At 45.2% G+C, this 60,195-nt stretch overlaps 2 protein-coding genes and 2 long non-coding RNA genes across 6 annotated transcripts; 2 read left to right on the top strand and 2 right to left on the bottom strand.

Annotated features, from left to right (window-relative positions):
* The first annotated feature begins 4,164 nt into the window (after positions 1-4,164).
* On the top strand, positions 4,165-10,104 carry LOC140588332 (uncharacterized). Its single transcript, XR_011989697.1, has 2 exons — positions 4,165-8,399; positions 8,677-10,104. It is a non-coding gene; the product is annotated as an uncharacterized lncRNA (long non-coding RNA).
* Positions 10,105-22,101: 11,997 nt separating this feature from the next.
* LOC140588328 (uncharacterized) lies at positions 22,102-26,506 on the bottom strand. The gene is made up of 3 exons (XM_072710343.1): positions 25,964-26,506; positions 24,569-25,366; positions 22,102-22,924 (listed from the first exon to the last, which is right to left on the bottom strand). Exons 1-2 carry the CDS (start codon positions 26,049-26,051, stop codon positions 24,591-24,593), a joined length of 864 nt encoding a protein of 287 aa, XP_072566444.1. The 5' UTR covers positions 26,052-26,506; the 3' UTR covers positions 22,102-22,924; positions 24,569-24,590.
* Positions 26,507-53,210: 26,704 nt separating this feature from the next.
* On the bottom strand, positions 53,211-56,014 carry LOC140588327 (uncharacterized). 2 transcript variants are annotated; one of them, XR_011989694.1, is made up of 6 exons: positions 54,705-56,014; positions 54,534-54,596; positions 54,224-54,402; positions 53,925-54,029; positions 53,783-53,848; positions 53,211-53,677 (listed from the first exon to the last, which is right to left on the bottom strand). It is a non-coding gene; the product is annotated as an uncharacterized lncRNA (long non-coding RNA). The 2 variants fall into 2 exon arrangements; XR_011989693.1 differs by lacking the exon at positions 53,211-53,677 and having other exon boundaries at positions 54,224-54,388.
* LOC140588326 (uncharacterized) lies at positions 55,213-59,167 on the top strand. 2 transcript variants are annotated; one of them, XR_011989692.1, is made up of 3 exons: positions 55,213-55,432; positions 55,849-55,980; positions 57,680-59,167. XR_011989692.1 is itself a non-coding variant. In XM_072710342.1 (3 exons), exons 1-3 carry the CDS (start codon positions 55,304-55,306, stop codon positions 58,660-58,662), a joined length of 1,248 nt encoding a protein of 415 aa, XP_072566443.1. In that variant the 5' UTR covers positions 55,219-55,303; the 3' UTR covers positions 58,663-59,167. The 2 variants fall into 2 exon arrangements, 1 of the variants encoding a protein (XP_072566443.1); XM_072710342.1 differs by having other exon boundaries at positions 55,219-55,432; positions 55,845-55,980.
* The last annotated feature ends 1,028 nt before the right edge of the window (positions 59,168-60,195 follow it).

Genomic DNA, 60,195 nt, shown 5'->3' with positions numbered 1-60,195 from the left:
AAGGTTGAGGGGGAGGTGCCAGACAAAGCGCGACTCAAGAAAGACCTCAACAGCGGAGCAGGCGGAGGATTGTGTCCAGGCATGCAGGTGGATCACAACAACGGCTGTGAAGGTGGAAGAAGGCTGCAGCAGAGATGGACCTTCAGCTGTCTTGGAGTCCATGCCGTTGATAATAGGTTTGTCTCTGTCAAGGACCGTGTGGTGGCTGTTTATGCCCCAGTCTCCCCACATTATAAGAAGCCACGCACAGGCATCCACCTGTTGGGATAAGGTTTGTGGTTCGAGAATTGGCCTCTTCAGCCATCTGAAGATCCACAATAAGGACCCCCCAGGTGGACCATCATACTCGATTGCGAGTGATCGCCGATGATGCCTGTGTGTCTCTGTGTGCATGCATGCCTGTATGCCTGCGTACGTGCGTGCCTGTGTGCATGAGTGCCTGCCTGTGTACGTGCGTACCTGTGTGCACCATTCACACCTATGGTCAACTTGGTAACTCCAATTAACCTCAGTATGTTCCCAGAGGCGGGTAGCACGGTGCTGCAGTGCTTAGCACTGTCGTCTCACATCTCTGGGACCTGGGTTTGAGTTTCTGGCAGGGTTCCATGTGTGCAGTTTGCATATTCTCCCCGTGTCATCATGGGGTTTCCCCCCACAGTCCCAAAACATGCTGAGGCTATCTCAAGTTACCAAATTGCCTGTAGGTGTGAGTGAATGGTGAATGTGCTCTGTGATGGGTTGGCGCCCCATCCAGGGTTGTTTCCTGCTTTGTGTCCTGCTTCGGAGCCCCTGCAGCCCTGAACAGGAGAAGCGGTTTCAGAAAATGGATGTATGGATGGATGGATGGTCCCAGAAGCTAACCACTGCACCACTGTGCCATCCCCATGTATGGGATTTGTAGAAGAAAACTGTAACAAGTTATCCAGTGTGTGACAGATGTCAAATCACATGACCCAGTCTGTTCCCAAAGGTGAATCGAGAGATTCTGAGCTTAAGAGCCAGTAAGGCACAGTTTAAGTCTCCGTAGTGTTGTTAAGGAGAAGCAACTCTGAGTATTAATGTATAATTGTTGTCAAATATATGGCCATCAAGGGGTGGAAATGAGCCAGTTTGAAGGCACAGAGAAGTGGATCATCACCAAGTGCTGCAGCTCACATTTTTGCTCCTTTTACAACCAGGGTTATGAATCCCTGCACTAGAACTACTATCCTGCGCAAATTTGCATAAATCCCCTAGAACTCCCTACAGCTCCTCCTAAGTCTGCGCAGACCTTCAGCCCCATTGTCCTCCTGCTTTTGTTGTGCAAACATGCCAATTACCTGTGAACCCTGGCACATTTGCATTTGTGTACTCAGACTGCTAGATGAAATTCAAGGCAGCCTGAACCTGTGTGTGTGACATGGGAACCTTCACTGAAGCTTGTCATATCTATTGTTGGGTGCGTGTGTGTGGGCCTGTGTGTGTGCGCTTGCCTGTGTTCCTGTGCATGCCTATGTACATGTGTGTGTCTGTACCTGTCTGTGTGCCTGCGTGTGTGCGTGCCTGCCTGCGTGCAATTGTGCGTGCCTGTGTGTGTCTGCGCGCGTGCCTGTGTGTGTCTGTGTGCGTGCCTGTGTGTGTCTGCGTGTGTGCCTGTGTGGCGTGCCTGTATGTATGCGTGCCTGTGGGCGTGCGTGCCTGTGGGCGTGCGTGCCTGTGCGTGTGTGTGGGCCTGTGTGTGTACGCGTGCTTGTGTTCTGTGCATGCCTGTGTACATGCGTGTGTCCGTACCTGTGTGTGTCTGCGTGTGTGCCTGTGTGTTCTCCGTGCCTTCGTGCGTGTGTGTGTGTGCCTGTATGTATGCCTGTGTGTGTGTGTGTGTGGTTGCAACTGTAACTGTGCATGTCTGTGTGCTTGCGTGCGTGCATCCCTGTCTGCGTGCGTGCCTGCCTGTATGCGTACCTGTGGGCATGCGTGCCTGTGCTTGTGTGTGCAAGTGTAACTGTGCATGCCTGTGTGCTTGCGTGCGTGCCTGCCTGTCTGCGTACCTGTGAGCGTGCGTGGGCCTGTGTGTGTGTGCGTGCCTGCCTGCGTGCAATTGTGCGTGCGTGCCTGTATGTGTCTGCATGCGTGCAAGTATGTGTCTGCATGCGTGCCTGTGTGTGTCTGCATGCGTGCCTGTGTGTGTCTGTGTGTGTCCCTGACTGTGTATGTGCCTGTATGCATGCCTGTGTGCGTGCATGCGTGCCTGTCGGTGTACCTGTCTGTGTGTCTGTGTGTGTCTTCTCCGGAGAGTCGCCACTGAGGGAATAATTAATAAAATAAAGGGAATGATTCTATAAGGCTGTAACTAGTCAAAACAAGAACTGACTGGCGCGCCGGCAAGCCAAGGCTACCTAATCGGAACAGATAGGGGGGGCGACAGAGAACATCAGCGGCCCCTACTTATCTTTTAGCCTTCCAGAAGGCCAAGAACAGTACGAGCCGGCTGGAACCACGCATGTGGTTGTCACGTACACAGAAGGTACCGAGAAAGGGGGGGGAGATGCCCAAAGGGCTTTAAAAGGGATACAACTGATACATATGGCAGAGCCTCCTCCTGTACATGCTGAATGTATGTCAGACGGCCGCTCCCGGATTGCAATCTGTCAGACAATAAACCGGTGATTTGCAACTTCTCCCCGTGTCAGCTGTGAATCTCTTCTCATCCACGGACCCGGTGGAGACGCCGTGCTCCAACAATTTGGGGGCTCGTCCGGGATCCCCAGGAGATTCGCAGGATTCGGCTAAGTGGTGACGCGGCCTACTTGGACACAGAGAACTGCAGGGCCCAACCAGAAGAGGTAAGCAGAGCCTGTTATATCAAAATCTGCACATTGGATATGCCAAATTGAGCAGTTTGAAGTGTCCAGGGGCCCGTTGGTAAATTAAGACGGAGGAGAGGTTGCACGCACTGTGTTTATACAGTATATTGTGTTGTCTATGTGTTGTGTATGCATTGTGTCTAGGTATCGTGCGCAGAGAGATAGAACCTTAAGGAGCAGAGGGTACGGGACCCCGCAGGGAAATATAATTTTAAGGAGCAGAGGGTACGGGACCCCGCAGGGAAATAGAATTTTAAGGAGCAGAGGGTACGGGACCCCGCAGGGAAATAGAATTTTAAGGAGCAGAGGGTACGGGACCCCGCAGGGAAATAGAATTTCAGGGAGCAGAGGGTACGGGACCCCGCAGGGAAATAGAATTTTAAGGAGCAGAGGGTACGGGACCCCGCAGGGAAATAGAATTTTAAGGAGCAGAGGGTACGGGACCCCGCAGGGAAATAGAATTTCAGGGAGCAGAGGGTACGGGACCCCGCAGGGAAATAGAATTTTAGGGAGCAGAGGGTACGGGACCCACGCAGGGAAATAGAATTTTACGAGCGGTAGAAAAGCTGGGTGGGAGACCCGGGGAATTCAGGACCCCCGAACTCTAGATTGGGAGGAGGGAATAAGGTCCCCCTCTCTAACTAAGGAAAAAAAAAAAAAAAAAAGAGAGAGAGGGTGAATCAAAGCACCAGCTTGGGTGCAGTTGTACTGGTTTGTGTGTGAGCAGCGTTGTGGGTTCTTCCTGTTCAGGGTGCTCGCCACTCGCTCTCTGTTGGTTGAACTTGCCCGTGGCTCTGCTGTCACTGCTTGCGGTCTTACAGTTTGTCAGAACCGAAGGGGAGTTCTCACAGAACACCCCCTTCCAAGTTGACATTGCTGGAGATCGGGGGGGTTTCGGCTGGGAGCGGGCCTGTTTGACTGGGAGTGAGCTTAGACGTGCCCTGTTCAGGGGGGACACAACAGTAAGCTGCTTTGAATATAGTCTTATTATTTTAGAAGTTGTTGATTTATGTATTGGTGGTGTTTGTTAGTAGGACATTCGACTAGGATAAGGAGGTAGCTGATGCCGGGGAGCATATGTGTGGGGCGGTTCGGAGCGCCGGATGTCGAGTAGAGGATAAACGCTCACTGGGAGAATTACTGTGGAAAACGGAGAGAGAGCATGCTAGGCAGAGGGATGAAGCAGCACGCCAGAGAGCGAGCGCTAATTTGATGCAGAAGTGGGGAAAGTAATTACGTCCGCAGTTTTGGGTCCTTGTTCAACAGATAAGTTGCAAGTAAAGATGTATAAAGCAGAAATAAGTACAAAGTAGAAGTTAGCAGGGGTCGGGATAGAGCATTTGTGCATTTCCATAAAACGTCATTGACAGTAATGGAAGTGCGGGTTGGTAAATTTAGAACTTAAAATCTTAATAATAAATCTTAAAATAATAATTAAATAATAATTAAATCTTAAAATAATGTATTTGAATAAAATATTGTGATTAATAGATTTTATGGATTATAGAGACTAAGTTTAGAGATAAAGGGTATTAAAGCACATCTTTGTGAGAAAAATAACAGTTTATAGACCAGAGGTTTTAGTATATGTGTGCCCGTAGATAATTGGGTGCAGTGTTAGGGATTTTAGTTAGGAGAGGAAATAAGTAGAAAATAAATAATAATAATAATAATAAAAAATAATAATAAATAATTTAGAGCCACACATCAAGGTGAAGTAACTACTGTCAGGGAGAGAATTAAAAAAAAAAAAAAAAAAAAAAAAAAGAATAGAGCATGGGTTGACTGTGAGGAACTCTGTTCATTTTTAGACAGGAAAACAGTTCAAGTGACAGTAGAGTGCAGAAAAGCATTAAAATGCAGGCCCCGGTAAAGGCAGCAGAAACACCAGTACAGCAGTTGGGGAGAGAGCACCCCCTGCTTAAAGCGAGGATAGAAAAGATGTCTAAAAAGTGGCGGAATAGAACAAAGGCCCTGGTAACTAAGTGGCCTAAAGGGGGCACATGGGATGTGGCAGTGTGTGAGGAGATGGAGACTCTGATAAAGTATCATAAGACTAATAAGAACACAGAAAGGCGTAAAAAGAAAAGGAGTGAGGAGCTGGAGGTACTGAGGTTATTTAAAGCAAAGGGAGAGGCCTGGAGTAGGGAGCAGAAAGGAACGGCAAGTTGTTTAGATGGATACAGGGAAGTGAGTGCATTGCTGCGGCAGGCAGTGCAGGAAGGACTGCGAGGGAGTGAGAGAAGAACAGAAGGCCAGGCATGTGGGCCTGAGAAACAAGGGAGTGAGATAAAGGTGGGGTACGGAGCAAGTGGTAGTAATGCAGAAGGGCTGGTGCATCTGCTGGACACCCCTAACCCTCCATCTAAAGGATGGAGTCAGTTTCAGGAGAAGGAGACAGAAACAGAGAGTGAGGAAGGAGTAGAGGAGGATAATGCAGATCATAGAATAGTGAGAAGCAGGAGGGCTGTGAAGCCCCCACCAGGTACACTCCGATGCTTCCGCTGAGGGTGAATGGAGCACAGACACAGTATGTGCCGTGGGCAGGACAGGATCTGGAGGGCCTGATTCTCAGACTCCCAGTTCTGGCAGAAGGGGCCGGAAAATGGATAAAAGCATTTGAGGAGGAAACTATGGGTCTGCTCCTGGCGATAGGGGACATAAAGGCGGTTCTGGCTTGCGTTTTGGGGGTAGACGGAATGGAGAGACTGCTGCGAAGCAGTGGCCTGGCAGCGGCGACAGGGACTCCTGTGAATGATGCATGTCACTCTGACGGTTACCGTGCTAACTGCTGGCATCAGCTGCGACTAATGTTTCCTCCACGGCTGAGTGTGGTTGAAATGAAGGTGGAGCCCATCAAGGAGGGGGAGAGCCCAGCTGCCTATCTGCAAGCTCAAGAAAAGCGGTGGCGCACTGAGAAGGAGCAGGACCTGCAGAATCCGGCATTCAGAGAGAGGAGAAGGACTTTGCTAAAGAGTGTGAGAGGGAACTGACAAAGAAATGGAATCAGATGCAGCTGGAGGAGCTGACCGCTAAAAAGAATTAAGTCCAGGCACCAGTGGTCTCTCCAGACCCAAGCCCCGGGGGCAGCCTGTGGACAACCGACAGTCTCCTGTCGCTGGGGCCCCCCATGATACTAATTGGCCTCAGGTCCCTAATTGGAACAGAGTGAGTAGATACAATGGATGGGGGTTTCCTCAAAGGGCACCCATTTACCCACAAATTTGATGATCCCAGACTCTGGAGAGAATGGGGAACAGGCTGGTTCAGCTGGTGTGCTGGAGCTGTGATCAGCCAGGACACACCTGTATGTTCCAAAATCTTGTTAGGTTACAAACATGTAAATATGCCCATACTAATATTAGAGCATATCCCAGTGAATTTGTCAGGCAGAGATGCTTTGTGTCAGCTGCAGATAGACATAAAATGTACAGAGGGGGGCGTAGAGGTGCTCAGTGGACAGTACAGCCTTCTGCGACAAAATTTGTTGTTCAATAGGGGACAGCATAGTTCATACGGGATTGAAGATGTTACTGATAAAGTTGGGGAAATTCTAGAACAGTGGGGCCCATTTATACAGGAACAATATAGCAATAGGCTGAATTGGACATAGAACAAACATACTTGTTTGTTGCGATGGAGAGATTTCAGTGTGAGGGAATGCAGGCTGCTACTGAAGGTGAGTTGGTGAGAGTCAGTGGAGTGAGCAGAGTATGTAGGAGACTTAAGAGGTTTGTGGCTGTGGAGCATGATAGGAGTGCAGTGTGAAGGGAAATAAAGTGTAGAGGAATGTTGGCAGGAGACAAAATGTGGAGGTTAGTTTATGATTTGTGTGCAGCGAAATAGTTAGTGGAGGATCAATCAGTGGGAGATCCCAGTCCTCACACCCTGCTAACAGATGTGCCACCCAGTGCAGAGTGGCTCACAGTTGTGGATTTGTAGATGGAATTTTTCAGTGTGTCCCTAACACAACAGTCACAGTTTTTGTTTGCGATCACCTATAGGGGTCAGCAGTTCATCCACGTGAGGATACTGCAAGGATGTGAACATATGCTTAGGGCAGATTTAGATGGATTGAATTTAAGAAGCACAGTGCTACAGTATGTGGGTGATCTGCTCTGTGTTATATACACAGGCACTGAAGCCGGCGTTGCTGAAGGTCTTAGCGAAAGGGGGGCTTGAGGTGCACAAAGCTAAGCTGCAATACTGATAAGAACAGGCTGCATGCTTGGGGGGTGAGTTCAGCCACAGGAGGGGCCCTTATGAGGCCTCTGTGTGGAAACAAAGGGGATGCTAAGGACTCTGAGGGTCTGTTTCACAACCGTGAGGGATTTTTGGTTGTGCCTTTGTCGTGTGGTTGACACCTTAATAATGCATGCGCATGGTCTTGACCATTGCGCAAGGGGGGAGTGTGCGCTATGTTTGGGGAAGAATGCTGTACTTACATTCCTAATAACACAGCACCAGACGGCTCAGTGACCAGGGCACTCGAGGGTCTCTGGACCCTCTCCAAAATGATGCATGCACACTCTGGGATCAATAATATCTGGGATGCTTGGCTGACCTCGGCGTTCGGACAGTGGAAAGGCTTAATGAGCTCGCTTTTATTATCCTTTGCTACTTTTGCTGCGATTTTAGTTACTTGCGGGTGTTGTTGTATTCCCTGCCTGCGCGCACTGTCAGTTCGTCTCATCACTACCGTGATAGAGAAGCGGGATGGCACCTATGCGCGGATGATGCCTCTCCTGCCTGTCGGGCCGGAGAGGGGCAAAGGTCATTTGGACAGCTTTGAACTACACCTCCCCCGCCAATAGGGTGATCTCCTTGCGGAGATCAAAAGGGGGAATTGAGGGAATAATTAATAAAATAAAGGGAATGATTCTATAAGGCTGTAACTAGTCAAAACAAGAACTGACTGGCGCGCCGGCAAGCCAAGGCTACCTAATCGGAACAGATAGGGGGGGCGACAGAGAACATCAGCGGCCCCTACTTATCTTTTAGCTTTCCAGAAGGCCAAGAACAGTACGAGCCGGCTGGAACCACACATGTGGTTGTCACGTACACGGAAGGTACCGAGAAAGGGGGGGGAGATGCCCAAAGGGCTTTAAAAGGGATACAACTGATACATATGGCAGAGCCTCCTCCTGTACATGCTGAATGTATGTCAGACGGCCGCTCCCGGATTGCAATCTGTCAGACAATAAACCGGTGATTTGCAACTTCTCCCCGTGTCAGCTGTGAATCTCTTCTCATCCACGGGCCCGGTGGAGACGCCGTGCTCCAACACCACCTTGTCGTGGTGGGGAGGCTTGCGTGTGCCAAAGATCCCGAGAGCGATACCGTCTGGAGCCACGCTCCTGGTAGGGTCACCCTTGGCGGTAAGGTTGAGGGGGAGGTGCCAGACAAAGCGCGACCCAAGAAAGACCTCAACAGCGGAGCAGGCGGAGGATTGTGTCCAGGCATGCAGGTGGATCACAACAACGGCTGTGAAGGTGGAAGAAGGCTGCAGCAGAGATGGACCTTCAACTGTCTTGGAGTCCATGCCGTTGATAATAGGTTTGTCTCTGTCAAGGACCGTGTGGTGGCTGTTTATGCCCCAGTCTCCCCGTGTCATCATGGGGTTTCCCCCCACAGTCCCAAAACATGCTGTGGCGAACTCAGGTTAGAGGGATGGTGGAGAGGGCAAATCAAACGCTGAAACGGAAATTGGCCAAAATTTCAGAGACGACAGGCCTGCCCTGGGTCGATGCAGGAAGGCCGATGCGTGTTTTGTCTCCCTCACGATATGTTACACTGGAGACCGTGGATGGGGATTTTCTGACTTATCTCACAGGTCTGCGGTGAGCGATAGGTGCAGCCTGGGACCAGGTTCGTGCCAATTGGAGGAATGCAGACGGTAACCCATTACAAGCTGTGACACCGCTCGAACCAGGGAACTGGGTGTTAGTTCGTGACTTGAGAGGGAAGAGATGGACCACGCCGAGATGGAGGGGACCACACCAGGTCCTGATGGTGACCCCTCACGCAGTGAAAGTGGAGGGAATCGACGCCTGGGTCCATCGGGTCCACTGCAGACGCGTGTCCGACCCTGGTGGTTCCTTCAAGACTGGCCCCCGAGAGGGTCACAATTGTGTGGAATCTACGGGATTCCGTACACCAATCATGATATGGCAGTCCTAAATCAAACATGCTCCGGCTCTTTGTCCGTCATGGCTGCTCTGCTGACTGCGTGCCTATTCACGGAGCAGACGGTCTCTTAGTCGAACTGAGCAATGGTTTGGGGTTTATTCCATCCCTTGGTGTAGCAGACCTTCAGACAGAGGTGGCTGCCCTGCAGACTGCAGTTGAAAAAGTGACCAGTCAGACACTTGACACTGTGAAGGCCATTAAAGGTGAATTATCCACAGCGAAGCAGGTAGCTCTGCAAAACCGTGAGGCATTGGATCTCCTATTAGCTGAGAAAGGTGGTGTTTGTGCTATAGTGGGGAAAGAATGTTGCACGTACATCCCTGATTCCTCTCAGGCTGTGCAGGATCTAGAGGACGCAGTGCACAAACAGCTGTCTGAGATACATGAAGAGCATGGCCTGTTTGAGTACAGCTGGGACAATTGGTTCTCACTGGTTTATCCGGGGTGATTAAACCATTAGTTTTTAGTATATTGCTTTTGCTTGTAGTGTTGCTACTAATCATATTGCTAGTTCTGTCTTCCCAGGCAAAATCTCTTATGTTCCTGCGGGCTCCCTCTTTTCCATACGTGGATGATCCTCCCATTCCTGCCTGGCTCTATGGACCTCAGCCCCCGGTCGTCATCAATGTCACCAGCAACACCAACACCGCTGGTGACTCGTGTTCCATCCAACCGCCACCGGCCCACTTCTGCCCGTTGCGCTTTCGTCCAGAGGACTACTACACCGTGGACTCTGATTATTTGTGAACAGCGCGGATCTCGCGTGTTCAAAAGGGGGGAGTGTAGAAGAAAAATTGGACATTGGTAGGCCCGGGAGGGGAGGCATATTGGGTCTGTTATGTCTTAGGCTTTAGGCAAGAAGAGATTGTTTTGAACACTGCTCTACGTTTGAGCTCCATTTGTTGGTGTTTTGTGACCAATCAGGACTTAGAAGTCCTTATAGGGAATTGGGAGTTATGCTTTATCAACTGGTGGCTCTGTGTGCTCGGGGTACTTGGTACCGAGCGCCAGAGTGTGACGGGAGCGTTTGTTGGAATTGCTGGAATAAAAGAGATTTTCTTTACTCACCAAACTGAGAGGTCCAGACTTTTATTCTAGGTAACTCTCTGTGTTATCACACTGTAAAAAACATCTGTAAAATAAGTCAAAAGTCTGCCAGACAAAACCTGTTAACGGTGAAAAATATTTTCAGATAAGATGGTTAAAATCTGCTAAAATACAGTAACTTTAACTGATAGGAATACAAATTTATGCCATACTTCAACAGGTTTTGTAAGTTTTCTATCACATTAAGTAAGTTTAATAACATTTTTCAAGGTTGAATGATTATCTGTAAAAATAAGTTGTTAAATCACTAAATATTTTTGTGAAAAAAAATGGAAAACTGTCAATTTTAAATATCCTGTAAAACATTTAATTTAACCTGTAATTTGAAGGTTTTTAAGCTATAACTAAACAAGCCTTGTCTGGTTTTGGAAGGACCAGTTATCTATATGTACCACATAAAAAGACAAAAAGATCAGGTGGCAAGATAGTTTATTTTGCTTTTTCATTATTTCAGCACATTACCTATTGAAATGGAAAAAATACAGTAAGCAAATTAGTCTCCAACTTGGGACAAATAACCTTAATAACCTTAGGTAACAACTGCACAGCTTCCAAAAAATGTACAGAATTCAACTGGACCTTTTGGAACAAAGACTTAACTAGCCCTAACCCACACGAACACGGGGAGAGCATGCAAGATCCACAAAGAAAGCCTCAACGGGCATTCAACCCGGGGATCAAACCCAGGACCTTCTCACTGTGAGGCGGCAGCAGAAACCGCTGTGCCACCACACTGCCCACATATGAACATAAGAACATAAGAAATTTACAAACGAGAGGAGGCCATTCGGCCCATCAAGCTCGTTTGGGGAGAACAACTAATAGCTCAGAGTTGTTAAAATCTTATCTAGCTCTGATTTAAAGGAACCCATGGTTTTAGCTTCCACTACACTAGCAGGAAGACTATTCCATACTCTAACTACACGCTGTGTAAAGAAGTGCTTCCTCAAATTTGTTTTAAAATGTTCTCCCGCTAATTTCCACTTATGGCCACGAGTTCTGGTATTTAGACTAATATTGAAATAGTAGTTTGGCTGAACAGCATCCAGACCCGTTAGAATCTTATAGACCTGAATCATATCCCCCCTTAGTCTCCTTTGCTCAAGGCTAAACAGATTCAGTTCCGCTAACCTCTCCTCATAAGACATTCCTCTAAGACCAGGAATCATTCTCGTAGCTCTTCGTTGCACCTTTTCTAAAGCAGCAATGTCCTTCTTGAGGTATGGTGACCAAACCTGCACACAGTATTCTAGGTGGGGTCTTACCAAGGAATTATATAAGTGTAACATCACCTCCCTTGACTTAAACTCCACACACCTAGAGATATAACCCAACATTCTATTGGCCTTTTTTATTGCTTCCCCACACTGGCGAGAGTGGGACATGGAAGCATCAACATACATACCTAGATCTTTCTCGTAATCAGCTACCTTTATTTCAGTGGAACCCATAAAATATCTGTACTTTATATTTCTGCTCCCCGCATGGATTACCTTACATTTATCTGTGTTAAATTTCATCTGCCAAGTATCAGCCCATTCGCTAATTAAATCCAGATCCCTTTGAAGCCTCTCTGCTGCTAGATCAGTATCTGCTACACCGCCCACCTTGGTGTCGTCTGCAAATTTAACCAATTTACTGTATGTATTTGTGTCAATATCATTAATGTAAATTAGGAACAATAGTGGTCCTAAAATTGAACACTGCGGTACCCCACTATGAACGGAGGCCCACTGTGACATTGTGCCTCTAATAACTACTCGCTGCTTCCTGTCAGTTAGCCAGTTTTTGATCCAAACTGCCACAGTTCCTAAAATCCCTGCAGCTTTAAGCTTTAACAAGAGCCGTTTGTGGGGGACAACATCAAAGGCCTTCTGGAAATCTAAGTAAATCACATCATAGGCCTTTTTGTGATCAATTTCACTTGTAGCTTCCTCAAAGAACTCAAGTAGATTCGTTAAGCAGGATCTACCTCTCCTAAATCCATGTTGGCTATCCTTTATAATGTTATTTGCATCTAGGTAATCTACCATTTTCACTTGAATTATAGCTTCCATTATTTTTCCAGTAATGCTAGTTAAACTGATTGGCCTATAGTTTGCTGGATTACTTCTATCCCCTTTTTTGAATATGGGCGTTATGTTGGCATGCTTCCAATCAGAAGGTACCACACCCGCAGATAACGATTTCTGGAATATTAAAGTTAAAGGTCGGCAAATAATATCCCTCATCTCTTTTAAAACTATAGGTAAGATGCCATCAGGGCCCTGTGATTTATTTATTTTGAGCTTAGCTAGGCTTTGCAAAGCACTGACGTGGAGAATTCCTCCCGCTGTGCAGTGTCCTTTGCAAGTGGAGGAAGTTCATGCCGAACTTTATTCACCGTGCCCAGTAGCGTTGTTTTGCGCTGAAGCAGTCTGTGTGACAGTGCCAGTGAGGTGAAGAAATTGTCCGTTGTGACATTTCTCTCATCATCCAAAAATGGCTCCATCAGATTCATGACCACGTTCTCTGCCAGCCTCTCCCACTTCTGACGACTGGGGTCCTTTCCGAAGTAAGGGGATGCATTGCAGACATATTCGGTCTCCAAATCTGCGGCCATCCAGAACTTGATCCCAAATTTGTCCGGCTTGGATACGATATACTGCTTGAATGGACAAGGAACCTTGGTAGGGAACAGCCGTTCATCTATGGTCATGTGTTCTCCTGGAGTGAAACTCTCAGCACAGTTCTTAGTGAAGCATGTCCAAATGTCAGAGATCGCAGCAAATTTGTCTTTATTAGTCCCACAAGTGGAAAATTGCATCGTCACGGCAGAAAAGTGGACAGTGCAAGACAAGAGTAGCAAAATTAAAAATAATAGAATAAAAACTGTACCAACAGTACAGTATAAAAAGTGCACTATACAAACAATCTGGAAACATAAATTTGGATGAGCATATTGAAAAATATTTATATATATATGTGTGTGTATATGTAAACAGATAAATATATGTATGTATAAATAGAGTGTATGTATATTATGTACAGAGTGGATATATAAATATATGTACAACACTGGATATATCTATATGGACAGGCACGCAATGGAGTGACAGGGATTGACAAGAACTAATATTGCACATAGAAACTACCATGGTGTATTGGATGTGTGTGTTTGTTAGTCTATGTGTGTGGGGTCAGCTGCAAGGACTTTGTTGCAGAGTCTGACAGCGAACAGCATTTGAGCATAAGTATCTGAGTGAAGGTATTTGTTAACCTGGAGAGGCGCTTCTATGGGGTCACCTGTCTGTGTGGGACCATGTTGTTCATACTGCAGACAGTGAGTACATTACGCCTGCCTGTCCATGTTACATCATTGTAGCAGGATTGACCTGATCAAACTTAGGCATCTTGAGTGTGAACTGGATCATTAGCACCTAATAGCTGTGCTTTTATTATAGGTGCTCCACATTTTATTTACATTTTAAAAATATTTCTCCTCTTTCCATATTTAGCTGTGAGGTCTTCGGCAATGCCACCCGTTTTGTGTCACACTGTTGGGTGTCAGCAGGAGCCAGCTGACTTTCTATTTACTTGTCTCACCTCGTCTCAGTGACCTCCCATCATCAGCAAGGAACGGGAGAGATATATGTTGTCAGCTGAGCTCTAGTCTCCTTCTTATGTTCCCCTTCTGTTCAGGTAATGACCAGCTCCTTTTTTGAAGCTTACTCCAGCCTGAGATTTGGTTAGTCTGTTGTTTGACTAAAGTGTTTTTAACTTCCACAGAACTCTGGGGGCTGGCCGGGGATGGTCAACTTCCTGTGCAGGGTCACAGGGGGTCTGGAGACTATCCTGAAAGCTATGGGCACAAAGCAGGGAATAACCCAGGACGTGGTGCCAACTAGGGCTGCACGATTTGGGGAAAATATCGAATCGCCATTTTTCTGACAGAAATTGCGATTACGATTTGATTTGCGATTTAATTTTTTTACTGTATGTCAAGCTTCAGTTCAATATTCAGTGTGTAGTCATTTTAAAACATATGACACAGGATGAGATACCATCAGTATTAACTGGTCTATATTCTAATGCAAGGATGAGAATTTAAAGATGTGATGTGTCAAGTTAAACAAAGTAATAATGAAAACAATTGCAGCATAAAGAAAAATAGCGATCTTGCAGGTAACGCCTCAGTGGATCTGTTTGGGCGGTAGGCGAACTGTAATGGGTCTATGGAATTTGGGATGGATGAACAGATTAAGTTCTTTACCAGCCTTTCAAACACCTTCATGGCCAGAGATGTTAGGGCTACCGGGCGGTAGTCATTCAGGCTGGAGGGCTTGTTGTGCTTCGGAACGGGAACTGTGGTGGACCGTTTAAAACACGTTGGCACAATAGACAGAGCTAGGGACTCATTGAAGATCTTAGTGAAAACACCAGTCAGCTGATCAGCGCAGCATCGCAGGACTGAAATCCCGTCTGGTCCCGCTGCTTTTCTGATGCTCACCTGCTTCAGAGCCCGGCGCACATCGCGCTCTGCCAGGCTAACCAGAGCCGCGCTGCTGTCCTCGCTCACCGAGATCAGACTGTTGTTGTCTCCGTGGTGAGAGCTGTTTATCTCAAACCGTGCGAAGAACGCGTTCAGCTCGTCGGCGAACACAGCGTCAGTGCTCAACGCAACGGCGTGTTTATTCTTATAGTCCGTGATTGTATATATTCCTTGCCACAGTCGGCGGGAGTCATGAAGGTGAAAATATGACTCCACCCGTTTCCGGTTTTAACAGCAGGCGCTGTTAGAACTACTTAAGACTTCCGAGTTGGCGTGTAATCAGCGTGGACGCTGGTAGCTATGACCATGCTGGGACTGATGTATCTCCAAGCTTAACTTCTGGCGTATCCTGCTAATACTGGGACAGGTATGTGTTGTTAATCCTGTACATGTCTTTGTCATGTCAGGATATTATGATTGGCCAGTTTGCATTTTTACCGTGTCCATGTTGTATTGTTTGTTTCAGAACATTACACTGCAGTCTGGGGTAACTTGTTGCATGTATTGTTTGCCCAGGCTGTTTTAAACTGTTTTGTATACTACCCAATTGGGAGTTAAGTGTTGCTTTATTCAGTGTGTGTCAGGGTCAGCCCCTGCTGTGGTCCTACCGAGTCCTGAACTGCAAGACTTTCAATGGTCACTTAAGGTACCTGAGTACTGTGAGGGTTGCAGGGTATTGGATTGAAGTGTATATTAGGATAAGTGGGTTTGCACAGTCACGTGTGGTATAGAAACCCTAGCTTCCCACCAGTGTGTCTACCCGCCCTTGGTTCAATAGGCCTCTGTCCCAATGTCTTGGTGATTTGTTTTCTTTTTTCATCTTCCCCTTTTTGTCTGTTTACTGTCCCTTCCCCAACATCAAGGTAGTGACCTATTTAATTGGTGACCAATCAAGAATATTTGTTGTTAAAGGTTGTACTTTTATATTTCTGTAAAACCTGCATCTGTACTTCTTATTAGAGCATTGTTCCCTTGCTCTGGCACACTCAGTAGGTAGTGAATCGCAAGGGGTGGCGTAGTCAGTGTACAGTAAGGGGCGCCACAACTAATAACACTCAAAATACCGTAATGTTCATCATAACAGAGTGGCTGTTCTGTCCTGAAACCGTAAAGCTGGAATTTTTTTAAACATAATATGCATTTTATAAAAAGAAGTTCTCAGATGACACCGCCATTAAGACTCAAAAAATTGGCCAAAAATGATGTAGAGAAGTGCAAACGTGATGAAAGTCGTACCCCTCGTTGCACAACCTCATAAAGGTTTTGTTTTTTTTAAATGATCATTCTGGTTTTTTTTTTTTGCAACCAATTTTTTATTGGGTTTTACTACAATGCACAAAAAAGTGACACATCAAAAACTGTTCAACATACAAAACAAAAAAAACACCAGAACCAAGAGCAAGACATTAAAGGAAACAAAAGAATATACATCTATATACATATACAGTAATATACATACAGCAATAATAAATAAAACACATACACCTATAAATGCAAATGCATGCACACCCCCAGACATCCACATAGATACACAACACACACACCAAATATATTGCCATATAGCATATCTACATAACCGTACCAGAACATAAGAAATTAACCAGACACAATAAGTGATGTGCTCTCCTCAATGTACTGTAGTACAAGTGAAGCATTATGCTCCCAATTTTTGATAGTAACGTCTGAGGCACCATTTATTCAAGCAGCAGACAGCTCCAACATGATCAGATTGTAAAGGGAAGCCCTCCAGACTATGAAAGTGCAACGACTCGGGTCTTTCCACCTTGAGACCAACAGAAGCTTTGCAGCGACAGAGGATCAAGAAATCGTCTGTTGCTGAGAAGGGGAAAAAGAAAGGAGAGAGAAATCTAAGAGTAACAGAGATTGAGGAGAACAAGGGACAGTCACATCCAGCAGATCAGAAAGAAAGGAGGAGACCGCATACCAAAGAGCGGCCACAGGTGGACATTCCCAGAACATACCAAGGGCTCTAAGTGGGCACAATTTACAAAGGGTATCAGGATCGAGAGCCATAGCGAAGCGCAATCGTGGAGTACAGTACATCCTGTGCACAAAACTAAACTGAACGTGCTGGTGATTGGGATTTCTAGAAGCCCGCTTAATATTTTTAAAAATGGTGCGCCAGCACAATGGAGAAGGAGAAGAGATATCACCCCATTTACGGGCAACAGGTGGAATAACCTGACCAGCATTACGCAAAAACATGTCCAGCGTGGAGACTGGTCTATTAGATTTGGACAGGGAAGCCACAAATTTGCAAAAGGGGTGAATAGGCAAAGGAGCAGAGAAGGAAATCCCACATGTTCTGAAGACAGATCGCAGTTGTAGAAAGAAAAAGAAGGAAGAAGGAGGGATAGGAAATTTAGAGCTGAGAGCCTGGAACGTGAGGAGGCCAGAGTCATCAAATAGATCACCCAAAACACGGATTCCGGACGAGATCCACCGGGAGTTTGTGATGGGCTGACCACCAATGTTAAGCGCTCTATTAAGAAATACTGGTGTATTTGAGTGCCAGACAGGGACAGAGCCAGTGCGCTTCTCGACCCGATGGAAAATCTGCACAGCATAAGACACAATTGAGCCTAGCACAGGTTTAGCTGCCTTAGCTTTCAGGGAGAGAAAAGGGAGATGTTGCAGCTGATGCGGACGCGCCAGATTCTCCTCTATTGGAAACCAGGAAGGCGGTGATGGGGGAGGCTGAAGCCAGTGCCAGACCGAACGGAGAACAAAGGACCAGTGGTACCATTCATATTCCGGTAGAGCGAGACCCCCATCATCTCTAGAAAGAGTAAGAAAGGAGTACCTTATGCGAGGCTTGAGGGCATTCCAGAGAAAGGACGTTACTGTCGACCGGACATCTTTCAAAAAGTGGGAAGGGGGCGGCAAAGGAAGCATAGCACTTAAGAAATTTAAGCGGGGCAAAAAAAAAAATTCCCAGAGGAAACTCCAATTAAGCCTGTCAAAGGCCTTCTCGGCATCCAATGAGAAAAGAGCAGTGGGAGGAGAGGAAGAATAATCATTTTTAACAATATGCAGAAGACGACGCATATTGTCGGTTGCGTAGCGAGCTGAAATAAAACCAGTCTGATCGGGATGTACAATCTTAGCTATCATTAACTGAAGGTGGCGAGCCAACACCTTAGCCAATAGCTTAACATCAGAGTTCATTAAAGATAGGGGACGGTAGCTGGAACAATCAGCAGAGTCTTTGCCCTGTTTTAAAAGCAAAGAGATTATCACAGAATTTAAAGCGGGGTGGAGCTGAGAGGAGCGTATGGTGGAGGACAGCATACGAAACAGAGGGGAGGCTAACTGTACCCAGAAGGTGAGCAGCACCTCAGCTTGAATACCATCCATCCCAGGAGCTTTATTCTTAGAAAATGACTTAAGGGCCTCAGTGAGCTCACAAAATGCAATGGGGGCTTCCAGTAGTAAGGCATTCTGCTGAGCAAGTATAGGGAGAGAAGCCAGGGAAAAAGGCGAGTCCAGGGCTGTCTGAGATGGAGGGCTGTCGGATAAGTAGAGATCCTTATAGAAATCAAGAAAACGGTCATTAATTTCAGAAGGGTTGGTGGTTACAGCTCCATCCTTGAATTTTACACTTGAAAAGTGTCACACTGGCGGAGCCTAAGCGCCAACAACTTACCAGGCCACTAGCGTAATACCGTGTCCTAGTGCGATGTACAAGAAATTCAGCTTTACGCAAAAGTAAACCATTGCGTTCGGCCCGCACCCTGGCGATACGAGCCTCATGCGCTTGGTCCAAATGCACCAATGCACTCCAAATGTGTCTCCTGCAAAAAAGCAATGTCCATGTCCTATTTCTAAACAAAATGTCTGACACTAGAGCGCTTCTGAGGGGTCGAAAGCGTCCTCACGTTCCAGGTAGCCATAACTAAGTTAGCCATCAGCAGCTATAAAAGACATAGATCCACAGCACAATACTGGAGAGAGAGAGACAAAGAGGGAGACGTCAATAGAGTAGCACATCGTTAGAGAAGGAATTAGTGAAAACAGACAACCCATAAACAAATAAGCTCCAGTAATACAAACCCCTAACACCCCATAAGACAGAACACCATCATCCAATGAGCCGAAGGGCGCGAACCCCAAGGCAAAACAACCACAAAACACCCCCCTCCCCCCCATCCCCCCAGAACAGCGCGGGGCCAAAAGCCAGCGCGTGACACGCAGGGGATAAGGCATGCGTGAATACTCAAGCCTGCCGGCCACCCCCGGCGTAAACTACAAAGCAAAATCAACTATAGAACAGACACAAAATCGTTAACAGAAAAGCACCCGATTTATATACTCCACACGCACAGTGTGACCGCAATATAATAACAGGCAAACAACAAAGCAGACTGAATAAGCATATTAAATTGGCCAGGACCCGGTGGAGGTGAAAGCGCCGATTGCCTGAAGAGCTTCTTCTGGGTCGGTAAAAAACCACTGGTTACCCGCAAAAGAAAGGCGAACTTTAGTCGGGTACAACAGAAAAGCAGGAACACCAGCTTCCCGAGCCTTCTTCAGAACGGGGGACATAGCCTTGCGAGCTCGAGCCGTCTGGGCGCTGTAATCGGCGAAAAAAAGGATTTTTCGTCCCTCGAAACGAACCCAGTGAACCCAGAACATGCTGAGCCCTCCAGCTCCACCTTCTGGATCCCTGTGGGCCCTAACAGCACGTGGCAGCAGCTTGAGATCGAAGGCCGCAATTACCTGCGGAAGCTGGATGAGCTCAGCATCCCCGAGGGACTCTGGAGCATTACGGACTATGGCGATGACCACACCGTGGTCATGTCCGTGCATGTCCCCGTGCATGTGAGCAGTTCTCTGCGAACATGGGGCATGAGGCAGGAGGAGAGGCCTCCTCAGAAGCCCGCTGGCACCAGTCAGAGGAAGCGCAAGGCCGAGCCCGACGACACCAGCGGCTCAAGTTCTCCTCCACCGCACAAGAGGCCCATGCGCTTCTGACTGGATTCCATGTTTTTACGCTGTAAGTTACATTTTTATTTCAACATAATTAGAAGATCCCGCAGGAAAATATTAGTCAGTTACTTAATAAATGACCAAAAAGTAGTTGAATAGGACAGCTGGCCAACGTATCTGTGTGCTTCCACTGACTGGCACCCTGACATATATAGTGATGGATTCGAAATCTCATCGAGTAACAGTCCTTTATCTCAACTATCTGCACCATTTTGCCAAGAGCGAGAGTTTGCGCATCCAGAAAGTTTAACCGTTTTTGTTTTATTTCAAACTGCCTTCATTGACCGGAAACCGTAAATATTTTAAACTCTGCGCTAAGACACATTCGCATGGCGTTAGTTTTACCGATTCTGACGGGATAAGAAACGTGCGCAATTTCTCAAAATTACCACACAGTGGAGAATTAATGCCGGCAGGATCTTACTGTCTACAAAGCAAGTTCAATGCAAGTATAACCTTCACAAGTAAGACGAAGCATGGCGGCGGAAAAGAACAACATTTTTATTTTACAATTACTTAAAAATTAGGAACAAAAATATGACCAAAAATTCTTTAGTTTGACATGTGATCAAAATACAGAGTAAACTAATACATGATAGCATGCATGCAAAAGATCAACGGCAGAACAGGGACTTTTAACGTTGTCTGCATTAAAAAGGAATTAACCATCCCTCTCAATATAAAATTGGGATAATTTATTTCTCTTCAGAGGCCTCCATAGAATAGTGCATCCATCCCCTCACTCATGTGTATAGAGACGTATCCTAAGGCTCTGTCAGCAACATTCAGATCAACAACAGCATCAACAATTTCACAGCCAGTTTTAAAACTTGCTTAAACGCACAGTGATTGCAGAAAATAATAAACAAATTAGGTAATATTAATTAAATTATTAAATTGTGCAGATTAATAGTGAGAAAAGGTTATTGAATTTTACATTAAGATAAATGAGAACTATACGTGATTACTAATTATTGTTAACTAATTTACTGTATGAATTTCTCCCCCTTGTTGTTAAAAATCATTATATGTCAGGGTGCCAGTCAGTGGAAGCACACAGACACGTTGGCCAGCTGTCCTATTCAACTACTTTTTGGTCATTTATTAAGTAACTGACTTAGGACTGGACGATATGGCAAAAAATTATATCACGATATATTTCTTAATTAGTACCCCCCGATCAAGACCCCCCCAAATAGACAAAAATAATTCGAACCATGATCTCACGAGTCGTTATGATTTTGACGAGAGAGATTGCTGCTTCCCCTCCCGCAATCGCGCAGCTCATTTCGCTCTGCCCTGCCTACTGAGAAACGGACTCATTTGCATACTAACAGTGATTGGATGTTTAGCTGGGGGGAGGGTGAGTGGGGGATCTCTGCCGAGTGCAGTGTGAGCCCGCGCACAAACAGAAAGAGCGAACAAGAAGTGAAACTTATCATCTCGTTTGTGCCTTTTTCAGTGGATTTTTCAGCTACTGTAGTAAATCTTGTCCATATTCAGTTTGTGGGTAATTATTATTTTCTTCCTCAACTTCTAAAAGTTTGATTTAAGGGGGCAGGACGTTTGCTTAAGGGGGCGTTGCCCCAGCGTAGAGCCGGCCCCGACATACATATTGGCTAACAAAAGGCATCTGCACCAACTAACAGCAGAAATTTACTAGTATACAATAAAAACCACCGTCGTTTCTCGATACAAACCTTTAATTATATTCTCCAAAATTGAAAACACAAAGATCGCTCACAAAAAACCTGCGGGGTGTACTGTAGTTCGTTTTTACAAAAAGCTAACCAGTGTCAAAATTAAATTCACGAGTCATTTCGCTCTGACACAGCTCTGATAAGTATCATACATGCGGTTACTATGGTTTCTAAAATGCTTTGTTGCTTTTGCCTTTAACAGTCTGCTTGAAAACAAATGCTTCAATATTATTTATGCTGTCTAAAAAAGTTTTACCTGGATCGCGTTTCACAGCTGCGTTGTTTAGCAAATTACCCTGCGAATGCGATTTGAATACGCGCTGTTTAGCACTTGTGATACATTTTTAAAAGCCGGCGAATCGTCACGGGGATCGAGATAACCAATGTTAAGTGCCGAATTTGGCGGTTCCACTTCAAAAACGTCAACTTAATAGGGTTGGCGAGTTAACCGAGGACGAGATAAGTGGGTTCGACTGTGTGTGTGTGTATATATATATATATATATACGAATATATATGAATATATATATACACGAATATATATGAATATATATATACACGAATATATATGAATATATATATATTCAAATGTATATCGAAATATAGGAAATGTGTTTAAAAATCGTATCACCGTTATTGAAAAAAATTCTATGGCGATATATATTGATATCGAATTATTGTCCAGCCCTAAACTGACTAATATTTTCCTGCGGGATCTTCTAATTATGTTGAAATAAAAATGTAACTTACAGCGTAAAAACATGGAATCCAGTCAGAAGCGCATGGCCCTCTTGTGCGGTGGAGAACTTGAGCCGCTGGTGTCGTCGGGCTCGGCCTTGCGCTTCCTCTGACTGGTGCCAGCGGGCCTCTGAGGAGGCCTCTCCTCCTGCCTCATGCCCCATGTTCGCAGAGAACTGATCACATGCACGGAGACATGCACGGACATGACCACGGTGTGGTCATCACCATAGTCCGTAATGCCCCAGAGTCCCTCGGGGATGCTGAGCTCATCCAGCTTCCATAGGTAGTTGCGGCCTTCGATCTCAAGCTGCTGCCACGTGCTGTTAGGGCCCACAGGGATCCAGAAGGTGGAGCTGGAGGGCTCAGCATTTTCTGGCTCAATCTGACTTCCAGGTTGAGTGTCAGAAGCCACAGATAAGGATGGAGATGAGGGCTCATCTTCACCCCAGGCCAAGGGGAGAGCCTCAGGAAGCCCATTAGCATCCTCAGTCGTGGATGCTGGAGCTGCAGGGGAAGCCTCCCTTCTAGAGCTGGGTGATGGCAGCTCCTGTCCGTAATGGTCATCCTCCTCAGCTGGTGATTCTCCATCCCCATGCTGGACACCAGTCTCTGTACCATGATGTACCACTTGCAGCCGTGCAGTTGCTACGTGCAATAGGCTGGGATCCAACTCCTCCCCAGTGAGCCGCCAATAAAATGAAGGGACACTGAGGGCCAGAGACTGCAAGTTCTCCATGGTCAGTGGGCTCCTCTCGAAGTTCACGACCAGAATGGAGATGAACTTGTCCTCCACAAACTCATGAACTGGGACAAAATGGAACACAGAGAGATATATAAGAACATGACAATAACTGGATAAATACTCTACTACAAAATCAGTTTAAAATGAGTCCATGGGCTTCAGATTGTCAGATAAATGAAATAATGTGAATTACCGATAAAGCTAAGAAAGCTAAACCAGAAGACAACATCCATGCATACGCTTACTCTCACACATATCCAAATGAATAAATATTAAATGAAACACATTTAGTCCTGCACTTTTGTCACTAACAGTGATCTTGCTTTTCATTTTCTTATTATTTAAACAAGATGAGCAAGAATGGGAGACAGAAGGGGAGTATAACGAACGGCATTTCCTATCACATCGTCACATTTTCTCATTTTAAAACTCTGCTTCCAATGTATCCGTTTGCAGTTCAAAATACATTTGTTTCTGTAGATTAAAGTTGAATTATTCAACAGGTCGGTTATTTTACCTCGAAAACCAAAGGTGTTACTTATCAGCTTTACCTCAAGACTAACAAGCATTAGGCCAATGCAGACTTGGCCGTTCATTTCGTCTGTCACATACCGGGAGCTACAACTTTATTATCATTTAATCACTATAATCATTAATACCTTCTGGATCCATGTTCTCCACGTTTAAGGAGTGATGGATTCGAAATCTCATCGAGTAACAGTCCTTTATCTCAACTATCTGCACCATTTTGCCAAGAGCGAGAGTTTGCGCATCCAGAAAGTTTAACCGTTTTTGTTTTATTTCAAACTGCCTTCATTGACCGGAAACCATAAATATTTTAAACTCTGCGCTAAGACACATTCGCATGGCGTTAGTTTTAACGATTCTGACGGGATAAGAAACGTGCGCAATTTCTCAAAATTACCACACAGTGGAGAATTAATGCCGGCAGGATCTTACTGTCTACAAAGCAAGTTCAATGCAAGCATAACCTTCACAAGTAAGACGAAGCATGGCGGCGGAAAAGAACAACATTTTTATTTTACAATTACTTCAAAATTAGGAACAAAAATACGACCAAAAATTCTTTAGTTTGACATGTGATCAAAATACAGAGTAAACTAATACATGATAGCATGCATGCAAAAGATCAACGGCAGAACAGGGACTTTTAACGTTGTCTGCATTAAAAAGGAATTAACCATCCCTCTCAATATAAAATTGGGATAATTTTTTTCTCTTCAGAGGCCTCCATAGAATAGTGCATCCATCCCCTCACTCATGTGTATAGAGACGTATCCTAAGGCTCTGTCAGCAACATTCAGATCAACAACAGCATCAACAATTTCACAGCTAGTTTTAAAACTTGCTTAAACGCACAGTGATTGCAGAAAATGATAAACAAATTAGGTAATATTAATTAAATTATTAAATTGTGCAGATTAATAGTCAGAAAAGGTTTTTCAATTTTACATTATGATAAATGAGAACTATAGGTGATTACTAATTATTGTTAACTAATTTACTGTATGAATTTTTCCCCCTCGTTGTTAAAAATCATTATATGTCAGGGTGCCAGTCAGTGGAAGCACACAGACACGTTGGCCAGCTGTCCTATTCAACTACTTTTTGGTCATTTATTAAGTAACTGACTAATATTTTCCTGCGGGATCTTCTAATTATGTTGAAATAAAAATGTAACTTACAGCGTAAAAACATGGAATCCAGTCAGAAGCGCATGGGCCTCTTGTGCGGTGGAGGAGAACTTGAGCCGCTGGTGTCGTCGGGCTCGGCCTTGCGCTTCCTCTGACTGGTGCCAGCGGGCCTCTGAGGAGGCCTCTCCTCCTGCCTCACGTCCCATGTTCGCAGAGAACTGCTCACATGTACGGAGACATGCACGGACATGACCACGGTGTGATCATCACCGTAGTCCGTAATGCTCCAGAGTCCATCGGAGATGCTGAGCTCATCCAGCTTCCGCAGGTAGTTGCGGCCTTCGATCTCAAGCTGCTGCCACGTGCTGTTAGGGCCCACAGGGATCCAGAAGGTGGAGCTGGAGGGCTCAGCATGTTCTGGCTCAATCTGACTTCCAGGTTGAGTGTCAGAAGGCACAGATAAGGATGGAGATGAGGGCTCATCTTCACCCCAGGCCAAGGGGAGAGCCTCAGGAAGCCCATTAGCATCCTCAGTCGTGGATGCTGGAGCTGCAGGGGAAGCCTCCCTTATAGAGCTGGATGATGGCAGCTCCTGTCCGTAATGGTCATCCTCCTCAGCTGGTGATTCTCCATCCCCATGCTGGACACCAGTCTCTGTACCATGATGTACCACTTGCAGCCGTGCAGTTGCTACGTGCAATAGGCTGGGATCCAGCTCCTCCCCAGTGAGCCGCCAATAAAATGAAGGGACACTGAGGGCCAGAGACTGCAAGTTCTCCATGGTCAGTGGGCTCCTCTCGAAGTTCACGACCAGAATGGAGATGAACTTGTCCTCCAAAAACTCATGAACTGGGACAAAATGGAACACAGAGAGATATATAAGAACATGACAATAACTGGATAAATACTCTACTACAAAATCAGTTTAAAATGAGTCCATGGGCTTCAGATTGTCAGATAAATTAAATAATGTGAATTACCGATAAAGCTAAGAAAGCTAAACCAGAAAACAACATCCATGCATACGCTTACTCTCACACATATCCAAATGAATAAATATTAAATGAAACACATTTAGTCCTGCACTTTTGTCACTAACAGTGATCTTGCTTTTCATTTTCTTATTATTTAAACAAGATGAGCAAGAATGGGAGACAGAAGGGGAGTATAACGAACGGCATTTCCTATCACATCGTTACATTTTCTCATTTTAAAACTCCGCTTCCAATGTATCCGTTTGCAGCTCTAAATACATTCATTTCTGTAGATAAAAGTTGAATTATTCAACCGGTCGGTTATTTTACCTCGAAAACCAAAGGTGTTACTTATCAGCTTTACCTCAAAACTAACAAGCATTAGGCCAATGCAGACTTGGCCGTTCATTTCGTTTGTCACATACCAGGAGCTACAACTTTATTATCATTTAATCATTATAATCATTAATACCTTCTGGATCTATGTTCTCCATGTTTAAGGAGTGATGGATTCGAATTCTCATCGAATAACAGTCCTTTATCTCGACTATCTGCACCATCTTGCCAAGAGCGAGAGTTTGCGCATCCAGAAAGTTTAACCGTTTTTGTTTTATTTCAAACTGCCTTCATTGACCGGAAACCGTAAATATTTTAAACTCTGCGCTAAGACACATTCGCATGGCGTTAGTTTTACCGATTCTGACGGGATAAGAAACGTGCGCAATTTCTCAAAATTACCACACAGTGGAGAATTAATGCCGGCAGGATCTTACTGTCTACAAAGCAAGTTCAATGCAAGTATAACCTTCAGAAGTAAGACGAAGCATGGCGGCGGAAAAGAACAACATTTTTATTTTACAATTACTTCAAAATTAGGAACAAAAATACGACCAAAAATTCTTTAGTTTGACATGTGATCAAAATACAGAGTAAACTAATACATGATAGCATGCATGCAAAAGATCAACGGCAGAACAGGGACTTTTAACGTTGTCTGCATTAAAAAGGAATTAACCATCCCTCTCAATATAAAATTGGGATAATTTTTTCTCTTCAGAGGCCTCCATAGAATAGTGCATCCATCCCCTCACTCATCTGTATGAAGACGTATCCTAAGGCTCCGTCAGCAACATTCAGATCAACAACAGCATCAACAATTTCACAGCTAGTTTTAAAACTTGCTTTAACGCACAGTGATTGCAGAAAATGATAAACAATTTAGGTAATATTAATTAAATTATTAAAATGTGCAGATTAATAGTCAGAAATGGTTTTTGAATTTTACATCATGATAAATGAGAACTATAGGTGATTACTAATTATTGTTAACTAATTTACTGTATGAATTTTTCCCCCTCGTTGTCAGGGTGCCAGTCAGTGGAAGAACACAGACACGTTGGCCAGCTGTCCTATTCATTCAGCACCAGCCCATCTAGTAGAGAATTCAGCACCACGGATAGTGACCTGTGTTACTATGACATCAGGTTCCTTCATTGGCTCTATATGTTTTTCTAGAAATAACTAAATGGCTCTGTTGCAGAAATTTCCAGCCATAGACTTGGTTCCTGTATGAAGAGGATATTTTATTTTTACTCAGACCTACAGAAAACCAGCTCTGCACGCGATCTCCCCTTTACTGCTGGAGCAGGGCACACGCAGATCAACAAGTGACAATGCAGCAAATACAGATGAACAATTTCTCACAGCTTCAGAAGGAGTCAGATTACTTTGTAATTCAGAGTTTGTCTAAGACTTCTGCTAGAACATTTTGTGCACTTGAGCCTACTTTCAAAATGTATGGCACCTGGGTCTACTAAAACAAGGTGATGCTGCCTGAACCACCAACCAAGGCTGGGGAGGAAAGGGAGGAATACTAGCCAAAGCAAGGAAGAAAAGCAGCCCACCCTATCTCATGGTCATGAATACAAGAGTTAGGGAGTGTTATGAAGAAGACACCACACTTAAGACCACACAGTGAATTACACCAGAGAGAGTTATTGCATTCTAGCTGTGTTACGTAACATTCCTCAGCCTTCGGTTTTTTCCACACTATGAAGGACATAATTCAGGGTGACAAACAAAACAGCGGAACTGTAGGGCAGCCATTTATTTGTTTCAGTAGTTTTAAGAAAACTTGAACATAAAATGTTTGTTTTGCTTAGATATAAGTCCAGTTGTAGCAGATTTATATTGGCTTTAAGTGATGGATGTTGCTTGTGTTAATACTGCTTTGTCTTTGAGGATGAAGTCTGAAGTGTAGGTGACATAGAAGCATGTAGTTTGATGTTTGGAGGTTGTAGTTTTTCATGGGACAATTTGAATATGGAGTACTGGTGTTGTACTTTTTAAGAGGACAGCTCACGAAAACTAATACAGAGTATTATAAGTACCTCTCTTTAAAGGAACTGAGCTCTCTTAGTGTATTTTACATCACATACACTCTTGGTTCGCTGGGCGGTCCATCCCACTGTAGTTGGAGAAAGCTGCCATCAGTCGTTCAGTGTAGCACTCGCAGGATTTACTAGGCTCCTGCTTAAACTGATGCATCATCATCCAGTCCATGTGCGGGGCGACCTGTATCAGAAGGGCTGCCACATAGCGAGGTCTGTTCTGCCTGGGATCCAGCAGGTCACTGACAATGTCCTTCAACTCCTTCATCTACAGTGTCAGATGACCAAAGTTATCTCCCTCTTGAGGATTTGTAAATAACAACATAGGGGCAAGAATTTTGGATGGAGGATGAGAAGTTTTTGACCGCGGCACGTCGTCACTGATAAGGAGGTGGAGTCGGGCGCTGAATGGTTATGATCCTCATCTGCAGGGGGGAGAGGGGAAGGGGCAGGGGAACCAGTTGCTACTCCTCCCTCGGCGGCATAAGGAGGAGACTGCTGTTTGGGCAGCAATGCTTGGGCAGGGGCCACACAGTTTATTCCTTGGTATCTAATTAGCAGACACCTTTTGGTTCCTTCAGGGGCTCCACAGACAAACTCATTGACAAAATAGAGTCGTCACAGACAAATGCTTTGTCACATGCTCAGCCGACATGGACTGTGTGCTGTTTACATATTTTTGGCAGAAACGGAAAGCTCATATGCATATCAGCATATTTTTGGCACAAGTGGAACTCCATCATTTTAAAGAGGGTAAACTCTTCAGGAAATTTACAATGTCAGAATAAACTGATTTTTTAACAGGAGTAACTAATGTGCCCTAATAAGGAAATACATACAATCAGAATAAAATACCTGTGGTTTTTAACAGTGGTAACAATCTGATACGGAAAGGTATCAGATCAACATATCTATAGCATGTAACGGAGCTTGCTCCCCTCCAGAACTCATTGTTCCAGTAGTTATCTGAAATTGTCGTTATTTGGAATATTAAAGACTATGAACAAAAATGGACAATGCAAGAAAATAAAACAATGAGTATGACAGAAAACTAGAGTATTGTTGCAACGGTTGGTACTAGCTGGGTTATGTACTAGCTCACATTAGAGAAACATCATAAATGCTACTAATACACAACTGGGGGGGGGGGGGGGTGTGGCTCAGTACATGGGCTAAGTCCTTGTGCCTGTAATCAGAAGGTCACCGGTCCAAACCCAACCTCAGCACGTCCTTTAGCAAGGCCCTTAACACCCAGCTTCCTGGGGGCCCACACAGGTGACTGTCTTTCACATAGAGCTTGATTTATAAAGAGCAAATTGAGGGAGGTGTAAAGAAGACAATTTCCCCACAGGGATCAATAAAAGTATCAATTATTATTATAACTGTAACTACACGTAATAACCGGAAAGCATAATTGCTTACTTTCTGTCGAAAATTCTTGCAGCAATATGCTACATTTATGAGCTAGCGGACATGTAATTCTGTTCTACGCATGCGCTTTAACTGAGAGTGTGCTATTCTGATAGGTATGCTATAATGTCAAAACACCTGTACTAATGAAATGTAATACACAACAGCTTTCAAAAATGCGGTAGCATGGTACCTTTTCAATGGCGGTATAACATGCAGCTAGTCTGCAAAAACTCTTTGGTAAATGTCAATAAATAAAAATCGCTGCATTGCATAGTCAATTAATCTATGTGTGACATCGTGCTCAAAACGACTCCAGATAAGCCGTAAAATAAAGGCATTAATCATGAATTTCAGTCAGTTATGCCACAGCACTTCCCTTCGCTCGTTTTCTTCAACACAAAAAATCGCTCAGGCCAGGATCATTAAGTGCAATGTGGAGAGTGCAGACCAGCCGGGGATAATCGTGCTCGGTTACAGTATAAGGCACACGGGTAAATTGTGAATACGGCCTTAATCTAGCTACAGCTTCTTGAATTGTTGGGCGGTGTGTGTAACATAACGTTTTGACATACCGATATCACTTTAAATTTCACGTGTATTTATCACTTCATTTCACGTGTCTCTTTAAGTCATTGTTTGATATTATCCAGAGCTGATCGTGTGATTAATCAAACTTTCAGTGTCATCATTTTTATGCTGTTGTATACTAATCTTTAAAATTCATCTTATAGAATTCTGTTCTTATTATTACATAACAACGCGAATTATTGGTATGTTATTATTTAATAACATTATGGCCGCTTTGCTTGGTTACGTATTAGGCATCATATGGCATGTGGGACGTACGCTGCCAGTTTGAAACACGCAGCCTCACTTCCATTTCTGGACCAAGATGGCGAGGTACGTTAAGTTTCTGCTCCCATATTATCGTATAAATGATCTTATTATTTAGTATCTGTCAAACTTGCATGTATATTAAAATATGTTTACTGTTTCGGGCTACTGCGTTAATTCTATCAAAATTTTATGTGCAAGTTAGCTATAGTTTCGTATTGATATTTAAGTTTTCTGCATGTGCTTTCCTGCGCTTTCATGTTACATTCAGATGCGGATGGTTCCGGTGTTCTGTCGAGTTGAGCTACAGTACTTTGTCGAGTTAGGCTACCTTAACCTCCTGAGACCCTACGTCCTCATATAAGGACATCATTTTTGTTTAAAACTATTAATTGTTCAAAAAAATGTTTGGTTTTTATGATTATGAGGTCCTACTAATCCTAAATGGCTAAAGGAAATAACACATGCACACCAAACAAAAGCCCGAGAGTCAGGAGGATAGTGCTAATAGATAGCCCTAACGCTAGCCCCAAAAAAACCCCTAAAATCCTTACCCTAACCCCTAAAACAGGGGTGACCAATCTTATCCGCAAAGGGCCGGTGTGTATGCAGGTTTTTGGGATAACCTGTAGGTCAGCTGTTCAAACCCAGGTGTGAGGACTCTTCAGCCAATCAGTCCTGACCTGTATTCCATGTGTCAGGAGTGACTGACAGCTCCATTGCATTACCTGTATGTTGTTTTTCCTCATTCAGAATCAGACGAATGGCGAAAGCTGTCAGCTGGAGTGATGACCAGTACTGGGCAACATGGGACAAGTGGGGAGAGGTGATTGACCGGGGAGATGAGGAAGAGCTGTGCTCCCCAGCAGAATCACCCTCTGACCAGGCTGACAGTTTGAACGTGTGACACAACCGAAAGGCAATTGCCAAGGCAGTTAGCTGGACGGATGATGTGTATTGGGCAGCCTGGGACAAATGGGATGAAATCATCTGCTGGGGTGAAGCAAAAGAGTGCTCCCCAGCAACTCCACCCACCAACCAGCCTGGGGAGGATAAGGGGTTAGACGTGCATGGGTTAGAGGTCTTTGTGTTAAATGAAAGGACAGTCTCCATAAAGCCTGCAGACGACCACCAAGACAGGCTGAAAATAGAAGCCGTATTGGTCGACCTCTGCCAGTTTGAGCTTGATGATGTAAATCAAAGTAATGGTAAATTTGAAATTGTAGGAATAGAAATTGGAGAAGTCAAATTGGAGGAGACTGCAGAGAGGGGTTTTAATTCAGTATTTGAATTGGAAATGATGGATTTGGAGATAGAAGTTGTAGACAGTGAATTCCAGCTGAATGCTGTTAATTGGGACATTGCTGAAACTAAAGTGGACAAATTATTAGTGGAACACCTCAACATAAATGATCTCGAAGCAGGCAGTGTGAAGGTGTCCACATCAAATGGCAATGTGGTGAAGGTGCCCCTGCAGACAACGCATGGGAAACAGAAGAAAGGCAAAAAATGGCAAAATTAGACCCCACGAGAGCCGATTGCTGAAGCTGAACATCCTTCTCAGCCTCTTATTTGAATTTGTCAAATTGTTTTAAATCATTGTGGGATTAGCCCCATTGTACCCTTCACATACATACTTACAACATCTCTAAAACACTTTAAATTGTAAACATGTTTCTTCCCTACATCCATTTATGTCTTTCCTATTAGCAATGTAAGGGGAATCTTATTAATGCTAATAATAATGAATAATAATAATAATAATAATGTAACTCTGTTTTGCTTATGTTTGGAAGTCCTGGGTTAAGGACACCTAGCTTAGAACCAGAGTTTTTGTAGAGTTTTTGTGTGCGTGCGTGCCTGTGTGTGTGTGTGTGTGCCTCAGTGCGTGCATGCGTTCATGCCTGTGTGTGTGCCTGTGTGAGTGCCTGTGGCCGTACCTGCATGCCTGCCTGTGTGCGTACATACCTGGCTGTCTGCGTGTGTGCCTGCGTTCGCGCCTGTGTCGCTTGTGTGCCTGCCTGTGTGCCTGCATGCCTGCTTGCGTGTGTACGTGCCTGAGTGCATGTGTACGTTCGTGCCCGTGTGTGTGCCTGCATGCGTTCTTGTGTGCATTCATACCCGTGTGTGCCTGTAAATGCCTGTGTGCTTGCCTGTCTGCTTGAAGCATGTCTGTGTGCATGCATGCATGCCTTTGTGCTTGGGTATCGCTGTGCGCACATGTGTGCATGCCTGCCTGTGTGCGTGCCTGTGTGCCTGTGTGTAAGCGCCTTTCTGTGTGCATGCATGCCTGTGTGAATGCCTTTGTGCTTGAGTGCATTCGTGCCTGTGTGTGTGTGGCTCTGTGGGCGTGCGTGCCTGTGCACATGCTATTGTACGTGCCTGTGTGCTTGCCTTCATGCGTGAGTGCGTGTCTGTGCATGCGTGCCTGTGTGCATACCTGCCTGTGAGCTTGCGTGCCTGTGGCGTGCTTGCATGCGTGCGTACCTGTGTGCATGCCTGCCTGCCAGCATGTGTGCATGCGTGTATGCCTGTGTAAGTGCCTACCTGTGTGCGTGCGTGCCTGTGTGTCTGCGTGCCTTTGTGCTTGAGTGCCTTTGTGCCTGTGTATGAGCCTGCGTGCGTGCCTGTGTGTTTACATGCATGTGTCCCTATGTGCATGCCTGTGAGCCTGCGTGCATGCCTGTGTATGTGCCAATGTGCGTGCGTGCCTGTGTGCATTCCTGCCTGTGAGCTTGTGTGCATGCATGCATGCCTGTGTACGTGCATGCATGCCTGCATGTGTGTGTGCGTGACTGCCTGCATGCGTGCCTGTGTGTTCGTGCCTACGTGCAAGCGTGTGTGCCTTTGTGCATGTGTGCCTTTGTTCGTGCTTGCCTGTGTGCCTGCCTTCGTGCTTGTGTGTGTGCGTGTCTCTGTGCCTATGTGCTTGCATGCGTGTGCGCGTGCCTGTGTGTGCGCGTGTCTGTGTGCTTGCATGCCTATGTGCATAACTGCCTGTGTGTGCGCGTTTGTGGTTTCACGTGTATGTGTGGGCGTCCCTGTATGTGTGCGTGCTTGTGTGCATTCGTGTCTGTGCGTGCCTGTGTGAATTCATGCCAGTGTGCATGCCTGCATGCGTGTGTGCCTTTGTGCTTGAGTGCTTTCGTGCCTGTGTATGTGCCTTCACGTGTGCGTGCCTGTGTGTGTGTGACTGCCTGCGTGCCTGCCTGCCTGTGTGCTTATGTGTGTGCGTGTCTCTGTGCCTGTGTGCTGGCATGCGTACCTGTGTGCTTGCGTACCTGTGTGCTTGCGTGCATGTGTGCGGGAGTGCCTGTGTGCGTGCGTGCATACCTGTGTGCTTGCGTGGCTACGTGCGTGGCGCGTGCTTGCCTGTGTGCGTGCCTGAGTACGTGTGTGCGTTCGTGTCTGCTTATCTGCACGTGTGCGTGCACGTGTGCTTGCGTGCATGTGTGTGTGCCTCCGTGCTTCCATGCCTGTGTGCATGCATGCCAGTGTGCGTGCATGCGTCCCTGTGTGCTTGCTTGCCTGTGTCCGTCCATGTCTGTGTGCATTAATGTGTGCGTGCATGCGTTTCTGCCTGCCTGCACGCATTCATGCCTGTGTACGTGTTTGCATGTGTCTGTGCCTTTGTCTCAGCGTACCTGCCTGTGTGTGTGCCTGCCTATGTTCGTGCGTGCCTGTGTGCATGTCTGCGTGCGTTCGTGCCTTTGTCTCTGCATACCTGCCTGTGTGTGTGCCTGCCTGTGTGCTTGCCTGTGTTCGCACGTGCCTGTGTGTGTGCCTGTCTGTTTGCCTGCCTGCCTGCCTTTGTGCACCATTCACACCTATGGTCAACTTGGTAATTCCAGTTAACCTCAGTTTGTTCCCAGGGGTGGGTGGCACGGTGATGGTGGTTGGCACTGTCACCTCACACCTCTGGGATCTGGGTTTGAGTTTCTGCCAGGGTTCCATGTGTGCAGTTTGCATGTTCTCGCCGTGTCATCGTGGGGTTTCTCCCCCTAGTCCAAAAACATGCTGAGGCTATCTCAAGTTACCAAATTGCCTGTAGGTGTGAGTGAATGGTGAGTGTGCTCTGTGATGGGTTGGCGCCCCATCCAGGGTTGTTTCCTGCTTTGTGTCCTGCTCCGGAGCCCCTGCAGCCCTAAACAGGAGAAGCGGTTTCAGAAAATGGATGTATGGATGGATGGATGGTCCCAGAGGCTAACCACTGCACCACTGTGCCATCCCCATGTATGGGATATGTAGAAGAAAACTGTAACAGGTTATCCAGTGTGTGACAGATGTCAAATCACATGACCCAGTCTGTTCCCAAAGGTGAATCGAGAGATTCTGAGCTTAAGAGCCAGTAAGGCACAGTTTAATTCTCTATAGTGTTGTAAAGTATTAATGTATAATTCTTGTCAAATATATGGCCATCAAGGGGTGGAAATGAGCCAGTTTGAAGGCACAGAGAAGTGGATCATCACCATTAGAAGGGAAGTGCTGCAGCTCACATTTTTGCTCCTTTTACAACCGGGGTTATGAATCCCTGCACTAGAACTACTATCCTGCGCAAATTTGCATAAATCCCCTAGAACTCCCTACAGCTCCTCCTAAGTCTGCGCAGACCTTCAGCCCCATTCTCCTCCTCCTTTTGTTGTGCAAACATGCCAATTACCTGTGAACCCTGGCACATTTGCATTTGTGTACTCAGACTGCTAGATGAAATTCAAGGCAGCCTGAACCTGTGTGTGTGACATGGGAACCTTCACTGAAGCTTGTCATATCTATTGTTGGGTGAGTGTGTGTGGGCCTGTGTGTGTGCGCTTGCCTGTGTTCTTGTGCATGCCTATGTACATGCGTGTGTCTGTACCTGTCTGTGTGCCAGTGTGTGTGCGTGCCTGCCTGCGTGCAATTGTGCGTGCGTGCGTGCCTGTGTGTGTCTGCGCGCGTGCCTGTGTGTGTCTGCGTGCGTGCCTGTGTGTGTGTGTGCCTGTATGTATGCGTACCTATGGGCGTGCGTGCCAGTGCGTGTGTGTGGGCCTCTGTGTGTGCGCATGCCTGTGTTCTTCTGTGCATGCCTGTGTACATGCATGTGTCCGTACCTGTGTGTGTCTGCGTGCGTGCCTGTGTGTGCGTCCATGCCTTCGTGCATGTGTGTGTGTGCCTGTATGCATGCCTGTGTGTGTGTGTGTGTGTGTGCAAGTGTAACTGTGCATGCCTGTGTGCTTGTGTGCGTGCCTGCCTGTATGCGTACCTGTGAGCGTGCGTGGGCCTGTGTGTGTGTGCGTGCCTGCCTGCGTGCAATTGTGCGTGCGTGCCTGCCTGTATGTGTCTGCATGCGTGTAAGTATGTGTCTGCATGCGTGCCTGTGTGTGTGTGTGGTTGCAACTGTAACTGTGCATGCCTGTGTGCTTGCGTGCGTCCCTGTCTGCGTGCATGTGTGCCTGTGCGTGTGTGTGGGCCTGTGTCTGCGTGCCTGTGTACATGTATGTGTCCGTACCTGTGTGTGTGCGTGCCTGCCTGTGTGCAATTGTGCGTGCCAGTATGTGTCTGCGTGCGTGCCTGTGTGTGTCTGTGTGTGTCTTCTCCGGAGAGTCGCCACCTTGTCGTGGTGGGGAGGCTTGCGTGTGCCAAAGATCCCGAGAGCGATACCGTCTGGAGCCACGCTCCTGGTAGGGTCACCCTTGGCGGTAAGGTTGAGGGGGAGGTGCCAGACAAAGCGCGACTCAAGAAAGACCTCAACAGCGGAGCAGGCGGAGGATTGTGTCCAGGCATGCAGGTGGATCACAACAACGGCTGTGAAGGTGGAAGAAGGCTGCAGCAGAGATGGACCTTCAGCTGTTTTGGAGTCCATGCCGTTGATAATAGGTTTGTCTCTGTCAAGGACCGTGTGGTGGCTGTTTATGCCCCAGTCTCCCCACATTAAAAGAAGCCACGCACAGGCGTCCACCTGTTGGGATAAGGTTTGTGGTTCGAGAATTGGCCTCTTCAGCCATCTGAAGATCCACAATAAGGACCCTCCAGGTGGACCATCATACTCGATTGCGAGTGATCGCCGGTGATGCCTGTGTGTCTCTGTGTGCATGCATGCCTGTATGCCTGCGTACGTGCGTGCCTGTGTGCATGAGTGCCTGCCTGTGTACGTGCGTACATGTGTGCACCATTCACACCTATGGTCAACTTGGTAACTCCAATTAACCTCAGTATGTTCCCAGAGGCGGGTAGCACGGTGCTGCAGTGCTTAGCACTGTCGCCTCACATCTCTGGGACCTGGGTTTGAGTTTCTGCCAGGGTTCCATGTGTGCAGTATGCATATTCTCCCCGTGTCATCATGGGGTTTTCCCCCACAGTCCCAAAACATGTTGTGGCGAACTCAGGTTAGAGGGATGGTGGAGAGGGCAAATCAAACGCTGAAACGGAAATTGGCCAAAATTTCAGAGACGACAGGCCTGCCCTGGGTCGATGCAGGAAGGCCGATGCGTGTTTTGTCTCCCTCACGATATGTTACACTGGAAACCGTGGATGGGGATTTTCTGACTTATCTCACAGGTCTGCAGTGAGCGATAGGTGCAGCCTGGGACCAGGTTCGTGCCAATTGGAGGAATGCGGACGGTAAGCCGTTACAAGCTGTGACACCGCTCGAACCAGGGAACTGGGTGTTAGTTCGTGACTTGAGAGGGAAGAGATGGACCACGCCGAGATGGAGGGGACCACACCAGGTCCTGATGGTTACCCCTCACGCAGTGAAAGTGGAGGGAATCGACGCCTGGGTCCATCGGGTCCACTGCAGACGCGTGTCCGACCCTGGTGGTTCCTTCAAGACTGGCCCCCGAGAGGGTCACAATTGTGTGGAATCTACGGGATTCCGTACACCAATCATGATATGGCAGTCCTAAATCAAACTTGCTCCGGCTCTTTGTCCGTCATGGCTGCTCTGCTGACTGCGTGCCTATTCACGGAGCAGACGGTCTCTTAGTCGAACTGAGCAATGGTTTGGGGTTTATTCCATCCCTTGGTGTAGCAGACCTTCAGACAGAGGTGGCTGCCCTGCAGACTGCAGTTGAAAAAGTGACCAGTCAGACACTTGACACTGTGAAGGCCGTTAAAGGTGAATTATCCACAGCGAAGCAGGTAGCTCTGCAAAATCGTGAGGCATTGGATCTCCTATTAGCTGAGAAAGGTGGTGTTTGTGCTATAGTGGGGAAAGAATGTTGCACGTACATCCCTGATTCCTCTCAGGCTGTGCAGGATCTAGAGGACGCAGTGCACAAACAGCTGTCTGAGATACATGAAGAGCATGGCCTGTTTGAGTACAGCTGGGACAATTGGTTCTCCTCACTGGTTTATCCGGGGTGATTAAACCATTAGTTTTTAGTATATTGCTTTTGCTTGTAGTGTTGCTACTAATCATATTGCTAGTTCTGTCTTCCCAGGCAAAATCTCTTATGTTCCTGCAGGCTCCCTCTTTTCCATAAGTGGATGATCCTCCCATTCCTGCCTGGCTCTATGGACCTCAGCCCCCGGTCGTCATCAATGTCACCAGCAACACCAACACCGCTGGTGACTCGTGTTCCATCCAACCGCCACCGGCCCACTTCTGCCCGTTGCGCTTTCGTCCAGAGGACTACTACACCGTGGACTCTGATTATTTGTGAACAGCGCGGATCTCGCGTGTTCAAAAGGGGGGAGTGTAGAAGAAAAATTGGACATTGGTAGGCCCGGGAGGGGAGGCATATTGGGTCTGTTATGTCTTAGGCTTTCGGCAAGAAGAGATTGTTTTGAACACTGCTCTACGTTTGAGCTCCATTTGTTGGTGTTTTGTGACCAATCAGGACTTAGAAGTCCTTATAGGGAATTGGGAGTTATGCTTTATCAACTGGTTGCTCTGTGTGCTCGGGGTACTTGGTACCGAGCGCCAGAGTGTGACGGGAGCGTTTGTTGGAATTGCTGGAATAAAAGAGATTTTCTTTACTCACCAAACTGAGAGGTCCAGACTTTTATTCTAGGTAACTCTCTGTGTTATCACACTGTAAAAAACATCTGTAAAATAAGTCAAAAGTCTGCCAGACAAAACCTGTTAACGGTGAAAAATATTTTCAGATAAGATGGTTAAAATCTGTTAAAATACAGTAACTTTAACTGATAGGAATACAAATTTATGCCATACTTCAACAGGTTTTGTAAGTTTTCTATCACATTAAGTAAGTTTAATAACATTTTTCAAGGTTGAATGATTATCTGTAAAAATAAGTTGTTAAATCACTAAATATTTTTGTGAAAAAAAATGGAAAACTGTCAATTTTAAATATCCTGTAAAACATTTAATTTAACCTGTAATTTGAAGATTTTTAAGCTATAACTAAACAAGCCTTGTCTGGTTTTGGAAGGACCAGTTATCTATACGTACCACATAAAAAGACAAAAAGATCAGGTGGCAAGATAGTTTATTTTGCTTTTTCATTATTTCAGCACATTACCTATTGAAATGGAAAAAATACAGTAAGCAAATTAGTCTCCAACTTGGGACAAATAACCTTAATAACCTTAGGTAACAACTGCACAGCTTCCAAAAAATGTACAGAATTCAACTGGACCTTTTGGAACAAAGACTTAACTAGCCCTAACCCACATGAACACGGGGAGAGCATGCAAGATCCACAAAGAAAGCCTCAACGGGCATTCAACCCGGGGATCAAACCCAGGACCTTCTCACTGTGAGGCGGCAGCAGAAACCGCTGTGCCACCACACTGCCCACATATGAACATAAGAACATAAGAAATTTACAAACGAGAGGAGGCCATTCGGCCCATCAAGCTCATTTGGGGAGAACTTAACTAATAGCTCAGAGTTGTTAAAATCTTATCTAGCTCTGATTTAAAGGAACCCATGGTTTTAGCTTCCACTACACTAGCAGGAAGACTATTCCATACTCTAACTACACGCTGTGTAAAGAAGTGCTTCCTCAAATTTGTTTTAAAATGTTCTCCCGCTAATTTCCACTTATGGCCACGAGTTCTGGTATTTAGACTAATATTGAAATAGTAATTTGGCTGAACAGCATCCAGACCCGTTAGAATCTTATAGACCTGAATCATATCCCCCCTTAGTCTCCTTTGCTCAAGGCTAAACAGATTCAGTTCCGCTAACCTCTCCTCATAAGACATTCCTCTAAGACCAGGAATCATTCTCGTAGCTCTTCGTTGCACCTTTTCTAAAGCAGCAATGTCCTTCTTGAGGTATGGTGACCAAACCTGCACACAGTATTCTAGGTGGGGTCTTACCAAGGAATTATATAAGTGTAACATCACCTCCCTTGACTTAAACTCCACACACCTAGAGATATAACCCAACATTCTATTGGCCTTTTTTATTGCTTCCCCACACTGGCGAGAGTGGGACATGGAAGCATCAACATACATACCTAGATCTTTCTCGTAATCAGCTACCTTTATTTCAGTGGAACCCATAAAATATCTGTACTTTATATTTCTGCTCCCTGCATGGATTACCTTACATTTATCTGTGTTAAATTTCATCTGCCAAGTATCAGCCCATTCGCTAATTAAATCCAGATCCCTTTGAAGCCTCTCTGCTGCTAGATCAGTATCTGCTACACCGCCCACCTTGGTGTCGTCTGCAAATTTAACCAATTTACTGTATGTATTTGTGTCAATATCATTAATGTAAATTAGGAACAATAGTGGTCCTAAAATTGAACCCTGCGGTACCCCACTATGAACGGAGGCCCACTGTGACATTGTGCCTCTAATAACTACTCGCTGCTTCCTGTCAGTTAGCCAGTTTTTGATCCAAACTGCCACAGTTCCTAAAATCCCTGCAGCTTTAAGCTTTAGCAAGAGCCGTTTGTGGGGGACAACATCAAAGGCCTTCTGGAAATCTAAGTAAATCACATCATAGGCCTTTTTGTGATCAATTTCACTTGTAGCTTCCTCAAAGAACTCAAGTAGATTCGTTAAGCAGGATCTACCTCTCCTAAATCCATGTTGGCTATCCTTTATAATGTTATTTGCATCTAGGTAATCTACCATTTTCACTTGAATTATAGCTTCCATTATTTTTCCAGTAATGCTAGTTAAACTGATTGGCCTATAGTTTGCTGGATTACTTCTATACTTCTATAGATTCTAACGGGTCTGGATGCTGTTCAGCCAAATGACTATTTCAATATTAGTCTAAATACTAGAACTCGTGGCCATAAATGGAAATTAGCGGGAGAACATTTTAAAACAAATTTGAGGAAGCACTTCTTTACACAGCGTGTAGTTAGAGTATGGAATAGTCTTCCTGCTAGTGTAGTGGAAGCTAAAACCCTGGGTTCCTTTAAATCAGAGCTAGATAAGATTTTAACAACTCTGAGTTATTAGTTAAGTTCTCCCTAAACGAGCTTGATGGGCCGAATGGCCTCCTCTCGTTTGTAAATTTCTTATGTTCTTATGTTCTTATCCGTTAACCAGTTATCAATCCAGGTCGCTACAGTTCCTAAAATACCTGTTGCTTTGAGTTTAAATAAGAGCCTCTTGTGGGGGACAACATCAAAAGCCTTTTGGAAATCTAAGTAGATGACATCATAGGCCTTCTTATCATCAACTTCCTGAGTAGCTTCCTCAAAAAACTCCAACAGATTTGTTAAACAGGATCTACCTCTCCTAAATCCATGCTGGCTATCCCTCAAAATGTTATTTGAGTCCAGGTAATCTACCATTTTCTCTTTGATTATAGCCTCCATAATTTTACCAGTTATACAAGTTAGACTGATTGGCCTATAGTTTGACAAATTACTTCTATCCCCTTTTTTGAAAATGGGCGTTATGTTGGCATGCTTCCAATCAGAAGGTACCACACCCGCAGATAACGATTTCTGGAATATTAAAGTTAAAGGTCGGCAAATAATATCCCTCATCTCTTTTAAAACTATAAGAACATAAGAACTATACAAACAAGAGGAGGCCATTCGGCCCATCGAGCTCGCTTGGGGAGAACTTAACTAATAGGTCAGAGTTGTTAAAATCTTATCTAGCTCTGATTTAAAGGAACCCAAGGATTCAGCTTGCACTACGTTATCAGGAAGACTATTCCATACTCTGACTACACGCTGTGTAAAGAAGTGCTTCCTTAAATCCAGTTTGAAATGTTCTCCCGCTAATTTCCACCTATGGCCACGAGTTCTTGTATTTGAACTAATGCTGAAGTAACTATTCGGTTGAACAGCATCCAAACCTGTTAGAATCTTATAGACCTGGATCATGTCCCCCCTCAGTCTCCTTTGCTTGAGGCTGAACAGATTTAGCTCAAATAACCTTTCCTCGTATGACATTCCTCTAAGACCAGGAATCATTCTTGTGGCCCTACGCTGCACCTTTTCTAAGGCCGCTATGTCCTTTTTAAGATATGGTGACCAAACCTGTACACAATATTCTAGGTGAGGTCTCACCAAGGAATTGTATAATCTTAGCATTACCTCCCTTGACTTAAACTCCACACACCTGGAGATATACCCCAACATCCTATTGGCCTTTTTTATTGCTTCCCCGCACTGGCGAGAATGAGACATGGAAGCATCAACATACACACCAAGGTCTTTCTCATAATCAGCTACCTTTATTTCAGTAGGTCCCATAAAATACCTGGACTTTATATTTCTGCTCCCTACATGGAGTACCTTACATTTGTCTATGTTAAATTTCATCTGCCAGGTGTCAGCCCAGTCACTAATTAAATTAAGATCCCGCTGTAGCTGCTGAGCCGCTAGTTCAGTATCTGCTACACTTAGCGCTTGACAGCACTGAACAGTCTGCCACTGACACACACAGGCTCACCTTCTCTCCTACTCTTTCCCTGCCCTTCTGTTGTTGGCTTTTTAAAACTTAATTTAGTTTGATGCAAGTTCTTCTTCATGTCTGCATTTCGCTCAAGACCACACTATGATGTATTAGCTTACGTGAAAAAACATACAATCAGTCTGCCGGCTTTCCCAACTCTCTGAATCTGTAGCGTAACGTGACGTCAAGTGCCGCTGCCTGCAAAGACAGATAGAGGCGGAGATTTCACTTGAGATTAGACGGAGAATGTGAATTTAATTGGGAGAAAATACAGACGACATTTGGATTCGGACACGGACCAGGTTCTGTGTTTGGCATTGATCATCACTGCTGGATTTCAGCTTTGACTAATTTGAAATTTCGGGAAAAAATACCGAGGACATGACCTCGGTGTCCTCAATGGTAGATACGGCACTGCTTATGAGGCCTCTGTGTGGAAACAAAGGGGATGCTAAGGACTCTGATGGTCTGTTTCACAATCGTGATGGATTTTTGGTTGTGCCTTTGTCGTGTGGTTGACACCTTAATAATGCATGCGCATGGTCTTGTCCATTGCGCAAGGGGGGAGTGCTATGAAAAGAAAAAAAAAACAAGGTTTATGAGTTGAAGTTGTACATGGGGTGTCCTACTCAAATATGCAAAGTTATTTTCAAGCAGCAGGAAGAGGGGAAAGCAAGACAGCAAGAGATGACATAGACACAGAAGGTTTGCAGGCAGGGTATGCAGTGGTGGCCAGACAAGGTCAGGACTATGTGACCTTGAAGGCAGAAAGACTGGAAGGAGCCCAGTCAGCCCAGAGAGTCAAGGTGATAGCGGTTATCGAGGCCCTGAAACTAGCAGAAGGAGGGGCTGTGGCAGAGTAAGGAAGGGAAGCCAGCCCTTCCCCCAGGCCTTCGCCAGACAATCTTGGCAGAAGCCCACGGGGCGGGTCATGCAGGGGTGAGACAAATGTTAGAGAATCTGACAAGCTGGTGGCATCCATTTATGAAAGAGATGATGTGGGGATATGTACGGAGTTGCGCTACCTGTACCTTGTATAACTCGCGACCCACAGTCAAGCCTGAGAAAGGACAGTTTCCAATGTGCACCAGGTCAGGGGAAGAAATCATTATAGATTATACAGACATGGTGATTCCAGTGAGAGGGTTCAGATATGTGTTGATGTGTGTGGACGCATTCTCAGGGTGGCCAGAAGCATGGCCCACAAAGAAGGAGGATGGGGTATCCGTAATAAAGTTTCTGATCAAACAGTATATACCACGACACGGGTTTACCAACAGGATTCGGTCAGACAATGGGTCCCACTTTAAGAACGAGGACCTCCGGATGGTGTAGAAAGCGTTGGGATTGAGACATGCATTCGGAACTGTGTATCATCCGCAGTCCCAGGGAAACGTGGAGCGAATGAACCAAACAATAAAACAAAAATGGGCAAAAATCTGCACGCAGACCAAAATGAATTGGTTTGATGCTTTACCACTGGCAAGGATGTCAGTGAGGTGTTCCATGAACAGGAGGACCGGGTTCACCCCCTTTGAGCTCCAGACAGGCAGGCAGTTCCCAGGACCCCAGAAAGGGTTAACCTGGACCCCCGACGAGAAGGGGGAGCAAAATCCTAGGGCATATTATGATTGTTTGCAAGTTCTCGTTGCAGATTTTTCTAAACAGATCCAGGAGGCGAGACCAGAGAACCAGCCGGCCAAACCACACATGGCGGAGTGGGTACTCCTGAAAGTCATCAAACGGAAGTGGTCAGAGCCCAGGTGGACGGGCCCCTTCCAGGTCACTGAGAGGACGTCACACGCGGTTCGTCTGAAAGGTAAAGGTGACACGTGGTTTCACAGGAGCCAGTGCGCGGCTGCGGAGGACCCAGGGAGAACCACAGCAGAGATCCAGGAGGCCCTGAGGGAAGGAACCCAGAGCGTCAGTTCGGCCGAACTAGACGCAACTCAGGTCTCAACAGAAGGGGCAGAATAATCCCCTGACCTGAGCAACCAGAGCAGGGTAGTCCACCCCTGCTCCAACGACCAGAAAGAACAAAAGCACCTCATCCACTGCCAGACAACACTAGGACCAGGATGAAGATCAAGATAAAAAGGGGAATGTTGGGGGAAACAAGTGTGTTATGTGCGATGCTTAAAATGCTTAAAGTGTTAATGATTAGTGGTTTGTGAGCCATGCCAGCCACGGACTCCGAAGGGGGGCCGAGCCTGTGGCGGGCTGGGAGTGGAATTTCCCTGAAGCTTAGGGTTTTTGCCCTCCTTCCTAGGCTGGATGGACAGGATTGTGTGTGGAACTCTTTGGAGTCCTAAAGGGGGGAGTGTGCGCTATGTTTGGGGAAGTATGCTGTACTTGCATTCCCAATAACACAGCACCAGACGGCTCAGTGACCAGGGCACTCGAGGGTCTCCGGACCCTCTCCAAAACGATGCATGCACACTCTGGGATCAATAACATCTGGGATGCTTGGCTGACCTCGGTGTTCGGACAGTGGAAAGGCTTAATGGGCTCGCTTTTATTATCCATTGCTACTTTTGCTGCAATTTTAGTTACTTGCGGGTGTTGTTGTATTCCCTGCCTGCGCGCACTGTCAGTTTGTCTCATCACTACCGTGAGAGAGAAGCGGGATGACACCTATGCGCAGATGATGCCTCTCCTGCCTGTCGGGCCGGAGATGGGCAATGGTCATCTGGACAGCTTTGATCTACACCTCCCCCGCCAATAGGGTGATCTCCTAGTGGAGATCAAAAGGGGGAATGCGAAATTTCATAAATAAGGCAAAATATTAATAATCAGCATAATCAGGGTGATCTCCTTGCGGAGATCAAAAGGGGGAATTGTGGGATTCAATAGAATTATAAAGAACATACAATGAATAGAGGAAAAGGAGAATATAGCTTAAAGCAGGGCATGATGAAGGGGGGGGGTTCATTATGAAAAAATGCAGTTAACTGAAACGAGAACTGACTGGTGCCGGCAGGGCAAGGTTACCTAATCGGGACCGATAGAGGGAGCGACAGAAAACGTCTTACGTATCTGAAGACTTCCACAAGGACAAGTACTAACCGACTAACTAGAGTAAATGTCAAACATGTGGTTGTCACGTAGACGGAAGGTACCGAGAGAGGGGGGGAGATGCCCAAAGGGCTTTAAAAGGGATACAGCTGATACATATGGCAGAGCCTCCTGCTGTACATGCTGAATGTATGTCAGATGGTCGCTCCCTGATTATAATCAGTCAAGAGAATAAACCGGTGATTTGCAACTTCTCCCTGTGTCAGCGGTGAATCTCTTCTCATCCATGGACCCGGTGGAGACGGCGTACTCCAACAATTAAAACGTAATTAAAAATAACACATTAATAAAATACATGTAATGTATTTCTATTCTATTAAAGTTTAACGGCAACCATTAACAGCCCCAAACCATGTGTCCCCCTATCGGCAACACGTGGCATAAGCATTTATGATACCATTTGGCCAAAACCCCCGCGACCAATCAGGACAAAGGATACGCCCACCTCCCGCTTATGACGTCATAGATGGGGAGCTTTAAGCTCCACCCAAACTGCCAGGTAACCTCTCTCTTGATACAGCTTCTGCCGCCACATTAGACCAATCTCTCTGGGCTCCTTTGATCAGCTCCATCACCTAGTGGGGGATGAGGGTCGCAGGTTTGTCCCGCTTCGGTCTTTGTTGTTGGTGTGTGTGTGTGGGGGGGGGCATATGGGCTTGGGGCATCTGAGGGTGGGTTTCTGGGGGGTATCGGCGCTGGGACTGCGGTCCTGGCCTGGATGGGGCTCTGGTGGCTCTTGGGTGGTGTCTTTCTGGCGGCTGCATGCAGTGCTGCTGGAGTAGCCTGTGCTGGCGGATGTAGGTTACCGGCCTGGTGGCTGTGCTGCTCTTGGGTGAGTCTGGGGCGGGCTTGGGGCTCTGGGGGCGCCCTGCCTCCGGGCTGGGGTTCCGGCTAGGGCGGGGGGGCTTGGGTCCTGGTGGGTGTGGGTTGACGCGTGCACTGGGGCCCGGCCCAGGTTGTTATCCCCTCTGCAAGGGGGGGGGGGGGGATTGGGGGTGGAATCCAATAGAGGAGGAGAATGGACCCAACCTGGCTGTCTATTGTCTTATGTAGTCTGAGAGTTGACTGAACGGTGTGGTGGGTGTAGTTTTTCCTCTGTGGTGGGGTCTGGTTGGCTGCCCCGGGCTCTGTGCTGCCCGGTGATGCTGCTGCTCTGGGCCCCGGACTGGATTGCGTGGATTTCGGGGAACGGGGGTGCTTATGGTGGTCAGCGGTTGAGCTGGCTGCAGAGGGGGGGTACTTTGCCCCCCCCCCCCCCGATCCTTTCCTCCCCATCCCTAAATGCTTCCCTCCTCCCGCTGCATCACACCAACACACACTTATAGGGTTTTGAGGTGCAGGTGCGTCGCTGGGATGCAAGGGAGGTATTCCTCCTCTGTCCCCCCGTGACCACCTGTGTCTCAGTCACACGTCACAACTTAGACACTCTCATTACTTACTCTCTCATGACACATACATTTAGGGCCTTGGGGGTGGGCACACAAAATGGCATCCGGAGGGCAGTCTGTTTACTCAGCCTTATCTCTGGTGCCAGTGCCCACTTCTCAATTTTAAGTTGCACATAGACATTGAGGGATCTGGGGAGGGGCCGAGCTGACACCAGCTGTTGATTGGCAGAGGGTGGTTAGCACCATGCCCTTCCCCTGTTTTAAAGCACTTTAGAACAACACGCACCAACACCACATATGAGGGTCTTTTCACACCTCCGTTCTCTGTTCGCCATCTGGAGCCGGGGGCTGAGAAGAGCTGGCCGTCCGGTCGGGGTCTGGGCTGGTGGGCTTCTCGGCTGCTGCGGGGTCCGGGGTGGTCTTCTTGTCCCCACGCCAGAGGAAAAAAGGGATCCATCTCCGAGGTCTGGTGGCGGATTGCCCCTCTGGGGGTGGTGGTGCCTGGATCTCGGAGTATAGAGTATATATGGGGAGTGTGAGTGTGTGTACGGCGTTCATTTCTGTGTGTCTCCATGTTGGGTGAATATTTGTTTATGTGGGCATGAGGGCGGGAACGTATGCTTGTGTATGTGTGCGCCTGTTTGTCTACACGCATGTGTCAGGATGAGTCTTAGACTCCACCTGGAATAACATCTCAGGCTCTATTCCCCCCCGCCACACTCCCTGCCGGTGGATGAGGCCCCCGGCTGCCGATGCGTTGGTGGTTCTCGATGTTCGGGGTTGGATGCTCTGGTGTGTGCTGGCTCACACTCGGCGGTTGCCTGGCGGGGCCTGGCCGTTCCGGCTATGTCGGGCCCCTGCTGGGGGCTGGGGGGCCCTTGGACCTCTGGGCCCGGGGTCCGGTCTGCCCTGGTGTGGCCGGCTGTCGGCGGAGCCTGCGTGCTCGCCGCCACGGCCCCCTGGGGCTCCTGTGATGTGGCTGCCGGATGGCCCCCCTCCGGAGTGCTCCTCTGCCCTTTTCTGGGTGGGGGCTGCAATTGTCCCTGCGGTGGTCCTCCTGGGATTCCCGTGCCCTGGGGGGCCTCTGGATGTCTGGGGCCCGGGTCTCCTCCGTGTCGACTTCATGTCCTGGGTGGGCGGGGCTAAGGCTCCCCACACACACTACTAGACATTTACATGGAGAAACCTTATGAACACCAGCACGCTGACACACACAGTTGTGCACAGAAGTGCTCACGGACACGTGCTCACGGACACACACTGTCTTGATCGGCTGTTGCTTCTGGGCATGTGTTGTAATGCTGGTTGTGTGTGCTGTTCAACAACATTTAACGTTTAATGTTCGTTGTGATTAGTACAGATGTTGTATGTTGTTTTTCTCTCTTCAGCAGACATGGAAGCAGATTATCTGTTTTATTTTTTTCTTTCTCTCCTCTCTCTCCCTCTTTCTATCCACCTTCTTCTCCTTTGTTTCCCCCCCCTCCCTCTCGAGGAAGTAAATAAAAATAAATAAATAAATAAATAAGTAAATACAAATAAAGTAGTCCTCCGCAGACGGGGGGTGGTGGAGGGAATATTAAAAAAAAAAAGAAGTAAATGTGAAAACAGCATTTGTCCAGTCTGTTTAAAGGGAAATTACTTTCCGAAATCATACTGAGGTGAACTTTTAGTGGCCCAAAGCCTTTAATTTCCCGCGATCCTGCCTGAAATTGATCATATCAGTGTTAATTTTGTTGATGTATGATTTCGGAAAGTCATTTCCCTTTAAACAGACTGGACAAATGTTGTTTTCACATTTACTTCTAACAGCATATTCAAATTTGGAGACATTTTTTGACACATTTCAGGCAGGAACTAAAGGGATTTTCACCTTCAAATCCAGCTGGGAAGAGAGCGCACATACACATTGGTTGTCAATACAGTATGTGATGATTTCTGACCTTGAGGGGCAATGAATTGCTGATATAATAGGTACAGTGATTCTGGCAAGCCAATTTCTCTTTTATTGACATAAGGATTTCTTAAGTTATTGGCATAATAGAGCGCACATACACATTGCAGAATGTGCCTGCAGTTGTATCGTCTGCATTGTCACGTCTGTCGCTCTGCAGTTTCACTGCCAAAACCAGGCGGACCAATCAAAGTTGTTGCAGTCGCCGTCACCACGACTTATAGTTATCAGGGGATAACTCTGGGGAGGTGCGACATAGAATGGAGAAAATATGTGAGAAACCATCCTAGCCAGACACTTTATTAATCGCTATGACTTAAGTAACAGATGTTTAATCGCTATTTTGAAATAGACAATACCAAATGATAAACGGGATAAAATTTTTCAATTGGCAAGGAATATATAATACCAAAAAAACTTTATGTATAATTGCTTTTAATTTAGATTATACTTTTGATAAATCAGTGACCAAATTTGTACAGGGCCTTTAGCGATAACGGAGCGGCACAATATCCACAGACTATCCATTGTCATGTATGGCAACCCAGGTGGCAATGACTGTCATGTACCGCCAGGGGAGACGAGTTCTGTACCATCGTAATGGGCCAATAGATTACCCACTGTCACGTAGAGTAAACCACGTTGCAATGACTGTCATGTACCACTAGGGGCTTTAGCGTGCCACTGTCATAGAGCGCATGCCACTGTCCCGTCAAAGCGCTGTTACGTGCCACGGTCTTTACACGGTACATGACACTGCCATGTAGTAACGTAACAGTACAGTAAACTTGAAGATCTATGTAACCACTGCTGACACATTGGTTGTCAATAGGTGATGGTTTCCAGGCAGGAGTTCAAGGGGTTAAACGTTTGATCCAGTGAAAACTCACTTCAGAATGACAGTTCATGATGTCTACAAGTGAAATGGCCCTGGAACATACCAACAGGAACTGGCTGACAGGTCAGGGATATCCCAGCCCATTCTGAGGTCTATTATTCCTCAAGTTGTGGCTGGTTTTAACTGACTGTCAAGACAGTATATTAAGTTTCCCTAGTGTGGATGTATAGGCCAATACTACAGTGCAATTTGCAAAAACCTCTGCCTCTCCTAATGCTGTCAGTGCTATTGTATGCACGCACACACATCACAATAAAAGCACCATCAGAGAATGAAGCCGCTTTTGTGAACAGATGGGCAGTATTTCAAAGACTTTGAGAGATTGTATTTTATGCGCATTTAAAATAATTGACAAAATGAGTAATTTTATGTATTTGTTTGTTTGTTTTCTGTCATTTTAAGAACTTTGATTACCAGGCTTACAGACTTTTAAATGTAGCCCCTCACTGTCTTTGGCTAGATACCAGTAAATCACGTGACACCCTGTTGGGCCCAGCTTGCTCATTGTGAACATTATTTTCCTATGACCAGTAAACCAAGGAAAGAAGCTGCTTTGGTGCCCGGTGAAAATTGCCATGGCAAAGTATGTAGGAACATATGTTATCAAATATTGCTCAATGAATGTCATTATAGGAGAGAAAAATAAAGCAATTAGCAAACAGCAGTGCTGTGCTCTAGAACCTGTGGATTATCTTGCTAGCCTGCTAGTGACATTCTAGTTAACTTCACAGGCATGCCAAGGCAGTGGCATATTGGGGTTTGTCATATATGCAGACTTAATTACTGTTGGAGAAGTTAACTGTGCTAAAAATCAACTAAGCTGAAATGGAAGGGTTGTAGTTGTGCTAAAAAGCTAAATTGCAATGGATAGATTGTAATGTAAGGGGGTAAATGAAGGAGAATATGTTTTATGTGTTTTAGTTGATTAAGCTGGGAGAAGCACTGCTCTTTCTCACACAGAAATTATTTACTGTCTCTTCAAATGATTGCTTGTAAACTTAGAGATCAGGGAAATTAGCTTAGTCTACTGTTGCATTTATCATAAACATTGTTTATCTTCAAGATAATAGGGTTGGCAATTCAGGCATCTTACGTGACACTTATGGCCAATGCATACTTCACTTCTCTGCGTGCACTTTTGGTCGTGGACGAGGGGACGTGACGAGAATTTCATCTCCAGGGGCTGGCTATGAACTGCTGCCATAATATACATCTGCAGACTCTCAATGCCACTATCAGGCCCCTCTGGTTGGTGGATGCATTTGTGTTGAAACCAAAAAAACATGTACTTTATCGGTTTTACATGTTTTTAAAGTGGAATTCTAAGGCACAATTAGGCCTAAAGGTCTGTATCAGCAGCAGAATGGCCATGCAATTTGGGTTTAACACAGAAAATCCCTGTACTTGCAGCACTCAATGAATTGCCTCTGTTTTATTGCATTGCACTTGAAATATGAAGAAGCTTGTAATTCAATAGCAAGTGTACATAGCGATTTTCAACATGTACATGAGTTTAACTAATCATTATTTTAACTCAGCAAATTTTTTGTCAAAGTTCACGATGTTTTAAATGAACACACAGACAGAAACTGAATGCAAAATAATTCATATTTATTTAACAGAAATACAATATTTATCTTATCTTAACCTATCATATATTATCTTATTTTATACAATCTTAACCTTATCTTACTCTATCCTATCTTAATCTTATCCATATACACTCACCTAAAGGATTATTAGGAACACCTGTTCAATTTCTCATTAATGCAATTATCTAATCAACCAATCACATGGCAGTTGCTTCAATGCATTTAGGGGTGTGGTCCTGGTCAAGACAATCTCCTGAACTCCAAACTGAATGTCAGAATGGGAAAGAAAGGTGATTTAAGCAATTTTGAGCGTGGCATGGTTGTTGGTGCCAGACGGGCCGGTCTGAGTATTTCACAATCTGCTCAGTTACTGGGATTTTCACGCACAACCATTTCTAGGGTTTAGAAAGAATGGTGTGCAAAGGGAAAAACATCCAGTATGCGGCAGTCCTGTGGGTGAAAATGCCTTGTTGATGGTAGAGGTCAGAGGAGAATGGGCCGACTGATTCAAGCTGATAGAAGAGCAACTTTGACTGAAATAACCACTCGTTACAACCGAGGTATGCAGCAAAGCATTTGTGAAGCCACAACACGCACAACCTTGAGGCGGATGAGCTACAACAGCAGAAGACCCCACCGGGTACCACTCATCTCCACTACAAATAGGAAAAAGAGGCTACAATTTGCACGAGCTCAACAAAATTGGACAGTTGAAGACTGGAAAAATGTTGCCTGGTCTGATGAGTCTCGATTTCTGTTGAGACATTCAAATGGTAGAGTCAGAATTTGGCGTAAACAGAATGAGAACATGGATCCATCATGCCTTGTTACCACTGTGCAGGCTGGTGGTGGTGGTGTAATGGTGTGGGGGATGTTTTCTTGGCACACTTTAGGCCCCTTAGTGCCAACTGGGCATCGTTTAAATGCCACGGCCTACCTGAGCATTGTTTCTGACCATATCCATCCCTTTATGACCACCATGTACCCATCCTCTGATGGCTACTTCCAGCAGGATAATGTCACAAAGCTCGAATCATTTCAAATTGGTTTCTTGAACATGACAATGAGTTCACTGTACTAAAATGGCCCCCACAGTCAGCAGATCTCAACCCAATAGAGCATCTTTGGGATGTGGTGGAACGGTAGCTTCGTGCCCTGGATGTGCATCCCACAAATCTCCATCAACTGCAAGATGCTATCCTATCAATATGGGCCAACATTTCTAAAGAATGCTTTCAGCACCTTGTTGAATCAATGCCACGTAGAATTAAGGCAGTTCTGAAGGCGAAAGGGGGTCAAACACCGTATTAGTATGGTGTTCCTAATAATCCCTTAGGTGAGTGTATATAGGAATAATATTTAGCATCCCCTTAAAAAAGAGATTTTTATATTATGTAAATTACAAGTGTGTTAGCTGAAAAAATGAGTTCTCATTCTTATCACAGAACAACATTAGCGAAATTGTTTCCCCCCATCTTGAACAGGTACAATATTGTGATCTTCGGTGGAGTGAAACCCAACTTGAGCGAGCGTATAAAAAGAGTTGAGCGAGCACGTAGCCGAGATGTGTGAGAGCGAGAGACACACTGTGAGCGAGAGCACGGTGGCCGAGTTGAGCGCGCGTAGAGCAAAAACATTGCTCGCGCATGTCCTTCTGCACGCTCAGGAATGTGGCACTAATATAACGGCATAATTAAAGAGGCGTTTTATGCCATTGGAGGTAATATATAGGCAAACAAACTACAGTCCTATAGCAAATTTCATAATCGGACTAATATTCTCATCATCCAGGATTTCCAAATGTGATTGGGGCACTGGATTGCACCCAGATCAGAATCAAGACCCCATCAGGTCCAAACGAACCAGACTATGTGAATAGAAAAGGCTTCCACAGTATTAACGTACAGGTATTGTAACCTATAATATACTGCCAATAAGCAGGCTGACATACAGGAAAGTTGTTTTACACAGTGAATTCTCAGGTGACCTGTGATGCATCATACCTTATTTCAAATGTGGAGGCTAAATGGCCAGGGTCTGTTCACGACTCCGAAATATTTAGGGAGTCACACCTGCGTCGGACACTTGAACAAGGTAATACTCATACATATTTCTGAATCATGGTGACGCGTGCATTGTAATCACAACTGTTACCTATTCCACAGGTCATCATGATGGCATCCTGGTTGGGGATAGGGGATATGCCTGTAGACAGTTAATGACCCCATTCCCTAACCCCAACCCTGACAAACCCGATATAATGCAGCTCTGTGTAGGACAAGGGCACGAATTGAAATGACCTTCGGCCACCTGAAGGAGAGATTTCAATGTCTGAAAAAGCTGAGGGTTGCACCTGACAGAGCATGTGACATAATTGTTGCATGCTCCATCTTACACAACATAGTCACCATCAGAAAAGAGAGGGCCCCTGAGGTGGGGGTGCAGCCTGATGATGACCTTGAGCCAGTGCACCTTGACCAACCCAGCGGCACAGCAGCCAGAGACCGATTTGTGGCCCGATATTTCCAGGAATGACAACACAGTCATTTCAACAACAAATGTTACCTTTATTGTGAAGTCACTTTTCAGCCTGTAAGGAGTACAGAACCAAGTATTCATAAGTTGTATGCGCATAATATATGACTGACAGAGAGAGGCGGATTTGTTACCATTTGTTTTCTAAGTATTTCTATCTGCAACTTAATTTTGGTCTTCCTGAGTTCATTAAATTTTATGTCCTGCTGGATTTTCCTCATTTTCAGTTTCCTGTATGTGATTTTCTGTTGAAGGCATCTCTTGTACAAAACACGTACGTTTTTCTGCAGATGAAAATCCAAGGACAAATGCCTTAGGATTCTCTCTGCACTGTACATGCAGTATAGCATTTTGATTCTTCTTTCCACTTTACAAAGTACTCAACTGACCTCACCATCTCCTCTTCTTGATGTGAGTCATGTTCCAGAAGGGACATGTGTGCTGGCACTGGGCTCCTGTACAGAAGTTATATCATCATTAGAACTGATTGCTCAGAGTGCAGTTTGTTCAAACATTATTCGAAACATTTACCTCTTCCCCTGATGAATGGTCAGACACTGTCTTCATCAACTACATCACATGGGTCAATGTCTCGTTGGTCAGACACAGGTTCAAGGGTTATGACATTCCCTGCAACTGACCCAGCAAAGAAAAAAAGATATATCATATTGAAACGTTGAAAATTAATATATATATTGTTAATAGAAAATAACCACCCAGGGGGAAAGAAAAAAAAAAAAAAAACACATATGGAAATTGTACCACAGGTCCTCTGTGACTGTACCTATGGCACCCGCAGACCACAAATATATGCAATGGTCATCCTGTACCTGAAATGAAGTGACCGCTGCTGCATCCTGCCACTGGCTCCGACGAGGAGTTTCCCCCTTCAATGCCCTGAGACACAGGGCGATGGGCATTCTGCTGGAGAGCCAGCTCTTCAGCGGGGGTTAGGTCTAGACCGGGTGGACCTCCACCAGTTTTATTTTGTCCGCCTTCTATTTGTTCGCTTTGACAGGAATTTTTTTTTTTTTTTTTTTTAAACACGTTAATATACATAGATGGATATACACATCTAATTATTAGAGTGTGTGTATATCATTATGCATACATACACACTTTATGAGATGTCATATTTACCAGTTTGAAGTTTATTTTTGTACTTCACTTTAACTTGTTCCCTCCTTGTTGCTTATGTTAGATCTGGAATTATAACGATTAAATGATGATTCACGTGAGACATTGGACCAGTAACGCTGCATTCAAGGAATATGATAATTGCCAGTAATACAATAATTGCAAACTACTCACGCATTTAATTTGTCGGCAACTTTTTGCCAGCCGTCTTTTCTGGTTTGTGCCGCTTTTGCGGTGTTTCCTTTGGCGCTAATTAAGTTTTTGAACTCCTCATATCCCTCCAGTATAAGGTCCTGCTCGCTTAGGGAGAAGAATTGTGCCCTTTCTTTCGCCATGTTGAAGGAGCCAATGAGAGACTTGCCGATCATGTTTTCTAGACTCGATATATATAGGCTTTTCCAGATGATTGGATCCAGCTGAGATAATCTACTCCTGAAGTGCGTTTCAGGAGCCGAATTAACCGGATGATAGTCACCGGCATTAATTGATCCAAGATGAAGTTTCTGATCTTGGATGATTTAAGCGACGTACGGAGAATACCCCCCTTGTCTTAATTACCATGACACGACAGTATAAACAACAAATGCGCACCGTGTCATCCGCCATCTTTACGTCTTGTATCCTTATATGTTAATTGCGTGACATCTCACTCCGCCCCTTCCCGCAGGCTGCAGCGCGGACCCTCTCAAAAGTAGTGGAATTAAAGTAACTCGTTATGACCAACACTGCTAGTCAGCTAGGTTTGCTAATGCTAACATTAGCAGTGCGCCCTTATGCCGCTTCCTCTCTCAGACAAGACAAAACAAGACAAGATAAAAATAAAGATGCATTTCTTGTCACTTTGCAAATACAATGAGATGTCTTTGGAGGAAGTCTGTAGACGCCATGTTAAGGATAAACCTGTAAGTACAGGTAAAATACATTATACAATACAATATATATATATACACCGAAAATAAAGCAGGAAAAAATCAAATAAAATACTGGTACTGGAAGCAAAGTAACCAGTAACACATCACCCTAATTGGAACATTGGAGAACTCAGTGCCAATGCGTCTATGCGCGCTGCCATTTTTGTTCATAATTCTTACGTTTATTTTGTCAAAGGGCTTAAGAATAATTACAGCGATTATTACAGTTAATTACAGGGATTTGACTAACCCTGGTGTAGATAGTGCTTGTTGTCATTCAAGTAAAGCTTTTGAGAACTTCGTAATCGGCCACCGTAACTGAGCAACCGCATCATAACAAGTCTAATAGCATTTCTAGTTTTGATTTGAACATTCAAAGTGGCTCAGTTCTGCTGTTTCCCAGCCAGCGAGAGGACAAGAAATGAAGATGTCTGTGTCCAAGATGACCGTGTGCCTCAAGAAGATCGACTGGCTCCTGCCAAACGGAGCACTCAGTGTCCGGATTGCTGCGGAAAAGTCACCTGGTTCCATTAGCCATGGTAAGGATGGCAAAATTATGCCCAGTAGTGGTGTGCGATATTACAAGATTTGGTATCGATCCGACACCAAGTAATATATAGGGCAAGTGTCGCCGATACGATACCGATATCAGTACTTTTTAATAATTAAGGTGGATGCATCACCAAATTGTTAAAGCTGAATTAATTTTCATTACACCTTTAAGTGTTTTTGTATGTTTTTAAATTAATTAGTTAAAACCCAGGACAGAATTTGGGGAAAGTTTATGAGTAAATAAATACTGCAGCGCGGAGGTACTGGCGGGCAGCGCGGCATGTTGGACTGATGTCAGCTTGTAAATAGTTCTCAGTAATCGCTTGTGTGATTATAAATGTGCTGTGTGTTATATCATATATAGTGGTTAATCTTTATTGTTTTACGTAGTGTGTGTGTGTGTACTGTATGTGCGTGCGCCCACCGTGTGTATGAGGAATAAACGGGGCGACGAGCAAGGTGAGCAGTGGGAGTGTGTGGGTTGTAGTAGTACGGTTGTAATAAACGCCATCTGGTGACTAAACCCCGAAATATCTTTGCTGTTTAATTATTGCGAGCATAGCTCAGCGCCCCACTATTACAATTCTTTATTATAAATATTATACTGTGTGTGTGTGCGCGCGCACAAGCTTGCCTGGCGCCGCGGAGTCACGTGACAGCCAGGAGCGGCAATTGAGAACGGCAGCACTTAGACAGCCGCAGTGCACTGAGGAGAGACGTTGAAACCAAAGTATCGATCTCATTAAACTGGTATTGATCAATATCAACATTATTATCGATACTTGGATCGATCCGCCCACCACTAATGCCCAGACCAACTGAGCTTGGGGTCACAGCGTTGGGTCAGCCAGCATGCATTAAGTCTCAGACACTTTATATTTGTGACTCTGCTCATGTAATTTACAGTTATGGAAGTATATCATTCAAATAAAGTAAGTTATTGTAATATTAATAGTATTATTTGAAAGGGCTTCAAAATTTTTACAAAGGTTCACTTGTAGCCAAACGGTGATTTACCATGAAACAGTAAACATATCATATACATGGCTCTTATCTACATGGTTACTATATCATGTAATGAAATTAGTCAAATCTGCTGCTATGCTGTTTAAACAGCACCGAAAATCACCACAAAATGGTAAGATTACAGGTGAATTTCTCCCCATACTGTAAATCAGAAAAACAGAAATCTTACTTTAGGTACCTTGAGAATGAAGAAATAATTCAATTTATGGAAAACGAAAGATCTATTATTAACTTGATGTAATAGTCAGTTGTTGACACCAGCAACATGTACATCATTCGATGTACATGAACCTTTCCTGTGTTGTTTGTTTGCTATAGTAAATGCTGTTTTGCACATTAGGGAATCTGTGCACTAACTGGCGTGTTTTTACAGGTCAAGTTCCTCTAGTGAAACGCAGGTTGCCCAATGCAAGACCTACATCTCCCAAGCATTTGTTTCCTGTGTCTAATGAGATGGCAGTAGTTTTCTCAATGTCCAATATTCGAATCTTGTACTTTTGCATTTTATTTTGCACAATTGTATCATTATTCTTTAATTTTTATTCCTTGTTTGATTTTTTTCTTTTACTTTAATTGTATATGGAATGTAGTTTTGTTGTTCAGCAACATAAGGATTCACTGTAATGAAATGTGCTGCCCTCTGTCTTTATCATCCCAAAGGACCAACCAGTAGCAGAAATGGAGGTCGTCGGACCGGACCGCCGGCATCTGTCCCCCTCACCCTGTCTGCCGCCACTGAATGTGCTCCCATCCCGGTGTCAAACAGCAGGTGTCAGCCCAGCTCAGGATGCCGTAGACATATGACGCGAGGCCTGGCAGGACGAAAAAGGAGATGTAAAAGACGGAAGGGGCCTTTTACCAAAAACTTAAGGAAGCTGCTATCCTGCAGTAACACCAATTTAGGGAACCCCTTTGAGTCAGGCCAAGTGGGCAGCAAGATCCCGTGCGTTGATCTGACCCAAAACGACGAGGAGATTGCTGCCATCCTGCATCAAGCCCCGTCAATGTCACAGCCTGAGCCATGCTCACCAGCCTTGTCGTCTACTTCCTTTTTATATCCGTCGCCTGTCCCATCCTCTTTTGCTTCCTCTCCACCTCTTTCTCCATCTGTTTTTATGGACTCTCCTCCTCCATCCCCATGTGTAGCCTCACCTGTGAGCCCAGCTCCAGGCCCGTCTTCAGTTCCAGTCAGTGTCCATCCCACCCCTCTGTGTCAGGTTCCGGCGCAGGATACAGACCCCTCTCCTCAGCTAGTTCCAGGTCCGACACCCCCATTTATATCCCCTTCTGTCGTTATTGAAAAGATGGAACGATTCAATTGGTTGCATAAGTACTATTTGGACAACTACTGTAAGATGACTTATGAAGCCAGGTGCTTTGCCTATCAATCATGTCAACAGCTATGGATTGAATTCTTGAGCGCAGTTGACATCTGCAAGCAATGGAGGAATAGAAACTCCAATGCTTGCTACTCATACAGCGGCAGTGAGGGTGCCCCTGCAACCAGGAGGCATAGTACTCATGTAGATGAGGCCATATTTGCTGATGATGAGTTGGACCAGCTGAGTGTCATCCCCGGGGTCCTGGAGATGGCTGCGGAGATGGGCTGTCTATCGGAAATAAATAGCTATATGCATGCATAAATAATTAGGCGAGAGATCTCATAAGTAGTTAGCATAAGATAGGATAAGAGTAAGATAAGACTGTATAAGATAAGATAACATAGAATAAGATTAAGATAGGATAGATTAAGATAAGATTAAGATAAAACTGTATAACATAAGATAATATATGGATAAGATTAAGATAATATAGATTAAGATAAGATTGTGTAACATAAGATACGATTAAAACAGTATAGATTAAGATACGATTGTGTGACAACATAGGATAAGATTAAGATTGGAAAGAGTAATATAAGATTGTATAAGATAAAATAGGATATGATTAAGATAGTATAGATAAGATTGTGTAACATAACAGGATAAAGTTAAGATAGAACTATAACATGAGATAATATATGGATAAGATTAAGAGAGGATAGAGTAAGATTAGGTTAAGATTGTATAAAATAAGGTAATATATGATAGGTTAAGATAAGATAAATATTGTATTTCTGTTAAATAAATATGAATTATTTTGCATTCAGTTTCTGTCTGTGTGTTCATTTAAAACATCGTGAACTTTGACAAAAAATTTGCTGAGTTAAAATAATGATTAGTTAAACTCATGTACATGTTGAAAATCGCTATGTACACTTGCTATTGAATTACAAGCTTCTTCATATTTCAAGTGCAATGCAATAAAACAGAGGCAATTCATTGAGTGCTGCAAGTACAGGGATTTTCTGTGTTAAACCCAAATTGCATGGCCATTCTGCTGCTGATACAGACCTTTAGGCCCAATTGTGCCTTAGAATTCCACTTTAAAAACATGTAAAACCGATAAAGTACATGTTTTTTTGGTTTCAACACAAATGCGTCCACCAACCAGAGGGGCCTGATAGTGGCATTGAGAGTCTGCAGATGTATATTATGGCAGCAGTTCATAGCCAGCCCCTGGAGATGAAATTGTCGTCACGTCCCCTCGTCCACGACCAAAAGTGCACGCAGAGAAGTGAAGTATGCATTGGCCATAAGTGTCACGTAAGATGCCTGAATTGCCAACCCTATTATCTTGAAGATAAACAATGTTTATGATAAATGCAACAGTAGACTAAGCTAATTTCCCTGATCTCTAAGTTTACAAGCAATCATTTGAAGAGACAGTAAATATTTTCTGTGTGAGAAAGAGCAGTGCTTCTCCCAGCTTAATCAAGTAAAACACATAAAACATATTCTCCTTCATTTACCCCCTTACATTACAATCTATCCATTGCAATTTAGCTTTTTAGCACAACTACAACCCTTCCATTTCAGCTAAGTTGATTTTTAGCACAGCTAACTTCTCCAACAGTAATTAAGTCTGCATATATGACAAACCCCAATATGCCACTGCCTTGGCATGCCTGTGAAGTTAACTAGAATGTCACTAGCAGGCTAGCAAGATAATCCACAGGTTCTAGAGCACAGCACTGCTGTTTGCTAATTGCTTTATTTTTCTCTCCTATAATGACATTCATTGAGCAATATTTGATAACATATGTTCCTACATACTTTGCCATGGCAATTTTCACC

The sequence above is a fragment of the Paramormyrops kingsleyae genome, chromosome 3 (genome assembly GCF_048594095.1).
Source record: "Paramormyrops kingsleyae isolate MSU_618 chromosome 3, PKINGS_0.4, whole genome shotgun sequence".
Lineage (NCBI taxonomy): Eukaryota > Metazoa > Chordata > Actinopteri > Osteoglossiformes > Mormyridae > Paramormyrops > Paramormyrops kingsleyae.
The sequence above is the reverse complement of the archived record's forward strand: the minus strand, read 5'-3'. Positions and strand labels throughout refer to the sequence as shown.

What these genes read in the sequence shown, in the direction of transcription:
- LOC140588326 (XM_072710342.1), top strand. Translation starts at nt 55,304, where the DNA reads ATGCCGCTTCCTCTCTCAGACAAGACAAAACAAGACAAGATAAAAATA. An exon ending in GCCATGTTAAGGATAAACCT is followed by an intron (nt 55,433 to 55,844) that starts GTAAGTACAGGT and finishes GCTGTTTCCCAG; the next exon opens with CCAGCGAGAGGACAAGAAAT. An exon ending in ACCTGGTTCCATTAGCCATG is followed by an intron (nt 55,981 to 57,679) that starts GTAAGGATGGCA and finishes ATCATCCCAAAG; the next exon opens with GACCAACCAGTAGCAGAAAT.
- LOC140588328 (XM_072710343.1), bottom strand. Translation starts at nt 26,051, where the DNA reads ATGGTGCAGATAGTCGAGATAAAGGACTGTTATTCGATGAGAATTCGA. An exon ending in GGAGAACATAGATCCAGAAG is followed by an intron (nt 25,367 to 25,963) that starts GTATTAATGATT and finishes ATTTTGTCCCAG; the next exon opens with TTCATGAGTTTTTGGAGGAC.